The sequence below is a fragment of the Punica granatum genome, chromosome 3, assembly GCF_007655135.1.
Source record: "Punica granatum isolate Tunisia-2019 chromosome 3, ASM765513v2, whole genome shotgun sequence".
In the NCBI taxonomy this organism is placed as follows: Eukaryota; Viridiplantae; Streptophyta; class Magnoliopsida; order Myrtales; family Lythraceae; genus Punica; species Punica granatum.
In genome coordinates, this window is record NC_045129.1 from 6,558,040 (window position 1) to 6,628,951 (window position 70,912).

The 70,912-nt window shown below is 37.9% G+C and overlaps 7 protein-coding genes across 10 annotated transcripts; 5 read left to right on the forward strand and 2 right to left on the reverse strand.

Moving 5' to 3' along the window:
• The first annotated feature begins 1,154 nt into the window (after window positions 1-1,154).
• LOC116199359 (GDSL esterase/lipase At2g40250-like) lies at window positions 1,155-2,825 on the forward strand. Its single transcript, XM_031529682.1, has 3 exons — window positions 1,155-1,878; window positions 1,984-2,263; window positions 2,396-2,825. Exons 1-3 carry the CDS (start codon window positions 1,183-1,185, stop codon window positions 2,587-2,589), a joined length of 1,170 nt encoding a protein of 389 aa, XP_031385542.1. The 5' UTR covers window positions 1,155-1,182; the 3' UTR covers window positions 2,590-2,825.
• A 6,873-nt stretch (window positions 2,826-9,698) lies between these two features.
• On the forward strand, window positions 9,699-13,261 carry LOC116201846. 2 transcript variants are annotated; one of them, XM_031533275.1, is made up of 6 exons: window positions 9,699-10,159; window positions 10,332-10,407; window positions 10,797-11,489; window positions 11,635-11,895; window positions 12,292-12,977; window positions 13,052-13,261. In XM_031533275.1, exons 1-5 carry the CDS (start codon window positions 9,742-9,744, stop codon window positions 12,449-12,451), a joined length of 1,608 nt encoding a protein of 535 aa, XP_031389135.1. In that variant the 5' UTR covers window positions 9,699-9,741; the 3' UTR covers window positions 12,452-12,977; window positions 13,052-13,261. The 2 variants fall into 2 exon arrangements, with proteins under 2 accessions (XP_031389135.1, XP_031389134.1); XM_031533274.1 differs by having other exon boundaries at window positions 9,700-10,159; window positions 10,326-10,407.
• A 667-nt stretch (window positions 13,262-13,928) lies between these two features.
• On the forward strand, window positions 13,929-14,910 carry LOC116200847 (dehydrin Xero 1-like). Its single transcript, XM_031531781.1, has 2 exons — window positions 13,929-14,273; window positions 14,370-14,910. The coding sequence occupies exons 1-2, from the start codon at window positions 13,989-13,991 to the stop codon at window positions 14,586-14,588; spliced, it is 504 nt and encodes a 167-aa protein (XP_031387641.1). The 5' UTR covers window positions 13,929-13,988; the 3' UTR covers window positions 14,589-14,910.
• A 6,527-nt stretch (window positions 14,911-21,437) lies between these two features.
• On the forward strand, window positions 21,438-27,955 carry LOC116200846. 3 transcript variants are annotated; one of them, XM_031531779.1, is made up of 18 exons: window positions 21,438-21,603; window positions 21,895-21,984; window positions 22,093-22,184; window positions 22,541-22,579; window positions 22,679-22,732; window positions 23,010-23,084; window positions 23,732-23,797; window positions 23,956-23,998; window positions 24,957-25,002; window positions 25,588-25,681; window positions 25,758-25,810; window positions 25,937-26,021; window positions 26,118-26,220; window positions 26,307-26,399; window positions 26,685-26,751; window positions 26,974-27,040; window positions 27,164-27,217; window positions 27,435-27,955. In XM_031531779.1, exons 2-18 carry the CDS (start codon window positions 21,909-21,911, stop codon window positions 27,573-27,575), a joined length of 1,248 nt encoding a protein of 415 aa, XP_031387639.1. In that variant the 5' UTR covers window positions 21,438-21,603; window positions 21,895-21,908; the 3' UTR covers window positions 27,576-27,955. The 3 variants fall into 3 exon arrangements, with proteins under 3 accessions (XP_031387639.1, XP_031387638.1, XP_031387637.1); XM_031531778.1 differs by lacking the exon at window positions 21,438-21,603 and adding an exon at window positions 21,610-21,810; XM_031531777.1 differs by lacking the exon at window positions 21,438-21,603 and having other exon boundaries at window positions 21,610-21,984.
• Window positions 27,956-32,681: 4,726 nt separating this feature from the next.
• Window positions 32,682-35,568, reverse strand: LOC116200318 (mitogen-activated protein kinase homolog NTF3-like). Its single transcript, XM_031531179.1, has 3 exons — window positions 35,359-35,568; window positions 33,112-33,344; window positions 32,682-33,054 (listed from the first exon to the last, which is right to left on the reverse strand). The coding sequence occupies exons 1-3, from the start codon at window positions 35,566-35,568 to the stop codon at window positions 32,682-32,684; spliced, it is 816 nt and encodes a 271-aa protein (XP_031387039.1).
• Window positions 35,569-39,115: 3,547 nt separating this feature from the next.
• On the reverse strand, window positions 39,116-40,210 carry LOC116200319 (mitogen-activated protein kinase homolog 1-like). Its single transcript, XM_031531180.1, has one exon. The coding sequence runs from the start codon at window positions 40,208-40,210 to the stop codon at window positions 39,116-39,118; it is 1,095 nt and encodes a 364-aa protein (XP_031387040.1).
• A 15,428-nt stretch (window positions 40,211-55,638) lies between these two features.
• LOC116198555 (salicylate carboxymethyltransferase-like) lies at window positions 55,639-58,070 on the forward strand. The gene is made up of 4 exons (XM_031528725.1): window positions 55,639-55,777; window positions 56,361-56,750; window positions 56,858-57,112; window positions 57,400-58,070. The coding sequence occupies exons 1-4, from the start codon at window positions 55,703-55,705 to the stop codon at window positions 57,778-57,780; spliced, it is 1,101 nt and encodes a 366-aa protein (XP_031384585.1). The 5' UTR covers window positions 55,639-55,702; the 3' UTR covers window positions 57,781-58,070.
• Window positions 58,071-70,912: the final 12,842 nt, after the last annotated feature.

A 70,912-nucleotide genomic window follows, 5' to 3' on the forward strand; every position in this document is an offset into this window, starting at 1 on the left:
ATAATCAACTGGTTCTACACGCTAAAAAAGATCAGGAAGAAACCGAAGAGAATTTGTGTCTGAAACTAAATCATAATTGTAAATGAGAATAAAAATCATACAAAATATACGGGCAAACAACATAAAAAAATCACATTGTTCGTGATTTTCTTCAAATTTGATCAAACTTTTATTTTCTATGGAAAAAAAACACGCGAGTTCTTTAATTTTTTTTTTCAATCTATCCACAGTTAACATTTAAATCCAAGAGTACATTAAAATATGACGTGACACGTATACTTTGGCCTGCTCGTCCTTGCGAGCTCTCATTGAGTCGTCAAATAACTATGCTGAAGAAACTAAAAAATAATCAGCAACTAAATTACAAAACGACCCGCATTGTTTTAAACGTTTTAGATTAGCCCCCAACCACTTCCTTCTCATCAATGCTCATCTTTATAAAATCGAAGTTGTTTTGATGGTAAGTTAGTTAGCCTAAAATTTGGCATCTAAACCAAACTATAGAATCAGAATGTAATCCTCAAATATAGATTTGAAGAGAATGCTAAACCACAGGTGATTTTTATGTTAGCTTTTACTAAATTAATGACAGAATACATACCAAATAAATGGTTAATTATGCTAGCAATTAACTCTTGGTATTTAATTTATCGATTTTATGGGTTACTTATGGGAGTTTCTGCTTTCGTAGCCTTCCTTTGAATTAGGATCATGCATTTTGGATGGGCACACTCCCCCATCTAACCGGCAATTGGGATTAGGGTGGCTCCACGAAATAACCTTCCGTGTCGCAATCATATGATTTAGAATTTTATCATTTTAAGAAAATTGATATTTTATTTTTTAAATTTTTTATGAATTATTATTAATTTTTCTCTTATCACCAACTTAGAGAATTATCTTTCTATTCGCCGACGATAAAGAAAAAGTCAATCCAAATATCTGATTGCACCACAGAATTTTCCTTCTCCTGAATATAGGGAAGAAGTCAATCAATAACCATATGAATCTAAAACTAACTCATAAAAATATCTCAACGGAAGATTTTTTAAAAAATAAATAAATCTTGTTCACCGAAAAAAAAAATTTCTTAAACTACGGAGTTCTCCATAAATAGGAGGCGCCACTATTCACCAGACTCAGACTTTCTTTGCTCATTTCTTCCTTAAAGTTAGTTAAACTATGGAGTTCTCCAAGCTCTTGATCTTCACGGCCTATCTCGGTCTTCTCCTTTCCGTCGCAACCGCTGGGTCACATCCTGAGCACCATCACCACCATCACCACCATCACCACAACCACAGCCACACCACGGAGTCGCACAAGCTCATGCAGGCGCACAAGCAGCAGGCAAGCATTTCTGCTGTTTTCGCGTTCGGTGACTCCAGCGTCGACACGGGCAATAACAATATCAACTATGGGACCAGATACCGGAGCGACCATCTGCCCTATGGTATGGATTTTTCTTACCACACCGCGACCGGAAGGTCCTCCAATGGGAGGCTTATCGTAGACTACATCATCTCGTCCCTCGGGCTCAAAGACACACTGACTGCTTATGTTGGCAGCCCGATAGAGGAGTTTCAAACTGGTATAAGCTACGGCATCTCCGGTGCTGGTCTCGACGATAATACTGTACGAGCGAATTCTGTGCCGACATTCGACCAACAAGTGATTAGCTTTGAGCATACCATTCAGTATCTGATCAAGGCAGTGGGGGAGAAGCGTGCCAAGCAGATAGTCAAGGATGCCCTGTACATAGTCAGTGTCGGGACCAATGACATGGTCGATACCTATTACCGCCCTTTATTACAGATCGGTTTGACAGATATCGGGAGTTATCATTATAATCTTCTTTTGAAACTCGAAGGCACTCTTCAGGTAATGTATTTCGATAACGATCTTGTGTCTGAGCTTTCAATTTTCGCTTGAGTTATATGTATGCTAATTGATGCTGTAATATTTAACTTTGATCATCGACTGCAGAGGCTATATAAGGACGGTGCACGTAAGTTTGTGGTGCTTGGGATGCCCCCAATCGGGTGCTTGCCCAAACAAGTCTCGGCCATTTCCCTTCAGAACCTAATACATACCATACTATACGGACGTGACTGCATAGATGAGCAGAACAACGATGCACAGGGCTACAACATGAAGCTCCGAGATCTCGTTTCGAGTATAAATTCCCAAGTTCCCGATATTCATGTCGAGTATGTGGACATATACGGTCCAATGATGGACATGATTTCTAATCCCTACAGATATGGTAAGAAGAGTACACAAATATATATATATATATATATATATGCATGTTATAACAAAAAGAATCCTGAACTGAACTTTATATGTAACAAATCAACATGTATATATTAGGCTTATCAGCTAGACAAAATTGCAGGTTTTGAAAGCACGATCGTGGCATGCTGTGGGCTTCTAGGGCTACCAATGGTGGGTGATCTTTGCAACGAACTCACGCCCCGCTGTCCTAACCCAAACCAATACCTTTTTTGGGATTCTATCAACCCTACGCAGGTCGTTAATGCTCAACTTGCCGGGTTAATTGCGAATGAAGTGCTTCCAAAGTTTCACTAATTTCTTAGGAACTTTTTTTTTTCCCCCTTAGGAACTCTTTTCTCTTAGAAACTCAATGGAGGCATCTTAGGTTTATCTTTATGTAATAATAGGAATGGCTAGCTTCTTCTCGAGTGACAAATAAGTCCCGCATTGGACATTAATCTTTTGCTGGACTTTCATGATGTGGTTTTTGCTTCTGGATTATGCAATGCTTTGGTGAGTTATTTGCTCAATGAACCTGCCCATCGCCTGTTTATCGTAGTTTTATGAGTACATCTGCATTGAAACTATGAGTGCTTGCATATGTAATTACAGTCTTCTAATCTCGAGCTCGGGACAGTAATTGACATTACCAGTTGGATCGAACGTAAGATGCTTAATTGAAAGTGACTAGAAGTTCCCAATGATAATTCTTGTTATGAGCAAAGGCACCGAAAACCAGTTAAGAAAGTTCCCAAGCTATTAATAATCTCTTTACAATTCATGTGTCTATGGTGAGTGAAGAAAAATTCAATAAGTTAATCATAACAGACAATCAACTGAAAATATATGTGTTCGAGTCTGTTGTCAAGAAGATATGGGCTGCAGTTTGCAGCCGAGAAGATCAAAGAGAAAATGAAGGAAGAATAATGGCAGATGGCAACGTACAAGATACTGTGCCCCAAAATATCAATAACTCCCAAAATGGTGTGAGTGGACATCCATGGCATTGAGTGTATGGTGGACAAACGGTGTAACATTGAGAATAAGAAAAAAGAAACTAAGATGAAAGTGAAAATATTCAAAAGTTAGATCCAAAAGAGATTTTTTTTCTCATTAAATCAATACGGAGGAGAGTGTATTCGAACTCTTTTGTTTAAGATTTATCTAGTGAGTTGTTTAAATTATACTAGACGCGCGCATTATGCATGGTGATATTAGGGGGAAAAAAAGATAAAAAAAGTAATATCAAAATAGTTGTAATGCAAAAGTGTAATAATTGATCATATAATAGTAAAGATAGATACAATAATAGCATAGACTAGGAAGCACATATTATGCAAAGTCCATCATTATATTAACAACAATATATCAAAAGAATTTCAAGCCAAAAAAGAGTACCATAAGAAATTAAAAGATTTTTTAAGGTCTCGGTAAGCAATCTTTGCATCTAGATAATACTTCGTTTGGTTTCGCAGTTAAAATTATAAAAATTTTAACTTTAACTTTAACTCAACACACTACACAACAAAAATACACATTTCCTAAGTAAAAAAAATTTAACTTTAACTTTAACTCAACACACTACACAATCATTTATCTTTTTCCACAATCAAAATTAAAGTTACTTTTAACTCTGAAACCAAACGCACTTAGAATCACCCAAAACGAATAAATCTTGAGGAAAAAAATCTCGAGAATCACTCAAAATGTCAACAACCGTTAGTGACTCAATCTTGTTAAATTTTGAACCGATTTGAATTTGACTTCAATTCTTAAATATTTTATTATAAGAAATTATTGAGGATATTAATCGGACGTTGAAAACATGGACCAAAATTCATTGGTTTATATGAGATTGATGTACTAATACTTATCAGTTTGAGCTTTTAAGTGTAAATGGACTCAAGCCCGTATGAACCTAATGGAAATTCATCGACTTTCTCGGGTAAGTCTTATTCAATTGAGCCATGTCTATCATATTCGAAATTTACTGATTATCATTTTGCATATACTGCGGCATTGGACCATGAGGTTGAACCTCGATCCTACCAAGAAGCAGTACAAGATTCTCGATGGCGTAATGCTATGCAGGCTGAAATACGAGCTTTGGAATCTAACAATACTTGGCGAATAGAACCAGTTCCCGAAGGCAAGAAACCCATTGGTTGCAAATGGGTTTTCAAAATTAAACGTCATGCGGATGGCAGCATTGAACGTTTCAAGGCTCGTCTTGTAGCAAAAGGATTCACACAAATAGAGGGTGTGGATTTTCATGAAACTTTTGCACCCGTCGCCAAGCTCGTTACGGTACGTGTTCTGCTTTCTCTCGCAGTAACTAATAATTGGGAAATGCATCAACTAGATGTCCATAATGCATTTCTTCATGGGGAACTTGAAGAGGAAGTATATATGAAGTTACCCCCGGGATTTTCTCATCGACGCCCAGGTTATGCGTGTCGTCTTCAGAAATCTCTTTATGGTCTTCGCCAAGCGTCTCGCAATTGGTTCTCTAAGTTTACGAGTGCCCTACGCAATTATGGTTTCTCTCAGTCTGAAGCCGATCATTCTCTCTTTACACTACAGCGGGATAAGAAATTTCTTGCGGTACTAGTCTATGTGGATGATATGATTGTCGTTGGGAATAGTTCTGAAGACTGTACATCTCTTAAGAGATATCTTGATACTCATTTTCGCATTAAAGACCTGGGGTCTTTAAGATACTTTCTCGGGATAGAAGTAACCCGCATGGAGAAGGGCTTATTTCTTAATCAAAGGAAATATGCACTCGACATCATCAATGAGTGCGGCTTACTTGGATCGAAGCCCTCCTACTTTCCTATGGAACAACGTCATGGTCTATCATCGGACTCGGGCTCTCCAATATCAGAACCGACTAGATACCGTCGTCTGATCGGTCGTCTAATTTATTTGACCATAACTCGTCCTGAGTTGTCTTACTCGGTTCACATCCTCTCCCAGTTCATGCAGGACCCACGAAAGGATCACTGGGATGCAGCATTAAGGATCATTCGTTACCTCAAATGCTCACCGGGACAGGGAATATTCTTACGACCTGCTTCCATGGATTTAGTAGCATATTGTGATTCCGATTGGGCTAGCTGTCCAATGACTAGACGATCAGTCACCGGATATTTTATCACACTTGGTGGTAGTCCAGTATCATGGAAAACAAAGAAGCAAACCACAGTCTCCAGATCATCTGCAGAAGCTGAGTACCGAGCTATGGCAGCAACTGTTAGTGAGGTCATATGGTTACGTAGTCTTCTATCTTCTTTGGGCGCCACAATACCTGGACCTACACTCTTGTATTGCGATAATCAAGCCGCTCTACATATTGCGGCAAATCCTGTATTCCATGAACGAACCAAGCATATTGAGATCGATTGCCATTTTATCCGGGATCATATACTGTCAGGCATTATTTCTACAGCTTATTTATCGACACATTCACAGTTGGCAGATTTGTTCACTAAAGCTCTCGGTCGAGATCGCTTTCATTTACTCCTTCGCAAGTTGGGAATTCGGGATCCTCATTCTCCAACTTGAGGGGGAGTATTACGGGATATGCCATGATTTCCGAGATATTTCCACATATATGATTTCCGAGATATTTCCACATATTCTCCGAGATTTGTTACATTAGAATCTTCTTGTATTCTTAGGATATTCTAGGATATTCTTAGGATATTCTTTGTATAGTTTATACAGTATCCTTTTTGATTTACTTACCGTAGGTATCAATGAGTTATTTTGTATATATACGGTTGTCACATCAATAAAGATCATCACCTTCAATTCAATCGATTCTCCTCTTTTTACATGGTATCAGAGCGGGTTATGCTTCCGCGCGCTCATGTGGGCTCACACCACGCCAGATTCAATTTCGAGGTAGCCAAGAGTGCGCCTTATGTTAATCAGGCCCAAGAGTGGTCCGGTCCAGTTCCGAGGTAGCTAAAGGTGCACCTCTAGTTAGGCCCGAGTGTGGAGCTCGAGGCTAGTTTGGTATTTGTCCCCCCTTGCCCGAGCACGGAAGAGGATGCCCGGCTCGGGTCAGTTGTTAAGGGCGGGTGTTTAAAGCACGTGTTGGACCACACGTTGTCACGTGAGGGCGGGTGTTGAGATATGTTGTCCCACATCGAAAAATTGAGAAAGAAACCACAAGCTTATATGAGGCTTGGGTCCAGTAACCTATCAGCTTAACCTTTTGGGTTGCAGATGGGCTCAAGTCCGTGTAGGCCCAAGTGGGTATTTTACAATATGTCAATAGGAGAATACATAATAAGGTTTAAACTTTCATTAATGCATGTGTACTAATCATAATTCTCATAACGGTACTGATTATGCGTATATACTATTTTTTCGGTGTGAACTCTTATCTGATGAACGCGCGTGTACTCAGGGGAGGCACCGATCACCATATGGGAATTATTGACCATATAAAAATGTGCTTTACCAGCTTAAATTAAAATTATGGGGGTTTTCTTTTCGGAGAACCAGAAACGTATTATATATAATCAGTCAAAATGGTTACTCCGTGTATTGCACGAGAAATTTAGTACAAATATATAAATTCGAATTGTATTTTAAAAAATTATAAAAAAAATTAATGAGATTAAAATTGTAAATATAATATATTATTTTACCTTATACTAGTTTTTTTTGTCCCGTACATTGCATGGGTTCATGTTCATATATCTCTATATCATTTTTATCGTAATTATTTATATTTTAAACATGAATTATCTTATACAAAATAATAATATTATTCAAATTTTAATTATATATATAATCACACAAAACTAGTTATGTATTTTTTAAGTGAAAAATTTGATGACAATATTCATTTTTTATATTTTTTATATTGCCACAATTTCCCTTTGAATAATAATAGAAATTAGGTTAATATCTAATTAAATAATTAATTATTAGTATACTTGATTGTCACTTAATTTTTGAATTGGGCCTTTTCTAATAAACCGAGAAGATATTTGATTATCATAATTAGGCTTGACTTCATTAAATCAATTCTCTTAATTTTTTAATATATTATTTAAATAATTTTTTCTATTAATGAAAAAGCATTTATTACAATAGGATACAATTTTACTTATATATATGGATATATGGATATGGATAATTAGAATGAACACATTTAATTTCAAAAAAAATATACCTATTCACAAGTCTTATAAATATATATATATATAAGTACATAAATTAATAATATAAATATATAGATAATAAATGATGATTGCATATAACATATATAAAATAGAAAATAATAGACTTATAATTAAATATAAATTAATATCAAGATAATAAATCACATCAATATTTATATATATTAAAGTAGAATTGGCACATTAAATTTGAATTAATATTAACCTTTATTTTATTATTAAATCAAATAAAGGTAAAAATATAAAATGTTTATAATATGTACATATATAATAAAGTAGAATTGGCACATTAAATTTGCAGTAATATTAATCCTTATTTTATTATTAAATCAAATAAATGTGAAAAATATAAAATGTGTATAATATGCATATAGTATTTTAAGTATCTACGTACTCCATAAATCACGCAAAAAAGAATTTATAGCCCATACAATATATTCTTATATATTGATTAATTAAAAACGTTAACATAGTCACTTACATGATTAAAATTCGGAATATCCAAAGCATTTGACTGAAAATGTATGCAATATTTATGATGGGTTATATTTAATAATAAAATCAATGAATCATAAAAATTATAATTTGTAGCCTCAAAAGTATAATTTTGACAAAATAATTTATTAAAACAGCAAAATATTATTGCTAACTAACTTAAAATGGAAATACTCAAACAGTTGACCCTGAAAATATTTAGTATGCTAATTAATTTAATAATTTATATGATTTATTATATGCATGTATATGTATATCAATTGTATTTATAAAGTGGGTGGTCTAGGTAAAATATGGATACAATACATAAATATATCTTTATTTTATATTTATATCAAGTGAACCACGTTAAAAGAGTTTCTTTTTTATATATATTTAAAAAATATTGCTAAGGTAATTATCCAAAAATAAAAGGAAAAAACTTTGTAATAATTAAGACCAAACTTTTCTCTATTTTATTATATTTATATAGTTATAAATGAAGTCAAGTTAATTATATATTGAGAGGTTAAAAAAGCTGAGACAAAAATTAAAGCATGTCCAAAAAATTTGGAAAAAAACTCAAAGTGTCGCATAACACTAGCTTAAGTTTAAAAAATAAACAACGATGCACATATATTACATAATTAAGGAGTCACATTTGATTATGTTAAAAGCATTAAAATATATAAACATGATGTGTTTTTATTTGAAAAATGTTTGTATTAAATCATGTATGTCTCTTTATTGCTAATATATAAAGAAAATGATGCTAAAATATGTATAAATAGAATTATGAGACACATAATCAAGCATAGGTATTTTTCTTTTACTTTTTTTTTGTTATAAGGAGGCCCATGAGCATAGTACATCAAATCAAGAATAGAAGTTATATATTGGTATTATAAGTATAATTAGTTTTACTAATTTTGATTAATAACTTATATAAAAATCTCACGCAACGCACGAGTAAACACTAGTTCCATCTAAAAGTACATATAAAAATAATAAATTCGTATACCTAAACATTTAATATATATATATATACATATATAGTTATATATATATATTCATATGCACCTTAATAGTGACCCATTGTGAGAAAGAGAAGTTAAAATGGGACCGAGAAGGATGGAAAATCTTTTAAGGAGAAAAAGGTAATTGTGATTGACTTAATCTCATTGTACCTATTGTGAGCGATAGCATATTTGTAGGATTTTTAGTTGTTAGACAACTTAATATTATAAAAGATATATCCAGATGTCTTTTACACTTATCAAATTAAATTTTTTAGAAATAATAATTATATAATTAATTAATATGTATTAATAATGTGTACTAATTAGAAACCATTCATTGAAATCAAGTTTAAATAATGCGTCCACGTACGTTTTAGCTTCTTTTTTTTTTCGGTTATAAGAGAGATCCATTGATCTAGTATATTGAAATAAAAAATCTTAAATATCTAATAAAGGGGCACAGATAGTCTCACTGGGTATTGAACCCGTGACATTTTAGTTACTAGGCGAGAAGTGCACCATAGTGCTATTTCCTCTCTTGATTGCGCGTTTTAGCTTTTAACCAACAGAGTCATGCCACTTCGGATGCATCCCTCGGCGGTGAGATATTCTGGTGTTCGTGGTGGACCAACATCCTTGGAATAGATTAATGGGCCTGTTAGGCCCACTGGGCTCACCATCACCCTTTCAGGCCCAATGTTGTATTCGATTGTCATGTCCACCCGCCAATTGAAAGCTCGCGCGCTCCCTCAGTACGCCGGAGAAGTCCGAACATGTCGTCGGCGGAAGGTGTTAACCAGAACCCTAGCAAATGGCGATTCACCTGGGAAGCCCAATCACACCACCCCACTCTCAAGCTGTTCCTCTTCAATCCCTTCACGAATCCTAAGCACCAATGCCGCGACCTGAAAGCTGATCTGAATCCCACGAGTAGTGTGGTTCAGGTGAGCTACGCCACTGACACCACCGGAGAAGAAGTCTCCCTGGGGGCTCCGGTGCCTAAGGTCCTGATAGATTACGAGTGTCCGTTGAGTTTCAGAGCCCTGGACGACCACATTGAGGTCAAGGTCGTGCTCCTTCTCCCGGTGGACCACCCGCTGGTCTCCAACTTCGACGAGGTGCTGAGTTTAGCCGGAGACGGAGGAGGAAAGCTGCAATCGGATGATTCGGAGCCTCTTTCAATGGCCACCGGTAAGCCTGAGCATCAGAATTTTACTCTGTTCAGGCTTTTGTTTAAGAATCTTTTCTTAATAATTCAACTGTGCCCATTTTTTTGGCCCCTGCGCTTAAAAATTATAGCTTTCAGCTGTGAAGTTGATATCTCAATTTTATTTTTTTAATCGTTAATCCATGGCAGATGCAGAGTCTCTGTCTGCTAATGGAGGAGTGGACTTCTATTGCAGAAGTTGTTCTAGCAAGCTCACGAGGAGTCCTATCAGGTTAGATATGTCAGCTGCTGATCGACTTCGTTTTGCTGTTTATCACTTTTACCGCTCTTCCGACGATTCGTCTTTCGTCTTAGTTTCTTGGTGAAACTTTCTTCGACGAGTTTGTCTGTGCTCAAAATAGACCGCCGTCTTTCTTTAATGAGCAATGTGCCTTGGCGGCCTTACCACGACTTTTTGATTACTGCGGTTAGTTTTGAATTTGTTAGACTAGAAGGCTCATGCTTTCTGTGGTTATGTTTATGGAAAATGCAATGAGAAAAAATGAAAGGGAATGGGTTGGATGCAAATTTTTATAGCACTTTTGGAATTACAGCTTCATTTTGTTGTCTGTTGTATGTGGAATTTTCGTGGTACAAATGGTACTTCTTTTATACTTGCAGACAATTTGTGGAGATGCCATCAGTTAATTGGCAAGAGGCAGCAGACAACTGGTTTGGGAGCTGCTGTTGTTCATTTGGAGGTGTCAGCGAGAAACTGGTTGCGAGGTATGCTAAGTCCTACACGGCTTTGAAGGGAAGGTGCTTGTTGGATCATTCTGCGGTCATCGTTTGCAAGGACGATTTCTTGGGTTGTCAATTTCCAGAATGTGATGGATCCCAAGTATGTGAAATTTCACCAAAATCAGACCTTCCATTTGTAGCTATTGGACAAGAAGTGAAGGATCATTCTTTGTGCTGTCAACTTCCAGCATCGGATAGTGAATCAGCTCAGATTGGGAAATCAGAAATTGGACATTGTTGTGACATGAGTCACTCAATGAATTCTGAAGTCTGTGATTATCCGTGTGATGTATCTGAACACAAGCATCGATGCCTGGAACCTGTGAAAGAAACTGAACTCGGGGAAAACCAGAAGTCCTTTCTAAATGGCTTCCTTGGGAATGTTTTCATGGCAAAATCTTACAATCTATCAGCAACTGTAGAGTGGGTGGAGTTTGCGTGTCCCTATTGTTCAGCACTTCTTGGAGCTTATCCTTCCTCTGATGGGGGTGGACCTCTTGATGGTGGAGTTAGGTTGTACAAATGTCTCATATCCACTGACCTGCCAGTTTTGGGATCAAATGACATATTCAGGTAAGCAACAGCTTCTCATAATTTTCCTTGCAGCGGCCTAATTTTGTTCATGATACAGATGAATGATGGTTTTAAGATGTTGCAATGGTTGGTTTCTTTGGTTTTAGTTTGAGGTGAAGCTAATTTTCTTTTCCTCTCGATGCAGGAAATATACCTTGGAGAAAATGTTTGCAAATCAAATTCTGCAAAATGCGAAGGATGAACTGTCATTCCGAACTGTAATTAAAGATTTGAGGACCAGATGCCCGGTGGTGCAAATAATATTACTAAATCCAAATTCCTGGTACTGTAGCAATTACTGCTTGGACACTGGTAGTCTTGTGGAGCCATCTTTGAAGGTGTCTCTTCGACCTGCCATTAAGGTGCTGTTCTGTGGTAGTAGGAACGACACACAATTTCAGCAGGGGTAAGTTTATCATTTATTTCATCAATGACTTTTTCTCTTTCCTCCTCTCTGGCTATATAAATCACGTTTGTAGGGGGATCTTTGAATGCAAAGACGTATAACATCCAAGTTCAGGATGCACTGATGAGGAAGATAGATTTTGTGAACTATCCCCAGAAAAAGAAGGAAAATAGATTTTCTGATCCTCCATCAAGTTCTCTTTCCTTTGTTATGCATGTGAGAGGTCACCTAGACATCGTTTGCTATTGTCTTGTCTATATCCGGTTAGACTCCTAAAATCTTGATGACAACCATACGTTGACTGCCCGCTGATTTTGAGACACACACAGTAACCCATGAACTGAAATGGAAATCACAGTTCTTTGTAAATGACATGGTGATTCCATTATTTTGCAGAAAGATTGAACAATGGTCTGGAAAACATGGAGCTGATGAAGTGTTCATGTTGCCGCGCCAAATAGAAGCTTTGGTCGACTATCTGGTTTCAGCAAGAGAGTTGTTCCCTCCTTCGTTTACTGTACTAGAAGGTTTTAATTTGTCATGCATGCAGAGGTAGGCATGGCCCTGCACTGAGCTTGCATCGTTTCTGGAGGGTATCTGATAAATTGGAGAAGATGAAATTTATTGAGACTGATAGCTTCCTAACATTTGAAGAAGGAATGATTATTGCCAAAATTAGGGACTATATGGCTTCGCATAGTAAAAATGACATTGCACGAGTTATTCCGAGCCATGTTCGTCTTAATGGAAGTGCAGACTTGCCGACTTTCTCCACTGATGAATTGGGAGAGAATTGGATCGGGTTATATAATTCTACCGAAGAAATAGAGGGATGGTAATTCATTCGGCAGATGATCCGACTTGATTCGTTGTCCCTTCCAATCAATCCATTGGTAATGGTGCCCTGTATCTAGTACCATTTTTGCGATTTTAGCTCAAAGTGGCTTGTGTGGGCTAATTTTCTTCATATTGAGCCATCTCATGCCTAATTTGGCGACGAGTCTCTTGTTTCTGTGGAATGGTGAATATTATTCCGATACGGAGATGCCTTTGTGGTTGATCTTCCGTTGGCTTTTCGAAAGGTAATCTTCTCGTTGATGTGGCTTTCTGTGTCTTTGCTCTGTTATGTTTGTATTTATTCTGTGATCTTTTGCAGGACCTGATGCATGAGAACAACTTCAAGACTTGTTATGATTTCACGCTAACCAAGCCCAGCTTCTTATATGTGCAGTAATTATGTTGGTGTATTATCATTATGGTCTAATTCTTCTGTTATATGTAAAGGAGAAGCTAGAGAGATCAGTTGCTTGCTCATGTAGATGATCTTCTCTTTTATTTATGAGTAAAAGATTTCATTGTTAACTGACGGACTGGGGATTTTGTACGTACTTGATGTTGGACCTGTATGATCCGACGAGGATGCCTGTCCCCGTATACCACGGTCGCATGCCCTCCTCCTGTTCCGTTGCACCTTTGTTGAGATCAATCATAGGACAGAGTCGTCATATGTTGAGGTGACTTATGGGATCGTGTGTTGTCAACTCAAGTAAAACGACAAAGCTCTACTTCTTTTACTCATGATAAGGCTCAGCTAATAAGTTGAGAACGCCGTGGCATGCTGCATGGCTAAGCGGACAATGGTGGAGATTAGGCTAAGCTGATATTAGTGGACAATAGTGGAGATTAATCAGTTAATGAACACCAGAATTATCACGTTAGTGGAGATTAATCAGTTAATAAATCGAGAACACCAAAATTATCTCACCGGAAAGAGAAAAATTCAGGTAAGTAATTGCTCACTTAGCGGAGGCCTCATCTGCTCCCCAAACGACTTGTTTTATGGCAGCCGATCAGCCAAGGTTGAATTCCACTCCATGAGTTGTGGAGCGTGTCATTCATATTCAACTGCCACGTGTCCTCCATAAAATTCGTGGCATCACAATCCTTTTTTCCCGCTGCATGCGTGCCAGAGATGTCACAAATGTGCCATGCACGTTCATGTGCATCTCTATATATCCACTCGCCAGGGGACTCTCTTCAGCTCAATTTGAAATCGAATCTCGTCCAAGAATTGCAGTTGGTAGCTCACGGATATGGCGCACTTCCAGAACCAGTATGATAACACCCCGGTGCGGCAGACCGGTGAGTTCGGTAACCCGATGCCCATGACCGATGAGTATGGGAACGTAATCCAGAGGACGGACGAGTTTGGAAACCCTATCAGCCACACAGGCCATCCTGGCGGATATGGGACTGCCCCTACCGGATATGGTGCTACGGGTGTAGGCGGTGGCCTCCACCATGATCAGCCTCACAAGGAACACCATACCTTGGGTGGCATGCTTCATCGCTCCGGGAGCTCATCGAGTTCTAGCTCGGTACGTGATCTTAATGAGATCAACTTAATCTAATCCTTTGTTTCCATTTACTACTTTCGTGTGTATGTATTATCATTTCTTTTGGTGTTCTTGCAGTCGGAAGACGATGGGCACGGAGGGAGGAGGAAGAAGAAGGGGCTGAAACAGAAGGTAAAAGAGAAGCTGCCGGGCCAGCACGGAGGCGAATACGACCGGTCCCAGGCCACCTCGACCACCACCCCTGGTGGACACTACACCACCGCCGAGCACCACGAGAAGAAGGGTGTCCTCGACCAGATCAAGGAAAAGCTCCCTGGCCACCACGGCCACCACTAGTTGATCATGATTTACAAAGTTAGCTTGATCAATCATGTATATTGCTTGCTGGCCATGTTTCGTCTTTTTCTTAGGATATACATAAGTTTGTAGCTTAAATTCCCTAAGTACGATGACGACGCAGTAATAATAAGTTTAGTAGCTACTTTATTAATAGTTGTGAAATTCGCCTTAATGTCATGCTTTTTTTTTTTAAGTTTTTTTTCCAACTTATGAGTGTTTAACATATGTTAGAATGGGTGTTAAAGATTACTAGAAATTAAGCCCGTGCGTTGCACAGGTTGTATTAAGAAAATTATATAATAGAAATAATTATATTAAATATTATAATTTGTATGATTATTTACTTTTAATGTTTAGTAATATCAATTAGGTATCGAATGGATTTAATGAGTTAGGTATTTTATAAAAAATATCGCATAAAAAGAGGGTAGGAAGGATCAATACAAATCATTATTTGGTACTGTTCTTAGTACTCAATGAGTCAAGCATCTTCAACGGAAGCTCAATTATAAAGAAGTAGAAGTCTGAACGATGAGAAGTAAATATTTGTTTAGAATCGGTTTGCTTGAGTTTTTCATTATGTTTTTGGCGTAACGATTTACGATTTTATTTGGTGGGCACAAATTTTCTCTTATACGAGTTATCAATATTTAGATATAGAAGGTCAAATAAAGAAAAAGTTAAAACTATGTACAAATCATAAGAGAACCGTTGAAATGCACTAAGGAGGCGTTTGTTTTTAGGGTAAATTACACAAAAAAATTCAAGTTTTGTAAAATGTCTCAATTTTGTCCTAAATTTTGTTTTGTAACAGAAAAAATCATAAGTTTTCTAAAATGTCTCAAAAATGACCTCCGTTATAACTTCCGTCAATTTTTGCCTACGTGTGACCTACGTGGACTGTTAAAGGGATCCACCATCAGTAGCAAAATTTGACGGAAGTTATAACGGAGATCATTTTTGAGACATTTTAGAAAACTTATGGTTTTTTTTGTTACAAAACAAAATTTATGATAAAACTGAGACTTTTTACAAAATTTGGGTTTTTTTTTGTAATTTGCCCTTGTTTTTATGTAAAGTTGGAAATTTACATTGTAATTTATAGTATTTGTTCTAAGGAGGCGTTTGTTTTTATGTAAAGTTGGAATTTTACATTGTAATTTATAGTATTTGTTTATAGAAGTTGTAAAAGTTAATCATTATAATTATTTCTTCTAGTTAGAATACAATTGTGGTCGATAAAAATTTTACATTCAAAATAAGTAGAATTGTAATTATTTTTTCGAGTTAGAATACAATCGTGGTTGGTAAAAATTTTGCATTTAAAATAAGTAGAATTGTTAGATGAAAACAGGGATTACGGTCGTGGGATTCACGATCATCTCTACAAAAGTAATCGTTTATTATATTATTAGTATCACTCACATTTCTCGTAATCCACTGTAATTTATCAATTACAACAATCTCACATTTCAATTTTTAATTCAGAAAAAAAAAATTTCTAGTTAAATTTTCCCTCAAATCTCTACATTTCATGTAATCTAACAATCTTCACATTCAGTAAACACTTCATTGTACACAATGTTCCAGTAAACACTTCACTGTACACAATGTTCTTAGTGTATCCTGCGTATTTCCCATCGTCTCTAGAATTAGAATTTTCAGAGCCTCTGGTGAGGTCACTCTGGTCCTCTAGTATTAGAATTCCGTAGTATATCTTCTACCGAAAAAAGAAGAAGAAAGAATTCCATAGTATATTCAAATTCCAATGTATCTTGCTTGACCAAGAAGTAGAAATGGACAAAGTAACTGAAATTACATATAAATGCCTCTGATTAAACTGTAATGAAAATATTTAAAGCTTATGATTGATAACAGTATGATATTTGATAATCTTACAACGGAACTCCCTGATTCTCGTCGAAGAAAAGATAGCTCATTAACCTTTGAGACATTATTATGCTTTTGTTCTTCAAAGAGTGCAACATTAGCCATCCCAGATTGTGATGTTTACTTTGTTTCCCTTGCAATAATCAATTGATATAACTATTTTAAATAAAATAATGTGTAAATACATGATTGGCTAATGTAATTAATATCAAGTTCAATCATTTCACCTTGCGTCTTGTAATTGGATGCTCATCATATCTACTGTGCCCTCATCAGTCATTCTTTGTTCGATTGGATTCACTGAAATGACAACATCAATAACATCTGAAAAATGAAGAGAAAAATGTTGAGATTAGACTTTTGATTGAATAAATAAAATTTCTAATGCGAATTATTCTTTACATATTTCAACATGTGCTAATTGGAGAATTATCGGTTAACAGATCCTTCCCACATCGAGACTATGGCCTTTCAAAGAGAACAAACTAAAGAACATGGGGAGGAATACTACTATCATCATTTTCAATTTCTTTCACAATAGTTGTTGCATAAAAATACAACATGAAATCATTCTTTTCCACCACAACTAACTTTTCTTTGTTCTTTGTTACGGAAAAATTATCCATAAAATAAAATTTTGCTTCACAGAGAATAATCTTAAACTTGTGAGAAATATTTTTCTAGATTGCAGCATGAATGTAGTTTCCCTGCAAAAGAAAGAAACAATCAAATTAAATGAGGAATTTCAAAATTATTATAACATAATAAAATTGACAAATTTAAACAATTTCATCAATAAGAACCATATCGGTGGTGCTCAATAGCTCTTTCCTTCGACGTGTATTCATACTATCCCATAATCTTGAGACACGCACTTTGATTTTCCAATCATCTCTAGTCGAAGATATAATATATTATCGGAGGGTGCTTTCCTCCTACAGATATAATATATTAAAAAAATTAATATTGAAATTAGATTGACAAAATCATCAAGTGGCAGCAAACTCGGATATAAAGGCATCCGCTACCAATGGAAAAATTAAAAACATGGAGCTTTCACCCACTTGTTGAAGTACTTCATCGCGGACGACATTTCTCTAAAATGAAAGATTCATAGATTGAAGTGATTGTGGAAGAGTGATTATGGAAATTGTTTATATTGACGATGAATAAACACTTCGAATTCCAGTGCCGATAACTCCAGTAACAATAAATTGGAGATAAATTCGCAGCAATAAAATTAATCCAGTAAAGGGGAACAATCAGAAGTAAAGCTAGTCAAGTTACCCAATTGTTTTGTGATAGCTTTATAAACATATGAGAATTTCGTGCTGGATTTGGAAGACCAAGTGCTTTGCCCCACCAACGTAATGTGGTCCATCCTCGGGGTCATCTACCAACTTGTACGTCTTTGGCGACGACAGTTAGCCGCCTTCTAACTTGCCTCCTGGACACAGAATATCAGCTACTCATTCCATACCTGTCAACCCTCAGCCATCATCAAATTTCTCAAACGTATATGGAACCCTCATTTATGGTACTCTTCTCCCTCAACTCTCCCAGTCATCTTTAGTTATCTCGGTCTCTCTTTCTTTCTTCTTCATCGGAAAACCCCATAGCACCACCAAGCATTTTCATGATTTGTCAGAACATGGCCACCTACTCTATCAAAGGTGATTTAACGAAAATAATGATTCAAAAACTTATTGACAAGATAGTAGAAGAAATTAATGTAAAATTGAGTCGATCCACAATATTTTCGAAAATAAAGTGATGTATGCTAGTAGATTGAGCAACACCAAGAAATAAAGCCCAATAAACAAAAAGCAAGCACTAATTTAATTCTTTGAAATATTAATACTATTGATCAACTATAGATAAGAAATAGTTGTACGGGAGATTTTTGCTATATGGCTATGTATCGTAGATGATATGTCTATATAAACATGTCAAACTTCATCGGTGACATAATTTTGGATCATTAGTCTTCTCGTATGAGAAATAACAATATGTTTTTGGTCTTTGATATCTAAAAGTGGATTACCGATGGTACTTGTAGAATGGATCTTTTTACCATCCTTTCTTGCAACGGTTGTAAGGAAGCAAATTGAAAATAGTGCCTTGGAATCCTGATGGAGGGGTCTTTTACCTCTGTTAAGGACATCATAAGAAGAAACAACACTTTGGAGGTCCCACTGACTGGCCTATAATTATCGTTTGTTGGCACTACTTCGAAATTCTTGAAGTTGGATGCCTATCTATACGCAACAACAGCTTGAGCTTGTTTATAAGATTTTTCCTTACAACAGCATGAATTAGCTTGGCATGGAAATTTTTGAGAAAATGTTACAATATAGATATGTAAAATAACACTATAGTTAGCGCAATAGCGACCTCTTCATCAAGTAGAATCATCTTGATGTAGAAATTGTCATCTTCATTATGCATATTGTAAACGTTCCACATCTGAACGATGTGTGCTCTGATAAACCAGTCATCTCGAGTGTCATTTAGATCATGTATATAGTTGAGATCTGTAATATATGATTTAGTAAGTCTTTGAGGAACGAATGAACTATGTAATGGGTTGTATCCTTTTATAACATAGTTTTATAGAGAATATGGTCTAACCGAGGAGTTGGACTATTAATACATTAATTGGTGATAATCTTTTCGTTGTTTGTGTGGATGCACGGAGGTGGCCATTAATCTTGGAATGGAAGATTTATCACGAAAACTTATTAAATCAATCATATGAATCATGAGACTTACGGATTTTTTAGTGTATGTACGTTTTATTTAGATGTTTACGGATTCCACCAAATTTATTTAAAGCATTTATTGTTTAGTGACATGATATTATCTTTTTTGTTTTATTAAATTGTGGGAAGATGTGAAGGAGCGATTGGCTGATGGAGTCTTGTAGTTATGCATGCTTTCTATTTAAACCCAGAACAGACTAGATAGCGGGAACAGCTAAGGACATTGCACCACGAGTTGAGGAAACGTCGAAGGGAAGCTCTCGTTGATGGGACGGAGCTCTCTCGTTAATCAGTGTCTACTTTACATATATATAATAGATAATTTACTTACTGTGAAATTAATATGCTCTTTAAAGTGGGATTGATGAGAAGGAGTTGAGAAATGAATCGTCGATTGCTGAGAAGAAGCTAAAGAGTCGTCACTGACCTCTCCTGCACTGAAAGTAACAATCAGAAGTAAAAGAATTTAATTACGATGAAATTAATATGCTCTTTAATGTGGGATTGATGAGAAGAAGTTTGAGGAATGAATCGTCGAATTGTGAGAAGAAGCTGAAGACATCGCTGACTACTCCTGCAGTGAATGTTTTAGAGTTATGGCCGATTTATTGTTGACCTATTTTTGTTTAGTAGCCTCGGCAGTGGGATTGAGTGTAAATTGGGCATAGGCTTGGGCTCGGACTTTTTCTAGTTTGGCTTCTTTATATTAATATTTTTTTGTTCTTTTCGGAAATAATTACTAATGACAGAACATTATTGGGCTTGAACTTGGGAATTGTTTTAGTTGGATTTCTTCATAGTTATTAATTTAATATGTTTTGTTCTTTCCGTGAATGATTAATGAGAGACTATTTATTGCTTTGGGAGTGAATTTTACATACATATATATATATATATATGGATTTTTCGTTCATCAAATGTCAAATTCTGGTTGATAAAGGGCGTGGTGCGCAGGTACAAATCCTGGAATCAAGTTTGTGGTTTGTTTCTCAATACAAATTCTCGTTCGAAATTAAGAGATTTTCTATTATAACTTATTATCATACTATTTCAATTTTCTTAAATAACCATTTACGAGTTACAACTGATTCGTTGAAAGAAAGAAAAAGGTTTTGCATAATCGTTTCCTTCTACATGTTGGAACATTCAAAAAATTTCCTGTACCAAATTAGCTTATATAAAATGAGCTTTTTCCTAAACCAAATAAAAATTATTCTTACCAACAGGATCAGATAGCCTCTTACAAAAAAATAAAAATAAAATGTAAACAATTTATCAATTCCGCATCTCATGCTACAATATCATCAGATAAATAGTAAATATATATATATACTTTCCTTGAACTCTCGCGACTGGCGGGGAGGAGTTGGCTTTTTGGGCCGCCACCTTTTTGATACAAATTACGTTGTTGAACGTAGGCTTCAATTTAATTGGATTTCCGGAGATTAAGATTCAAACAAATATATAAATAGGATTTAGGAAGGATTAATTCCAAAGAAAACACCAACTTTGCAGTTTGTATTCTTTCTAACATGAATTTTTAGAAATTATAAAAAAACATATACTTTTGATTTTGTATCACATCTAATAAATAATAATCTCCACTGTGAATTCTGACGGATTCCTCTGACATGGCTATCTAACGGTGCTTATGTAGTGACAGTGAATAACATTATCTCTTCTATACTATGAGATCTGATAAACTACCAATGTCGTTATCGCCAAGCGTTTGATAGTGATGTCGAACTCATGACCTGGTAAATTCAACTACCCACCAATTGCAGATTTAACAATGAAATGAAAGGCAACCAATTTCCAGTATTGATGATACAGAAACATGAATGATCTCGTTATAATTAATTTTATTCATTTAATGTGGCAAGAGCAATCAAACCAGCAGGTGAAGTAAGAGATATTTCAAGGTGTAGAAGACTTGCTATGTCATCCGCCGTCAGCCACATAAACACCGTTAGATATTCATATCAGAGGAATCCGTCAAAACTCATTGGGAAGGTCACTGCGTGTTAGACCAGATACAAAATCAAAAGTTTCAATTTTTTTTTTGTAATTTCTAAAAGTTCGTAGGGGAAAGGATACAAACTTCAAAGTTGTTACTTTTTTCTGGAAATCTCCAAAAGTTTCGTGTTGGAAATGATACAAACTATAAAGTTAGTGTTTTTTTTTTGAATTAAGCCTATTTAGGGCCCAGCCCATCTCATGCAACGAGACCGGCCCACTAAGCTTCAAGCATCGTCACGGCCCCACGGCCACATCTCTCTTCTTCGTTGTCGTCGTCGTCGTCGTCGTTTTACTTTTTCTTCCGGTTTCTTCGATTATCAGCTTCAAGCATCAATTTTCAGGTAATCTTGCTTTTAATTTCGGTGGAGAGGATGGATGAACGGACACCCTTCTAGCCATTCTCAGTGCCGGAGCAGCTGAATTGTCATTTTCCGGCAGCAGCAACTAACCGTTTGAGCTCGAATCCTCAATACATCTTGCAAGAAAAAATGCCGTCGTGATGCTTCTAGCTTGTTCCCCATGGAAGCGGAATTATTGCTTCCGATCATGTTAAGGGCTATGTCGGCGTAATATGGTGAATTTGAGCTCAAGCTTAGGCTCGGCAATTAAGCTCTTATGCTTGTCATTTACAGGTGATTTGCAGAAAATGATCATTCGTTCAAAACGATGGGAGTCTTCTCCATGCACGAGCTCTCTATTCAGCTTGAGCATTGTGGTTACAGGTAGTTCATTGGCTACATCGCTGAAGCTTTGGCGAGTCATTTACTAATGGAAAGAAGGTTGAGGCACACTGCCCCGTTTGATTTACCTTCCATATCTGTCTTTTGTAGCTGTTCTGTTACAGGAACCTGAGGCTGCTTCGGTTGTCGTTCCAAGTTCGAATTGCTATGCTCTCGACAATTCTAGCCACCTTGTTGATTTTGTATCCTCTCATATCATAAGTAGCAAATCGCATAATGATCAAAATCTTTGCATTCGATTATCAGATTGGTATAATAGGATGCACTGTCTGATGAGAGATGTTGGTGTGCGCGGCTGTGCCCTTCATTATTTTAATGATTCCGGTGTGTCAATGCCGTAAAAGTGCATGCTACCTTACTAGGAAAGAATGCTTGATGCTTGATGTTTCAAGATGGTCTGTCATGTGGATATCGATTAAAATCATGATTCTTGTGTTGTCTATAACTGTAGAAACAAGCGTAGAGCAGTCTTTCAGTTTACAATATTTGACACAAAAATGAGATGGGATGCAGTTGTTTTCTCTTAAGAAGCTAATAGAGTAGCTGGGTTGGGCAAGTTTTCGAGTATGAGGGGAAGGTAATCTCCTTTTGGTTATCATGTATATCTCATCTACAAGGTCCACTTGTGAGGATGTTATGCACGCTCATTGTACTGACATCACTTTGTTTAATGTAGGACAAGGACTTGGTGGTACGATTTTGCAAAGATGTAGAGACTAGGTCAAATACGGTAGCATCACTAAAGCAATTTAATTGTTTGTCATATTCTTCTTCTTAACTACTATTTTAATAAACTCTTCCCGGTGACAAATTATTTCTTTGAGATTATTGCTGAAAATATCACAAGAAGGAAGTGTTTCTATTGTGTTGAGATTCTTTTTAAAAATTTTGAGGAAACAATTTCTTGAAGCGTCTACAGTTTCTGTTATAGGCCATTGGTTGCATGATATGGAAGTCCTTCATTCTATTTTATTCTGATGCCATCTGCTCTTGTATGTACCTTGTAGGGATATGTGGACTTTGGCTGGTTTGATAAGTTCAATCACTTTGTTCCTGGTTCAGGACACGTCGATTTTGTTCAAGTATGTTCTTTTCATTATGAAGTAGTACTATTAACATTTTAATCAAGTTTGCATAAGGTAAAATGATTTTCTCTCTCTCTCTCTCGCGCCCCCCCCCACCCCCCCCCCCCCCCCCCCCCCCCCCCCCCCCCCCCCCCCTCAAACTTGAGAACTGCAAATGAGAATAGCATTTATGTTGAGAAATAAAATTTTTACATCTAATTTCCCAAAATAGGAGGAGAGGTTAAATCAGCATTTTGCTTAAAGTTGAGCTGGTAAATTGAAACATCAATATTGTACTTGGAGCGTAATTTAGTACACCTCATTAAGATGGGTTTTACATATGTGGGTTGACTTAGAAAAGTGACTAAATGGTTACTTGGAGTTGAAACCTGCCTGACACTAGAACAGACTTTGTTCATCATTCTAAAGGATCATCTTCGTAAAAGCTTAAGTTAGTAGATGGTGATCCAACAACATATCACATACACTATATAATGAAAACATGAAAATGTTGGAGGGGGCATATAATATTTCAAGCATTGAAAGCAGAAATGAACTTTAGTTCAACTCCTCAAGTGTGAAATAGGCTGTTGAGTAGCTGTGAATCTGAAAGCGCCCGTATTGACCTGTCTGTGAACTTACGTTATATTTCTCTGCACATACAGCGGTTTTACAATGGAGATTTGCTGAATTGTGAAACAAGTTATGACAAATTGGGACGAACAGCTCAGGTTGGTCATCTACAAGCCTTTTAGTCAAGCTAGAAGGTCATAGCAAATCTTATAACTGAATTTTCTTTTTGTGGAAGTATTAAATTTTTTGGTTTTATTTTGTTATTTCTTTAATTATGAATAATTTGAAGTTTTGATGTATGGCTTTTGCAATTCAGGTGAATATAATATGTGGGAAATGCTCGAATGGCCAATGCAGAGGTTTGTTATCTTACACTTTGCATTTTAATGCTGTGTATTTTTGTATCTTCATTTTACATGCAGCTTCATATGGAAACACAAATGCCTCCCAAGTCTTGATAGTTGTTTGATCTTTCTAGCTTTCTTATTGATGTTAATTTCCCTATATGAGGAGTGTGAAATTCAGTGCGTTTGCTGAGCAAATAACTATATGCTGTGATTGAAATTGAAGAGATACGGTAATATCTTCTCTGATTCACAAAATGGTTTGATGAAGTTGACATAATTGGACATGATTGTACCTTCTCAAGTGGTCATCAGACTTGGGCCAATCAATATAATCATAACCAGACACTGGAGATAATTTTGTGTAGTATGGAACTATTGTATCATATGACTCCCTTACCTCTGCTGCTGTCTCTTTTCTGTCTCCTAAATTAAGCTGAGTAATACCTGTAAGAGTATATTTATGTAAATCCAAATATCTCTCTATTTTTGGTTCTGTTACCAGGTATACTTCAAAAAGAGTTAGTTGACTCCAGATTGTATCCCTAATAAACAAGAGCTACTCTGTTTCTTCTCTAATTTATATAGCTCATGCAGTCTTTATTTATCCAGCCTATTAACATTTATATTAGATACCCTTTGGTTTGTAGTGCTATGCTTATTTTCATGGGTAGATACTTCATCTCCTCTCTGCAGCGATGAAACCTTGTTTTATGCTTTTCTTAAATCACAGCCTGTATCTGTAATAACATTAAAGAATACCATCGACAAAGTTAGTGTACCGTGCTAACTCTTAAGGTGTGAGTTTTACAACTATAGATCGATTGTGAAAAACCCTTGTTTTGTTTTACACTGTGGAGTGTTCTTCCATTGAAAATACCATCATTGCTTATCTGTACTTCTCAACAGCTCTGGGTTAATGCATAGCTTCTGTATCTCTAGCTTAATTGATCGACTTTTCATCTGACCATAGGTGAACTTGGATGCATCTGCAACGTTAGTTATGAGTCCGCATGCAGGTATCTAACATGCTATCTTTTGATACTATTCTTGGTTGTAATCCCATTAGCTTGATGTCATGGTCCAGTCCTCACTTCTTTGTTTGACTATTGCAAGAGTGAGGTCTGAGGTGCATATATATGGAGGATAGGCCCTCATATTGGAGGTGGACCATACAAAATCACCGAGTCCATAAACATCCGAAAACCGCTTGGCCAAGTTGTAGGGTTCGCCTAATAGAATCATTACAAGAACCTGGATGGTATCTATCTGGGAGCATGCTTTCCTTAGAAAGATACATGCACATAATGTATGAGCAATGAAGTTAGTTAGCAACCATAAACGAGTGCATTGGCTGCAGGAAAACTTTCTAACGCAGTATAATCAGTCATAAAATGCAATTATTTCATAATGAGATAAGCTCTCGATCAAGGTCAGAGAGAGAACTATCTGGTGCTACTGCTAGCAGCAGGATGTTGATTTTACATTTAATTGCATCTGTTTATTTTTATTATATAACTTGAAATGTTGTCTGCTATTAATAAGATGAACCAAAGTCTGATGAGATCCCACAATTTAACCCTCGGTACTTCAAAAAATTTCAGAGTTTCAATTGAACTTGCCATTCCATGTGAGAAGCGGGGTCCTCGGGTGTTCACGGGCTTTACTCTTGGTTTTTCTCCACGGTCTTGGGAAATTGTAAGTGTCTCAACATTTTGATGAGTTATGGTTAACTGTGATTAATTGAAATTGACTTCATGCCATCACCTCGTAGGTCCATAATGGAATGACTCAACAAGGCTATGAAAAATCAAATAATTATTTCAGGTCGGATATTAAAAACCATTTTCTCTGTGATATTCTTTTCTTGAATTATCCCATAGTTATTGAAGGATAATCAAATCATTAAGCTGGAAATGTCCTAGTTATGATTTTGAGATTTGCATGTTGCAGTTTCAGAACAGAGCAGACTCATATAGTCCTTTATATGACCGCTGTTGCTTCCCAGTCTAATCTGGTGCAAAAGCCTATCATTAAGGTCTCTATTTTCTCTCAATGTAATAACCCAAGTGATCTTCAACAAACAATAGAAAAGGTCGTATACTTGTATTCATGAATCTCCCAAGTTTATCAGGTTGTCCCCGAGGAAGGACTGGAAGTTAGGTCATCAGGCTCTGCAATAACTGGAAATCCTCCGACAACTTTATCGCCCTCCATGTTAATTTTGGAATGGAGATGTAAGAGCATATCTTGCAGAGGTTTGATAAATTTCCAGCATTTACTAATGATTTGGTCTCTGACCTTCGATATCTCTGCCTTTAAGGTGAGAAAAGAAGTGATGTTCCATATGAAGTCGAAATTACTACTCCAATAGATGGTTATGAACCGATACAGTTTACTCTCTCCAAAATGTGTGGTAAGCTTGTTTGGCGCAGTTCCTTCAAAATAATCATTTGAAAAAGTTGTAACGTATATTCACCTACTGGAAATGGGCCGAAGGATTTGAGGAAAAGATGGGCACTATTTCGGTAGTTTAGTTATCATAGACCCGTCATAGATGTTCCATAACTCATTTGTCGAACATGTGTCTCAAATATAGATACAGGTTTGCTTTCCTAACACCTTATTTATTTCAATATGGTAGGTAGGGTTGGTAACTAGCATATATATTGAATATCTTGCTGGCTTATATTAATTGCAGAATATAGACAGGACGGAGAGGGAGACACTGTACGAGGATGGGCCATATTTGGTATCCTATCTTGCATGTAAGTAATTTTCTTTTTCTTCACATTTAATAATGCTGATGAATCTGCTGGCTGGAAGTTGTCGAACAAATTTTCAATTTTTCAGAATTACTCTGAAGATTGTCTTTGGAAGTGAAATAAAGTAAAATCTGTTGAGTGTTCGATCTATTGCATTAAGAAACTAAATTTCTTTGCCTATGTTATATTTCTCATATTTGAGGTTCACATTTTGGCATGGATCAGATGCATAACTCTATCGACTTTCCTTTGCATTGGAGGGCTTGTCTACAAGACACGAGTAGAGCGCCAGGTAACCTGTTCTGACATTGTCAACTCCATCAAATACATCCACTTACAAATTCTGTTATTCGAACTTGTTGCTCATGTGCAAAGTTGATGTACTAAGTTAATCTACTGTTGGGAAATTTTGCAGCGTGGACTCGATGCATTACCCGGAATAACATATCTATCAGCCTGTCTAGAAACTGTAAGTATCCGCTATGTTTCTTTTAAGCCAGATCTCATGTTGGGGTTTGAAATTCCTGTGGGGATTGCAAACTCGGGGAAGAATTGGCAAAGTGAAATTTCTTGGATGAATGAAAATTACGCGGCATGTGAGCTTAGAATTGCCTCCCACATAAGATGACACAAACTAGTCTATGATGCACGTTCTAGTTCTGATTGATTGAAACTGATGAAAAAAGGTGAGTGGAGGAGGGAGCAACGGCTATTCAAGACCTGAGGATCTCAACAGCGCATTCGCAAGTCAAGCTTCTTGGGAACAGCCGTCACCTTCTAATCAGAGAACTTGGAGGCCAAGCGAAAGGACATATGGATCAATTTGATTGAGAAGAGTAAGCGATCGCGAATTTGTTCCCTTTGCAGCAAAATCTACTTGTCTGCTTTTGTTGTTCTGAAGAATCAGTGTCACATGAACCGTGATATCTTCATTTTATCTCCGATGTCCAGAGTATATGCGGTTCCTCCATTTATGCTTCTGATGGAGGCACTGCAAACACAAATTGATGTAAAGTCCATACAGAGTAACTAGGAAAAGGAAACAGATAAAACACTGACATGTGACTTGATTCTTAGTATTGCTGGTCCTATGATGGTTAGACTGAAAGATTAGAATCGAGAAAGAGTTGTCGAGAATTGAGCTCGATAAGGTTAGACTTGGCAAGTTGGCATTGGCAAGGATGGCCTCAGTTATTATTTTCCTTCATCACTTTTGCATTCAAGAAAAACATTTATTATTTGACCTATGGAAATCACAAAACCCAATTTGCAAAGTTTAATCCGAAAAGTTTGTTACTTTTAGTTCAATTTATAAGCACTTTTTAAGTAGGCGTGTAAATGAGCCGAGCCGAGCTTGAATTTAGGAGGCTCAAGCTCAGCTCGATCATTTTCTCGTGAGCTTGAGCGCAAGCATGATCGAGTCTAAACATCCGAGCTCAAGCTTAGCTTGTTATACAAATTGGAGGCTCGAGCTCAAGTTCGAGCTCAACAATGCACTAGTGAAGCGAGAGCTTTGGTCCAACTGTGCTCGATCGAGCTCAAGCTTGTTTAGGCTCCAAATAATATCAGTAGTCACGGTCTTATGGGCCTTATATATGGGAATCAGTAACTATATATATATATATATGTATGTATGTATGTATGTATCCGTGTGTGCTCATAAAACCATTTATAAATTTCGATTAGGCTTGTGAAATTCGCAAGCTGAATACTGCTAAGCTCGAGTTCGAGCTGTTCGCACATTGTCACATCTCACTTATAACCCTATTTTGAAACACATCATCTCATCTCACTTGTATCTCTAATTTGAAGCAGTAATAGAACTCAATGAAAATTGTTAATTTTTATCTTATGATTTTATTTTACCTGCATTCAATTTCGATGCAAATTTGATTTTCTTTAAATTGATGATTATTGTATCTTTTAGATTTCAGACGACAAACTTGAATTGAGTTATTCTTCAATGAAGTGCGTATAGATGAATATGTAAATTTGGGATTTAACCCATGGAGGATTACACAAGTTTCTCTCTCTCTATGTTTTTTTTTTTAAAACAAAAAAAAGTGTCGTTTTTAGGTTTAAGAATAAGGATCTTAATACGAGTCTATAATGCAATAATAGATCCGCAAGGAGATGAACAAATTACTTAAATGTACTTCATTAATCAAAAGGTGATGTAGCGTAGTGATGCACACCTCAACTGTTGACCTAAAAGTGGCAGGTTCAATATCTAGTGAGAGTATTCGTGTCCTTTTATTAGTTATTTAGGATTTCTCTTTCATTACACTAGCATTTAGGCCTCTTTTGTAACCGAAAAAAATGTACTTCATTAAAATCTAAGTCTAAAACCAAAGCTAAAACAGGGAAAAAAAAACAGATAATCTATGGGACCATGTCTGCCCGTAATTCCTAAACCATGACTGCCTCGGATAATCCAAGGACAGAATAAAACCTGAAATGCCATGCAAAACTTCCTAAGGCCCTAGACAACTTATGACCATAAAACGAGGTATTGGTTACACGGCTTGGGTTGGATTCATTGCAATAATTAATCGAATCAATCCAAGCTGGTAACCGCAGCAGTTTAAACAATAATCTTATCGAATCTTTTAGGATCTTCCAGCAACTCTGCCATGGGGTTGTAGATATCCACGTACTCGATGTGGATCCCTGAATGCTGGGAGTTCAGCCTCGAAACGAGGTCCTCAAGCTTTGTGTTGTAGCCTTGGCTGTCGATGTTCTCCTGTTCGACGTATAACTGCTAGTTATGGAATAGGCGCCTTACTATATTGCTGATGCTGTGCGTCGTGACTTCCACCGGCAAGCACCCGACAGGAGGTAACCTGACCACGGCAAACTTACGTGCTCCTTTCCCGTACAGCCTCTGCATCGATCCCCAAAGATATGGTCAATAATTTATAGATTATGGATCATACGAGGTAATTTATTAAATTATATAGATAATACGACGTAATTTTTTTTTGGGAAATCTTTTGTTTTTTGGTGGGATGATTTTATTTAAGTACTTCAAAATAAGAGTAAAAAACACTTTGACCCCTAACTTTTTTTTAGCTTTACCTTGCCCACTAATGTTAAGTTTGTTTCATTTAGATCATTCAGTATTTTCATGAACGTGTCACTTTAGATACCCACATGACCGTCCAATATTACTTTAACCATTTATTCTTAGTTTGTATCATTTTGGTCACTAACCTATAAATGCAAAAGCGTATCAATTTGACCCTTAAAAAATCAAATTATTCAATAAATGATCACAAGATTATACTTTTTTTTTTCATTAAATATATTTCTACTTTCATAAAATTGAATTATAAATGACCAAGGAAGTCTAAGAGAGAGACAACTGATGGGGCTTTCGGCACAAGTCGCCAAGTCCGTACATACCTGTCTCGCCTCACCCTCTTCGAAACATACTTGACACAAAATTCAATCGACCTGCTGATGATAACCTTGAGATCAAAATGGCGATTGCTCGCGACTAATCACTTTTGGCCAAAATGACACTAGATAGACTTATTTGTGACAAAAATTGCACATTACTAGAAACTAATAAAAATTCACGTGTACTGCACATTATTTTTTCAGTTGTGCTTTATAAGACATTTTTTTTTTGAGATTATTAATGCATGTTCTATAATTTTTATTTAGAAATGATAAAAAGCTTTATGGTATATAAGTATATCAGTATCATATAAAATCATTACGATAATATAAAAAAATTAACTGTTTTTGTCTTTTATTGCTCTCGTAATGAATGGTAATTTCTATGGTGTTACAGTTTTAAGCTGCTCACATGAACAATGCATTAGCCATAAGTACAAAGTTTATGTGCAATGGTGTATACGGATATATCATTGCCACTGGCGCTGTCTAGATCTGCTGATTAACGAAGTATATCTAGATGACATATAATAATAAAATGATGATGTAAATATTAATAAAAAGAAGTTGATATAGATTATTAAGATTATTACTAAATGAGAAATTCATGGTTATGCCAGAAAAGTTTACAACTTTTATATCCCTCATCCATCTTTATCGCTCTTCTTCTCTCAATAAAACTCGTTTTTTTTTTTGGCTCTATGATCAAAACTAATTCTCAAGGCACCGACTTACCTTGAACTCAGTGTTTCTATTGAATCTTAAAGCATTGCACTTCAAGTAATATCCACTTACGGCGGCTGTCATCATTCATCAATTGAAATATACCTCGTGGTTTTTCTCAATAGCGCTTCAGCCACCATGAGAAGTTATTTGCAATAATTTTGCCAGATATCAGATTTATTCGTATGCCTTATCTCTTTCGTCAAGGAAGTGTCTGGGTGTGGCAGGGTTTTTTTTAAAAAAATTTGAATTAAAATAAATAAAATGCACTTATATAATGTTAATCTGGGCTCTACATACTTGTCGTGCCAAATTTTTTCATCAATTTGGACCCAAAAATCGACGATGGGCCAAGATTGGAACAAGAAAAAGAAATCATATAGGGATTCTCTATTAATTTTGAACGAATGTGCTAAATTTGAGCCATTAACGTGCGGATCATTCATCATCATTAACGTGATTTATAGCGACAAAATAAAGATATTCAATTATTCAGTTCAGTTGGTAATGAACTTGCGAGCATGTCATGGCAAAAAGAAATTTGTCCAAGAAATTGATTCTGTAATATCGATAGCTCCCATCTCTCGAGGAAACCTTGAAAGCGCGAGAGAGTGGCGGGAAAATCTCAAAACCCATTTAAAAACTCAACGAATGATCGAACAATGTAATTATTCTTTAAAAATATAGAAAAAAATCCATTTTTTTTTTCCAATTTTAACATCCAATCAATAGCTTCGAGTCGGGTCCCTGAGTCCAAATTCCCATTAATTTCTCAGCCTCTTCAAGTAATCGCATCCGGGCAAACGTTGTTCAATCTCCACCAATGCTCCCCAAGCACCTGTATATGAATATGCATTGTAGCACCCGGGGACTCTCTCTTTTGAATTCCTTGAGCGCAGGCTGTAAATCTCCGGGACGTAGAAAATATCCAGGAGATTCGAAAATTCTCATGCTGTGTCATAGAGCGTCAAGAGGTTGTTCGTGCTGCAAGTGCCGATCTTGGCATTGTCCATGCATACGGGGCAGGGAGGTGCATGTGTGCTGTGCACATGTCCACGAACCCGATCCTGCCCGTGTTGCCTGTGACGGCGATGCAATTTGTCGATTGAGAGGGAGAGGAGGTGAGGTGAGCGATATATATGACGAACATGAAGAACTTAGATTTGGAGGATTCATAGTTAACAGAGAGAAGAGACAGAAACAAGAATTTCTATGTTGTGTTGCAGGTCCAATTGGAGCGATGTTAGAACTGATGATTTAGATTTATATAACGGGTTTCGCCCCGTAACTTTACAGATTTCTTCTGACCTTTGCTAGCGTGCAGGATGATCGATTTCTGACCAAAGGACCTTGAAACCAAACCGAGTTAGACAATTTTGTTCCCCCTGCAGTAAATTTTCCTGCCAACTTTTGATGTTGCGAGCAATGACTCACTACATAAAAATTGGTTGTTTCTTCGTTGCTATGATAATAAGAGATTATAGAACGTCTATCCCTTCGCTTTCTTTATGCGCAGATTAATATGAAACTCTACAAAGGATCAGGACACCTAAAACACTCAAATTTCACTTATCGGAGAGAATCCGTAAGAGTAAACATATGGGAGAGCTTCATTCAGGAGTAATTTCCTATCGATTGCTACTGCAAATTGACCATATAAAGGCCATGAAATCAGAGCTAAGATCGTGCAAATAATTCCTATTAAAAGTTTCGATAGCTTATCTACGCGCACATGTCTCTTCTCTTGTAATCCCAAGATGATGAGCGAAAAATGAACACAAGAACTCTTCTGGAGGTGCAACGTTAACCTATTGGTACTGAAGAATCTCCCGCCACATCATCTTCCTTATCGTATCCTCCTCCATGTTGTCCTCCACAGTGAGCTCGACCGGGAACTGGGCCGGATGGACAGTTCTCGGATCGTATAACGGTGCCATGTAAGGGTGATTGAGCGCCTCGGCAACAGTTGTCCTCTTGTTTGGATCGAATGAGAGCATCTTCTCGAGCAGGTCCAGACCCACAGGATCTGCTTGGGGAAAAAGAGTTGAGAGCGGGGTTCCACTGCAGTAAGAGAGGGACTCAATATATCTTCTGCCCTTCGTGCTCTGGATGAAGTCGAGATCTGCTTTCTGCAGTGTCCCGAGCGTGCGGATTATGCACTGCAGCTGGTTCTGGGTGTCACTGCCGCGAAAGATGGGTGTTTGCTCAAGCATCTACGCGAAGATACGCCCGACTGACCAGACATCAATGGAAGGGCCGTAGTTGTTGTTGCCCAGGAGGAGCTCAGGTGCGTGGTACCATCGAGTTGCAACATACAACTTCATGAACTCCGACTTATCTTGGGCTGCAGCTCTCGAGAGACCAAAGTCGCATATCTTTAGCTTACAGTCGTAGTTGATGAGGATGTTGCCGGGCTTTAGGTCCCGATGGAGGATGTTTGCCGAGTGCAGGTCGTTGAGGCCGCACTGTATCTGGAAGATGAAGTTCCTGATCTAGTAGTCGAATAATTGCACTTTCGAGTGGATATAGTCGTGCAGGTTGGTGAAAGAAAAATCGAATTAAATGTAATAACGATAAATAAAATTTTTCATCTCATGAACATTGGATCGTAATTTAAAATCATATTTCAGGCGTGATATTACCTTTTATTCGAATTAAACAACGCGACCTATAGTTTCTACAAGGGTAATCGAATTATATCTTTCGAGATCGAATCCTTTGTAGAATATTGTAGCCGACCACTCGCGCAGCCTCTAGCCTCGTCCACACGAACTTGTTCGTCTCCAAGGAATTGCGGCGGTATTGGACGTCCTTTTGCAGCCAAGAGAGAACCTCTTTTATTTTATTTTATTTTTTTTTAATTTTTGGGCTCAATCGGCTAGCTTGGAAAGAATGACAGTAGGCTTCCCCCCCTCTTTTTTTATTTAATTTTTTTGTTTTTGCCGTGTGCCTTTCCTTCTTCTTTTTCTTTTCGGTTTGTGTGTGTATTTAATGCCCCGCATTAATATATAAAACATATCCATATATATTTTACATAATGACTCTAGGAATCAATTTGCAATTAATTAATTAATTAATTCACAATTAATTAATTAATTAATTCACAATTAATTAATTTATTGCCAATGTATTACCTTTACACAAATAAGTCATCTTATGACTAGAACTTTAAGAGAGAGATTATTACGTCATCGACATAAGTTTCCACTCTAGACTTTCTAATTATGGAAACATTTTAAATATGAAAACTCTCGTATTTCCTTATACGGATTCACCTCGATATCGGATTTGATTTCGGGATGTGCTAGCAACTCTACAACTATATTACAAGTCTAATCTGTGAATTAATTCCTAATTAACTATCTTAATTATACTCAATTCATCATCGGTTAAAACACGTCTTATTGTGTGTGATTAATTAGGCTCATCACTAAGTGGCAATGAGATTATAATGTCAAACTCCTTCGACATTATCGGAAACTCTTTTCCATAACCAAAAGCATAATTTCCAATATGTTTTTGGCTCCCAAAGATTATGAGTGATACCTAATAGCATGTTATGATAATTCAAATAGTGACGAATGTGCAATTTGAACATTCTGATGAACTAGTGACCATATATGCCATGCACTCGGGGCCCTTCATTGTAGATCCTGATCTAGTCATTGCCATGATAAATGTCAAATCCTATAACTGACTATATTGAGTCTCTGAGTTTCTATTTATAGACCATCAAGACTTAAATTAGAAACTCCTTTCTATTTTAAGTCCAATCACCTTGGCCAATGATTTCCTGATCAATAATAAAACTCAAATCCATAGGACCTTTCCCTGTTTACTTATGTCAATGAATCCTTTCTCGAATGGTCACTTACCTCCATACATAACTAACAAGGACCACTGTCCGCCGAGTACCTATGCTTACAACAAGTATATAAGCAGAACCAAATCCTAACTACCTATATATGAGATAACCATGTCATCTCAAGTCTAAGGACTATATGCACTAATATGGTCTAGATAATATTCTTTGACAACAGTAAAGTATCATGTGAATATTATTTATACGTCACATTCGGTTCACTTATCTCCGAAAGTATCTATATGTTTGTCTCAATATCTAATATCGAATAGTATGTGACTCACTACTCCATTCATTAGTATCTATATATTAATCATAGATACAAACAAATGTAATAGTCTAGCCGGAATAATAGTGCCCAACCAAGATTCCAATTATCATGAACAATTTAAAGAACTTGTACTAGATAATTCCGTTATTTATATTCTCAACTCTTTGACAATGAAGTATCTGCCAAGTATCTTAATGGCTTATTCTAATAAGCAATTCATGAATAATATAATAAATTTTATTGCCATAAATAGAAATTATCCAATTACAAATATCGATTGTACTGCATATAACTAATGGTCGAATACCAACTAAACATCCTCCAAGCTTGTTTTCTGGCTTGGCAGCATTACATGCCTGAGGGAGATGATGTTCTCGTGCTGGATTTGCCTGAGAATCATGGGATCCCTAAGGGTGCTGGCAGCAGTTATGGAGTCCTCGAACACATTGGAGATCTTCTTGATCGCTACCTTCTCTCTTTTCTCCAAATCGTGCGTGGTGGTCACCACGCCATAGTATCCTCTTCCCAAGGGCTCGAGGGGGTGGTACTTGATGTCTGTCATGAACTTAGTCTACCGATTTCCCTTTTTGCATCAGGCCGCTTAATTACGACCCGAACTAGCTCTGCCATCTAGTCTTACTCTACTTAACTGAGAAATTAACAGATAGTTTTCTCTATAAGCAACAGCGAAAATTAACGTGAACTAACATTCTCTGTATCCTTCATTTGACTAAAAGCTAGCTTTGCACCTTCTCTTGAACATCGTGATCATCAACATTGAACAAGGCATGATGAAACGGGAAGCACATGCTATAATCTTCTCAACGAAAATGCAAAATAAAATAGAAAAGAACACTGAAACAAGTTCAAAGCAAGTACACAAATGAAGGAATATAGATTTCTTACTTCGTGAAAGCTTGTTGCTTCGTTCTTCTTCTAGTCTTTGTGTTGCAAATAACCGAACTTTTCCAGGGATGACCCTAATGGAAGCTGCACCGGGAATGAAGATAATGAAGTGGCGACTTGGGAGCTTTCCTTTCTAGGTGTATTTTAAGGATGATGATATGGTGGGATTTGGCATTACTTATAAGAGATGCATCCTCTACTTACATAAGCAAAAACATTACCCATAGGGCTTTATATTTGAGATTTGAATTCTACAGATTTGAAATTTAATCTCTAAATGATTTATTTTCTAACTTCCTCTTGGAATCCCTATAAAATCCCATGATTTGGTGCAGCCACAAACGGGCTAAGTTATTATTTGCACATACTGAAAATGTACTCAAATTCAAATAAATAATTGAAAATTTTACCACGACTTATTTACATATACTCCTTTCAATGCCCTGCCGAGAAGAGTTGGGCTCTGGCTTTGTACGTGAAATATTCAGCTCACATTTTAGCGACACAATCCAATAAAAATAGTGATCTCAAGTTATTGAGGCTCATGTCTACTAAATTCCGAAAATCCGGATATTATATTTTCTATATATTCGCGGGGCTAAGTTTACTTTCCTTGGATTTCATATATCTTTTTTTCTTTTCTGTCAGTAACACATTTGCATGTTAGATTAGAATATCCCAAAAATATTATTTGTTCATCTATTTGCAGATAAATATACGTATCTATATTTCACAAAAAACAAAAAATAAACGTATCTATAGCATAATATTTGTTTATTAATCATGATTTAATAAGTCATAACTTCTCGGTATATTAATATAAGCCACAACTTTAATTTTTGGAAACAAAATCCCAAATTAGTTTGATCGTTTTTTATTGGTCTTTGCATGAATGGAATAGAAAGTTCTTGCCGCACTATATGCTCCAAGTCACAGCGACCTGTAACTTTACCCCTAATGTAACCTGTTGAACAACAAGGGTTTCAGCCAACCTCCCGCTAGCAATCAAAGACTTTGAAACCAAGTTAGAAATTTTGTTTCCATTGCTGTTAATTTTTCGACCAGCTTCTGATGTTAAGAGGAATGATACACACCACATGAAAGTTGGTCACTTCTTCGTCTCTCTGATGATAAGAGATTAATAGACAATGTTTATTCCATCGCACTTCCTCAATAGGCAATATATTAAGGAACTCCGAAATGGAAGAGGACAGCTAAAATATGCAGATTTCACTTGTCGAAGATAATCCGTAAGACTATACATAAGGGAACTTCATTCCAGAGGGACTGTATATTTTCCTAGCTATTAATTACTACTGCAAATTGATTTTTATTAACGTCATCAAAATAGAGCTAAGATCATTCAAATATTTCCTATGAGTGTAAAATTTCACTAGCCTATACGCTATTTGACCCATCTTTAACCCAAAAGCTCGAGTCGATAAGTTGTAGTACCGAATCACTTTATAAACCCTTTAATTTTTGTTTAATTTTTCCGTGTGGGACAATAAGTCTCAACACCTGTCCTCACATGGTAATGTGTGGCTTTGATGCTTCACCTACAAGTGCCGCGTGGACTTGGACACCCGCTCACAAGAAATGACTACGAGCCATGACTGGACTTCCGTTCTCGAGACTTAACTACGAGGTTGACTTCTTCTTGCGCCTCGGGCTAGATGAGGGGGGATAATTGATAATTAGGCTATGGGTCGAACTAAGATAATAAGCAATTTGGCTGCCTTGAAACTAGGCTTGGTGTGGTGTGAGCCCACACGTGTGCTGTTGATATATATTGTCTCACACGGAAAAATTAAGAAAGAAACCACAAACTTATATGAGGTTTGGGTCAACAACCTATTAGCTTAAGCTTTTGGCTTGCAGATGAGCTCAAGTCCATGTAAGCTCAAGTGAAAATTTTACATGGTATCGGAGGGGGTTATGCTTTTGAGCGTACGCGTGGGCTCACATCACGTTAGATTCGGTTTCGAGGCAGTCAAGAGTACGCTTCATGTTAGTTAGACCTGAGAGTGGCCTGGTCCTTCTAGTTCCGATGTAGCTAAAATGTGCACTGCTAGTTAGGCTTGAGTGTAGAGCTCGAGGATAGTCTGGTGTTTGCCCTCCTCTCGCCCGAGCCCGGAAGATGATGCCTGACTCGTGATCAGTTGTTGAGAGCGGGTGTTTAAGGGCACGTTGCACGTGCTGGAGTACAAGCTGCCAAGTGAGGGCATGTGTTGAAATATGTTATCCCACACGAAAAAATTAAGAAAGAAATTATAAGCTTATATGATGTTTGGATCCAACAACCTATTAGCTTAATCTTTTGGGTCTGTTGAGAGCGGGTTACACTCTAATACCATGTAAAATACCCATGGGCCTATGAGTGATTGGCCCCATCAACAAAAACTCGAGCTAATAGGTTGAAGATGAACCGAATCGCTTATAGGCCCAGTGATATTATACATGAGCCCAGGTTGCGCGTATGCGTGCCCACGCGCATGCGCACTAATACCACGCTAGACCCAATATGTCCGAGAGCAGCAAAGAGTGCACTTCGTGTAAGTCCCCTCACCCGAGCTCAAAAGAGGAACCTTGCTCGAGGTCAGTTATTGATGGCGGGTGTTTAAAGGCACATGACAACATGTAGGTAGAAATAGAACACACATTACACGTGAATGCTGGTGTTGAAGAGTAAAAATGGGATAAATCCCAAATCGGAAAAGAAAAGGAAAATCAATATGATATTAAAGCCCAGGTTGCGAGTATGCGTGCATGTGCACCAACACCACGCCAAGCCAAGTATGTTTGAGAGCAGCCACAAAGAGCGTCTCCTATTAATCTCCCCTCACCCGAGCACGGAAGATGAGCCCCACTCGAGCTCAGTAGTTGAGGGCAGGTCACATGAGAACGTGTAGGCAGAAATAGATCACATGTTGCATGTGAGGGCGAATGTTAAGGATATTAATCCCACATGAAAAAGATGAATCAATATCTATTGGTTTATATGAAATTTGAGAACCATCACTTATCAGTTTGTGATTTTAAGTAGAAATTAGCTCAAGCCCGTAAAAGCCGAAGGACAATTCAATAATGAGTCTATGACAATGACAAATTTCAACAGCTTATACATACGGACATGTCGCTTGTAGTCTGGAGTTGTGATTATAAATAAATATAATAACATCTTCAGGAGGCGTAACGTTAACCTATTGAAAGTGAAGAATCTCCTGCCAGATCCTCTCTCTTATCGCAGTCTTCTCCATATCCTTCTCCACATCGAGCTCCACAGGGAACTGGGCGGGACGGACAGTACTCGGATCAAAATAGGGTGCCATGTAAGGGTGGTTGAGTGCCTCAGCAGCAGTAATCCTCTTGTTTGGATCAAACAGGAGCATACTCTCAAGCAGGTCCAAGCCCGTGGAATCCGCTTTGGGAAAGCGACTTGAGAGACGGGTGCCATTGGAGTAACGCAGGGACTTGATATATCTTCTTGCTTTTTCATTCTGGATGAAGTCGAGATCTTCTTCTCCAGGGGTCCCAAGCATGCTGATTATGCGCTGCAACTGGTTCAGGGGGTCGCTTCCGGGAAAGATAGGTGTTCGCCCGAGCAATTCTGCGAAGATACATCCAATGGACCAAACGTCGATGGAAGGTCCATAATTGTTGTTGCCCAAGAGGAGCTCCGGTGCACGGTACCATGGAGCTCCAATGCACGGGTTCATGAACTTGGAATCGCGTCGAGCTGTTGCTCTCGAGAGACCAAAGTCGCAGATCTTCAGGCGACAGTTGGAGTCGACGAGGATGTTGCTGGGCCTCAGATCCCGATGGAGGACATTTACTGAGTGCAGGTAGTTGAGGCCGCACAGTATCTGGAAGATGAAGTACCTAATCTGGTCCTCGAATAACTGCTTTCTGGTTTGGATATAGTTGTGCAGGCTGGTCTTCATGAGCTCGAAGACCAAATAAACATCCTCGAACCTCGTCCTCTGGCTTGGCAACATGACATGCTTGAGGGCGATGATGTTCTCGTGCTGGATTTGCCTCAGAATCATCAGCTCCCTCAGGGTGTTGACAGCAGTTTTGGGGTCCTTGAACACATTGGAGATCTTCTTGATCGCGACCTTGTCATTTGTATCCAGATTGAGCGCGGCACAAAGCACGCCGTGAGATCCTCTTCCAATGGGCTTGAGGGGGTAGTACTTAATGTCAGTCTCAAATATAATCTCCCTTACGCGGTAGCAGTTCTTGCGTATTTGCCTGATTGCATCAGGAGGCTTAACAACCCGAACTAGATCCGCCATATACTCTTACTCCACTTACTCTGAAAAATTTAACAGATCGTTATCTCTATAAGCAACCTGCAAATTTTAACACAAACTAACAATCTCTATCTATTTCATGACTAAAAGCGTTGTGCCTTCTTGATCATGGAAATTAATATCCAACAAGGTACCATGAAACCAGAAGCATGCGCTATAATTCGGCAAGTACACGAACGAAGGATTATAGATTCTTACTTCGTGAATGCTTCTTGCTACGTCCTTATTCTTCATCCCACCAATCATCGACTTTGGCCCTAAGACTTTAAAATTGTAGCCGGCCCCGAATTGAAGAATGAAGTGGCCACTTTGAGGTGCTTGCTGGGTGGGAAAAGCCGGCATGCCACATTGATATTCAAGTTATCCCAGGTTAAACACGAGTTTAATGGAGGACTTGAACTAGACAAAACAATCAGGCGATCCAAGGATATATATTATATATCTATCTTTTTCGCCGAATATATATCATATCTATCTTTTTCAATTTATATTATGTTAAGTTTCACAAAATATTCTATAGATAGCTACGTCTCTTAAGGGAAATATTCATAGGTAAAACTGAAGAATTGAAAAACACTATATATATTGTGCTCATATATATTAGAAAATATTTATTTTATAATTAAAAAACTCAATATTTAAGAGATTATTGTTTATATATTTCAAAAAGTTTAAATTATATTATACAGATAAACATAGAGAATTAAGAATCCAAAATTATAATGATATTATTCTGAAATTAAAAAATAAAAAGGTATTAAAAATTATTAAAAAACTAAAGTAATTGAAAAATAGAGAAAACTCCATTGAGTAATCTAAGCTTTCTCCATAATAAAAAATTACCCGTACATAGCACGGCCTAATGCCTGTGCATACCACGCTCCAACAATAATAATTTTTTTAATAAGCTCTTGAATGGATTAATTTGGAGGACAAAGAAAAAATTAAGAGTAAGAAAAATAAAAAAATAAGAATTTGATGTATAAATTGAAAAAAAAAGTGATAAAATTTGGGATTAAATTGTAGATAAATGACAGAGATACGAAAGCTTCAAAGATATGTTCTCTAAGAGATGCTTCCGAGATTCACTTATGAGATTTATAAAGTTCTCCTTCTCGGACAGAATCTAGCAGGATATCAGTATCAGGCCACTACCATGTGGTTTTTAGATGCACAATGGGCCCGGACTAATTTATATTCTAGCTGTGTCAAGCGGCCACACCAAATTTTAACTGGGCCAGATAATGAATTTCCAGATCAACATATAACATATATAATACAACCAAGTTCATTTTTTTCATTTACCGATCGACTTGGATAAGCTTTCGGTGGAACTGTTTCATTCCCAGGCTTTGTCCGGAAGGATCCAGTTCAGTGTTTTGTTACAGGACCAAGTAGGGGCAAATGTACAATTGTCGAATCAGATTTAGGAGAAGTAGTTTTTCCAAGCTTTTTTGACGGATAACTGCTGGCCTCTCGCTAGCGTGCAATGATCAGCTTCTGATCAGAGCACCTGGAAAACATGTTAAGACAGTTTTGTTCCCTTCACTGTAAATCACCCGGCCAGCTTTTGATGTTGTGAGAGGAATGACACAGGCAGCGTAAAAATTGATCGTTTCTTCGTCTATCTGATGATAAGAGATTATGCACCATTTATCCCATCGCACTTCCTTTGTAGACAAGATAATATGAAACTCTATAAAAGAACAGGCAAACTAAAACACGCAGACTTTCACTTATCGAATAGAATCTGTAAGACTAGATAAATGGGATCTTCATCTTCTAGAGGACAGACTATATAATTTGCCTATAAATTGCTACTGCAAATCGATTGTGCGAACACCATGAAGTTAGGACTAAGATCATGCATATATTTCCTCTTACAAGTGTCAATATCTTATATCCGCAGACATGTCTCTCGTATTCTGTACTGAATATGATGAGTAGAAACAAATGTCAGGACTTCTTCTCCAGGCGCAATATTAAGCTACTGGTAGTGAAGAATCTCCCTCCACATCATCTCCCTTAAAGAAATGTAAAGAAGAGAATAATGGCTGAATCCTCACTTGATTAGGTGAGGTGAATTTCATTGTAATATATAGTCGTATACAGTGTTCTGTGAACAGAAATAATCTAAACATGACTAAAATACGTAATATATACAGAGTAAGTTATAATGAGCTATAATGGCATAAGATATGCTAAGATTTGGGATAATCTTCTCTATTACTCCCCCGCAAGCTGAACGGGGACTTCGCCACGTGAAACTTGGACCGAATGTCTGCAAAGCGTGAAGAAGATAGACCCTTGGTGAGTGCATCGGCTAACTGTTCATCAGAGTTAATGAAGCGAATAGATAGTTGCTTATGCATGAAACGCTCTCGCACAAAGTGATAGTCAATCTCAATGTGCTTGGTCCGAGCATGAAAGATAGGATTCGCCGTAAGATAAATCGCAGAGATATTGTTGCACCAAAGAGTCGGAGAGTGACACTGTGAAATCCCAAGTTCCCGAAGGAGAGACTGAAGCCATAAAATTTCAGCAGTGGCATTGGCGAGACTCTTGTACTCAGACTCAGTACTCGACCGGGCGACTGTCCTCTGCTTTTTGGAGCTCTAAGAGACGGGATTGGAGCCAAGGAAAACAATGAAACCACTGACAGAGCGACGATCATCAGGGTTACCGGCTCAATCAGCATCCGAGAAGCCATGAATAGATGAGATGGAGCCCGGGCGAATATGAAGACCATAGGTAATTGTACCCTTGAGATAACGAATGATACGTTTTACCGCCATCCAGTGAGTAGTAGTTGGACAGTGCATAAACTGACATACCTGATTTACTGCATAGGCAATATCAGGTCTAGTGAGAGAGATATTGGAGGTTGCCAACCACACTTCTGTAGAGAGAAGGGTCCTGAAAGGTATCTCCATCATGAAGAGAAAGTCTGGATCCGGATGAGACTGGGGAGCTGATAGGCTTGCATTCCAGCATAGAAGTGCGAGCTAGTATATCATGAATGTACTTGGACTGTGTGAGGTAGAGTCCAGTACCATTAGTTCGAGCCTCCATCCCAAGAAAGTAGTGAAGAGGACCGAGATCCTTCATGGCAAATTCCCGGTGTAAAGCAGTAATTATGGAATGAAAGGGTGCACCTGGAGTTCCCGTCAAGATGATGTCATCAACATAGACGAGAAGATATACAAGATAAGTAGGTCCTCGAAGAATGAACAGTGAGGGATCAGCTTTGGAATCTGAAAATCCAAGTCTCTGAAGATATGTATTGAGGCGCTGGAACCAGGCCCGGGGGGCTTGTTTGAGCCCGTAGAGAGATCGGCGGAGTCGACAGACATAATCAGGGCGAGAAGTATCAATGAAGCCAGGAGGTTGAGACATATAAACCTCCTCGGTGAGATGCCCATGAAGAAATGCATTCTTCACGTCTAGTTGTCGAATCGGCCACTGGGAGGAGACATCAATAGATAAAACTGTCCGAATGGTAACAGGCTTGATGACTGGACTAAACGTCTCTGAATAGTCGACTCTTTCTCTCTGATTAAAACCCTTTGCCACCAGTCGAGCCTTATATCGATCAATGGTGCCATCAGCCTTCTGTTTAATGCGATAAACCCATTTGCAACCAACCACATTCTGCGTAGGAGATGGCGGGACAAGTCCCAGGTATGATTCTGGACTAATGCCAGATATTCCTCCTCCATTGCTACCCGCCAATTAGAGTGTTTACGGGCTTGTATAAAGGTCTGAGGTTCCTGCAAAGCAGTGGAAACAGAGAAAGCAGAAGGACGGCGAGATATGGTGAATCAAGGAGGAGGCAGAGTACCATCCTTAGACCGTGTCGTCATCCTGTGAGTATTCTGAGGAGCAGGCGCAACATCATTACCCACAGTATTTTCAACCGGAATTCCAGACTCAGTGAACTGGTCATGAATCTCAGGAGTAGGAACATGCAACTCACTAGGTAGGGTGGCAGGATTACTAGGCTCACAAAATGGCATGGAAATAGATGAAGGAATGGGAATATAAGTGGAAATATTATTTGAAGAGGAGGGAATAGACATACCAGTAGCAAGTGTGGGGCCAAAAGAGGACTGACTAGCATCCACCGAGATAGGCCCACCTGTCCTGAAAGGGAAGGAATTCTCATCGAAGATAACTCGAGTGGATAAGAAGATGCGACCAGTGATAGGATTCAGACATTGATATCCCTGATAGTGATAAGGATATCCAAGAAAGATACATGGTTGAGATCGAGGTTCTAATTTATGGCGATTGTAAGGGCGTAGATAAGGATAACAGAGACACTCAAAAACTCGTAAGGTAGAATAATCAGGTGGACTACCATGAAGTACCTCAAAAGGGGATTTGAAACGAAGGGATTTTGTGGGTAACCTGTTAATTAGGTACACTGCTGTTTCAAAGGCAAAATCCCAAAATTTCGGTGGAATGGAAGAGTGAGAAAGTAGTGTAAGTCCCATGTCAACAATGTGACGGTGTTTGCGTTCAGCGGAGCCATTCTGTTGAGGAACATGAGGACATGAAATACGGTGAAAGATACCATTGTCCTGCAATTCAGACTGAAAATCTGCAGAGAGAAATTCTTTTGCACCATCTGATTGAAAATACTTGATTCGACGTCCATGAAGGTTCTCAATTTGAAGACGAAATGCTCGAAAAACACTAAGTACATCAGATCGAGATTTAAGGGCATAAAACCAGGAATATTTACTGTAATCATCAAAAAAGTGAATGTAATAATGATGACCAGTATGAGAAGTGATTGGTGCAGGACCCCAGATATCAGTATGAACAAGCTCAAAGGGAAGTGTGCTTTTATGAAGAGTGGGTGGAAAAGTATTGTTTATTATTTTTCCCGCTTGACAAGCAGAACAGATGTGACCAACATGATCATTATTAAGGAAACAAGAAGTACATAAGGCACGATGAACTATGGGAAAAAGATGAGTGCCCAAGGCGTTGATGCCATAGGACACTGGATCCAGACATAGAGAGATGAGCTTGAGGACGGTCGATGGGCCTGTCTCTTGGATGGAAACAGTAGAGTCCATCTCTAACTGGGCCACGCATAAGCTCCTTGCGCGTATGACGATCCTTCACAATGAAACAGTCTGGGTGAAGCTCAAAGAAACAAGTATTGTCTCTAGCAAATTTGGATATAGAAATAAGATTTTTGGAAATATGTGGAGCATAAAGAATATGATTTAAGTGTAAAGGACGCTGAGAGAGTTTAAAAGTGGAGGAACCAGATGCAAGAACAAGAATTGATTTACCATCACCCACGAAGATGTGATCGGAATGTGAGGTATCATCATGAATATTGAGATTGGATATGTCAGATGTGACATGGTGTGTTGCCCCTGAGTCCATGTACCAGTCTGGATCATGAATTCCCGGAGAAGCACCATGGGCTAGATGAGCCTGTGCCCCAGAGTACTGACAGGATAGAGCGGTGTGGCCCGGACGATTGCAAAGTTGGCAAATAATCATCGAATTGGGCTGGAAAGCTAAGTTGCCAAAAGGAGCTGGGCCTCTAGCGGTATTATAAGCTGAACTGGGCCGACTAGAAGTAAATGGCCCAAAGTTGCCTAGAGGCCCAAAGGAAACTGGGCTGAGTCGCGAGTCACGGGCTTGACCCGAGTTTTGACCCGAGTTGTGCTGACCCGAGTAATGCTGCCCGATTTGCCCGTGTCTTCTCTGCCCGAAAGCTTCACCCCCAAAATTAAAATTAGGGTTTCCTCCTCCTTGGTTTCGATCAGCTGTGTTACCCGAGCCTCCCGAGCCGCCTCTGCTACCAGAGTTCTTCTTACCGGCGTTGTTTTTCCCGTAGTTCTTCTTGCTGCCGTTGCTTCCCTTTCGCCCGTCCGTGTAGAGAACTTCCGTAGGTCCTGCGCCAAGCAAACCTGAAAGTGGAGCACTCGCAGAGGGATTCGACTGAGGTCCGTGAGCGTAGAGGCGGCGCTCTTCGTGACCAACAAGCAGAGATTGAAGCTCGTCGGTACTCATGGTAAGCATCCGCTCTGACTGGGCTAGAACAATCGGTTCCCAATCGGGACCGAGCCCTGTGTAGATTCTGCGATTGATGTCTGCTGGTGTTTTAGGTTTTCCGATTTGGGCATATCGTAGAGCCTGTTCTTTCACCGTTCCGATGAATTTTTCCATTGACTGACTCCCTTTCTTCAGGTCACGCCACTGCTGATCGAGAAGATCCTCCTGTGCAGCGGTTTGAGTGAGAAACGAGGTGGCAAGGGATGCCCACGCCTCCTGAGAAGTCTTAGCAGCAAGAATGGTGACGCCTATTTCCTCTGTTACTGTAAGCATCACACAGGTTAGTGCAAAATTGTCTCTGGATTCCCACCTCAAATAGTCGGGATTAGGTGTTGTAACTCCATCTGCTCCGGTAATGGTTTTTTTTGGTGCAACTGTTCGACCTTCAACGTGGTCCAGCAACCCATAGGTAGCAAGTAGAGGTGTCATAACACCCTTCCAGTAGAGATAATTTCTTCCATTAAATTTGACAGGAATAGTCGGGATACTTGAAGGAGTTTGAATATTATGAAGAAGGAATGAGTGAGGTATTGTTAGTATCAGCCATGAGTGTAGAAGTAAGAATGGGAGAGATTAAGAGGACTGTGAGAAGGGCTGAGAAAAGCCACAGGTAAGGATCAAAAGAGATAGGAAGCAATACGAGTGTTATTCCGATTTAGAGCTCTGGTACCATAAAGAAATGTAAAGAAGAGAATAATGGCTGAATCCTCACTTGATTAGGTGAGGTGAATTTCATTGTAATATATAGTCGTATACAGTGTTCTGTGAACAGAAATAATCTAAATATGACTAAAATACGTAATATATACAGAGAAAGTTATAATGAGCTATAATGGCATAAGATATGCTAAGATTTGGGATAATCTTCTCTATTATCCCTCATCGTATTCTCATCCATGTTGTCCTCGACAGTGAGCTTCATGGGAAACTGGGCAGGATGGACAGTTCTCGGATCATAATAGGGCGCCATGTAAGGGTGGTCGAGCGCCTCAGCAGCAGCGATCCTCTTGCTTGGATCGAACGCGAACATCTCTTGAGCAGGTTCAAACCCATAGAATTCACTCTGGGAGAGAGTCTTGAGAGTCAGTTTCCATTGAAGTAAGGCACGGACTTGATGTGTCTTCTGGACTATGCACTCAGGACGAAATCAAAATTCGCTTCCCCTGGGGTCCCGAGTATGCCGATTATGCGCTGCAACTGGTTCTGGGTATTGGTGCCACGGAAGATTGGTGTTTGCCAGGCATTTCCGCGAAGATGCACCCAACTGACCAGACATCAATTGAGGGCCCGTAGTTTGTGTTGCCCAGGAGGAGCTCTGGTGTGCGGTACCATCGAGTTACAACGTATGATTTCATGAACTCCGAGTCGGCTCTGGCTGTTGCTATTGAGAAACCAAAGTCGCGGATCTTTACTCTTTGGGTGACAATTGGAGTTGATGAGGATGTTCTGGGGCGTCAGATCCCGATGGAGGACAGTTGCCAAGTGTATGTAGTTGAGGCCGCACAGTATCTGGAAGACAAAGTCCCTGATCTAGTCCTCGAATAACAGGTTCCCAGATTGGATATAGTTGTGCAGGTCGGTCTCCATGAGCTTGAAGACCAAATAAACATCCTTGAACCTTGTCCTCTGGTTCGGTAACATGACATGCTTGAGGGTCGACAATATTCTAGTGCTGGATTTGCCTGCGAATCTTGAGTTCCCCCCTGGGCGCTGGCAGCAGTTATGGGGTGCTCGAACACATCGGAGATCTTCTTTATCGCGATGTTCTCATTCGTCCCCAGATTGAGAACAGGGCAGACCACGATAGGAGCCACTTCCCAAGGGCTCGAGGGGGTAGTACTTGATGTCAATCTCGAACTTGGTCGGCCATACGAAGTAGCATCTCCTAGTGACCTGAACTAGATTCCCCATCTACTCTAACTCTACTTAGCCTGAGAAATTAACAAATCGTCTTCTCCATAAGCTATCCGATTATTTAACGAAGAACTACCAAACTCTATTCTTTTCATCCGACTAAAAGTGCCGCGCCTTCTTGAACATTGACTTCAACATTCAACAAGGTATGATGAAGCCGGAAGCATTTGCTGTAATCTTCATAATGAAAGTGCAAAATAAAATAAAGCACGACGATGAAACAGATTCCCGACAAGTGCAAGAATGAAAAAATAGAGATTCTTTACTTTGCAACAGCTTTTTTGCATCGCCCTTCTTCTCCCTGTGCACTGCCAATCGCTGAACTTTTCCGGGATGACTCTAACGGAAACCGTCACGAATTGAAGAGGATGATGTTTAGTTTATATGTAAAATTTTCATAATGCTATGATACATTTTGTGATTTTTCCATACAGGAAGATACAGATCTGTTTACAAAAGGAAAAGCATTATCCATGAGGCTATTTGGGGTTTTAATTACAAATTAATTTGAAGTCTATTAAATCCCAGAGATGTTTTATTTTCCAACTTCCGCTTGTAATGGCTATGAAATCCCATGAAGATAGTAATCACTATGAAATCCCATGACGCGGTGGGATCTTTGATGCTGATCAGGCTAAGTATATCATTCCACATATAACGATAGTGTAATTTAAATTTAAATATATAAAATTGAAAATCTTACTGTGATTCGTTACAAAGTCGATATAGTGCCCCGCTGAGAAGGATGACATTCCGGTCTTATAAAGTATCGAACTCACTTTTCTGTGACATGTTCAAATAGAAATAGTGATCTCGAGTTCGTTCTTCCTATCGTCATGCCTACTAACTTCTTGGCATCTTATTTAGGAGCCCCATTCCTAGAAAGTACGGATTATATATTTTCTGTAATTTGCCCAAGTGAGTTTGTTTTCTTAACTGATTTGCTATTAAATATGCAAAACCAAAAATCTGGAGTTCAATTCTCATAATAGGAATTCCATGCCACATTATTTTTCATATCTTCTATTTTCTACTTATAAGGCTATTGCTTGTCCTACATCCTTTCGTTGTTTTAAGGTTGGGTTTATAGCGGTGGTAGATTGCTATAAGAAAAAATGCAAAATAATTTATAGAGAAACGGCTTTGGGTACAAATGACATCGTCCTTGATTAAAAATCAAGATGTTTTGATTTACACTTTGTTACTTATTTCTCTTCCTCTCTTCTTCTTTCGATCTTTGTTACAAACCTAGCTAAGAGTAAACTGAACCATGTCCGATCATATCATATCAAATTGATATTAAGAATATTGCATATGAGAAGTTGAGAACTGAGTATAGTATGAACAGTATCACATCCTTCTGATATATCCTACATATCCCTATTGCTCGATATATAGTTCATTTATGGTATAGAAAAAGGTTGAATTTGACCTTTGGTCTTACGCGTACTTTTGAGCTGAATCTATCCTAAACCTTCTCAATATGGTGTAATTTTGGTCCTTTTATTATTTTTCAAATTAGAAATAATGATGTGTCGTTTATTTAAATAAAATTTACATTTTACAATTTTTTTTTAAAAAAAAAACTGGTTTGAAATTCAGAAGGGAGAACTGAAGGTAGCCGGAGAGGGCTTTGGCGACGGCCAGCCCTCTATAGGCCACCAGATTGACTGACGGCGAGGCCCCTTGATCCCCTAATAGAGAGATCCCTAATACCATATTCACGATCTCCTGATTAGGGGAGAAGGGGGCCTAGTGACTAGTGAAGCCCTTAACGACCCCTCCCTTTCTCCCTTTTAATTTTTTTTTTACTTTTAATATGTTGAGAATTAATTTTAATTAAAATAAAAAGTCACATGAAAGTTAATTAAAAATTAGTTTGTGACCAAAATAAATTGGTTTTTGCTAGGATGAGAATATTCTTAATTAAAATACTTAGTTTGGTTCCTTCGAATTTGGCTCATTGCATGTGTTAATGTCGGCGTGAGGCAGTGACCTAAGAATATATGACTTTAAGTGCTGAGGGGGAACTTACGATGAAACCACCGAGCACAATAATCTGTGGTAAAAAAGGACAGGAAAAAAAAAAAAGACCACCGCATTACTAAGTACGAGGTTGATTGCACTCAAAAAATTACAAAAAAGATTTGTTAGAAAAGAGTTTTCCCACGGTTGCGTGGCTATCGATCCACGAAAAAGAGGCCGTGAATCCACTTTTCGTCAGTGTCACGTCTTGGCACTGACGAAACTGTTTCCTTTTTTTTGTTGAACTTTTCTTTCAACCTTTAAAATTTGCAGAGTGTTTCCCCAACCTCCGTGAAAAAGGCGCCTTACTTCTCGATCATTTTCTGACCAAAATGAGCCACATGCAATTACAAAAAAAAGAAAAAGAGAAAAGAAAACCAAACCCCTGACAATAATAGAAAACCAAACCCCTGCAATTGCTTCATTTCTTCTTTAGATTATAATAGGAAACCAAATTGTGTAGATATTTCCTAAGAATTAAGTAAAATTTTTGTTTAATCTTCCTAATTATTCTTTTAACTTCTCACAATGATATGAAATTAATTTGATCAACATCTGCATAATTTTATTAAATGTGAGTGTCATAAGAATAATTAGGCGCACTTTTCTTTTAGGAATATTTAGCATTTTTTTCCAAATAATATACCACTGTCGTAAAGATAATAAAGAAATAAATGAATTAAATGGGTATCTCAACTTTTCAAAGCATACTCCTCAAACATAGGACTTCCATCTCCAATTATTATATCCATTTCTTCCAACAAGAAGGCATATTGTGCATCCATGGGTCTATGTACTTCTTAGGTTGGGATTGATATAACTTATTTTTAATAAAAATAAATTGTTTTAGGTTCAACAACCAATATATTTCGGGGCAACGGTCTCATCCAGTGAACTTTGGTTACTAGTCATATCACAGGATTGGTATCCTCGAAGAATATTAGCAGTTCTCACTTACCATAGCTGTATATATGAGGAACTTTCAATCAAATGTATGATAAAATTAAAAATAAACGAATTTTATGTGCTCCACAAATTTTAATGTGTCTAGTAGTGGGAAAAAAAAAGAAGAAAGTTGAGTGGATATGGAAAAGGAATGAGCAGCAATCACCAGATATTTTCTCAGTTTGGGATTTTCTGGGTTAATGCAAAGGCCTTTCTCAGCGAGAAATCTCAATTTTGAGTCGTGGAAGAGAGTTCCCACATCTTTTAGAAATTTTTTAATTTGTTAAGTTGACAAGCTATTCTTCTTGACCACAAGTTGACAAATTATTGGAAAAGAGAAAAAGAATTACGATACTTCTGTATTTGTATACATTAGCCAGAATAATGTAAGTCTCTTCTCATCAAAACTTACCATTAGCGCGAAATCATGTCTTCTTCATAATGTGAAAGTGAGGTCATAAAGGTAAAGTCAAGTCTTCTAAAGATATAATTCTTAGGTGGCGTTCGATAAATTAAGTGCTTAAGCACTTAATTAGTTAAGAAAAGAAATGTAGATGTGTTTTGAGGAGTTAAAGGCATCAATAAGTGAAAAATAATTTATTCTATTAAGTCAAATTTTTTGACTTAATTCATTGAGTAGTTTTTTACTTAATGATTAAGTAGTTTAGACACTCATCTCTCATCTTTCCCTCATTCTCCCATTCATTTTTCCTTATAATTAACTTGTAACTAATTTTTAAGCACTTATTTGATTAAGTTCAAACAAACACAGCCTTAATTTAGTCCAATTAATTCATATTCGTTTGCCTACTTAAAAAAGAATTATTATTGTTTTTCCATAATGATGAGACGTTGCATTTTTTGAAAATTTATATGTAAAATATGTACTAATAAACCCTAAATAACCTAAATTATTTTCTAACTTTTTTATCAATTGTTTATATATGTGTTTGTTACAAAGAAAGATACATGGGTCTAATATAATGAAAGAAAAATCGTAATGGCTAAAAAAACAGAGCACTGATTTACCTCAATGAGTATTGGACTTGAAACATTTTGGTTATCAGGCGAAATCATGCGCTATTACACTACGTTTTTTTTTATTGTTTATAATTTTAGAGAAAAAAGGGGAATATGTTATTTTGATAGTTGCTATGTACTTAATGAGGTTGTTGTGAACATGGGAAGCATCATTAAAAGGACAGATTTTGAAGGTTAATATTAAGAGTTATTATCCCACATTGGAAAAGATATAAAAAAAAACTTTTAAGTTTATAAGAAGTTAAATATCATATATAGTTTATAAGCTTGAACTTTTATAGAGTGATCTCAATTAATGGCTTCAGCTTATAGTTTCAGTATGAATTTTACATGATATCTTATACGTGGTATTATTTTACCACCATCCACACAATTTTATAGACTGATACATAAATACGAAAACCTCAAAATGTATACATCTCATAAAAGGAGGGAAAGTGCCACTTAGAAGGACATCATAATTTAACGTAGAAAACCTCAAAATGTGGAGGAAAAATCACGGGGCCCAAACATGTAAGGATTTCAAGCATAAGCCATATGCATTATATAAATACATAAGTATAATTATGGAAAAAATTATACATCATACAAGGAGGAAAAGTGCCACCCCATCATGATTTGATGTAGAAAACCTTCAATATGTTAGAATAAGCCATACGCATTATATAAATAAATACGGAAAAATTTATATACATCATACAAGCGGACAGAAAGTGCCACCAAAAAGACGTCATGATTAGGAAACCCTCAAAATGTTGAGGACAAATCATGGGGCCTAAACACGTAAGGATTTCAAGTATAAGCCATACAATGTAGGTCTCTCTCTTGACCCTCATAGTAATCAAAACGAAATTAGTATCTTGAGGGAGAAAAAATCCTAGTGCAGTGACACAAAATGCTAATTCGAAACTAAGAGATTATAAATTCAATTTTTATTAGTGTGATTTATTTGCGCCTTTATTTTGATTTATTTTATATCTTTACATTAGCCCATAAGCCTTCTTTTATGATCGGGAAAAAAATTATTATCTCTAGGGATTTATTAGAGATTTACTACTCATCTTCCTCCAACACTTTGTGGAATCGTGTAAAAAATTTCATATAAAAAATTATTTAATTTATCAATAAAACTAATATTTATAGAAACTTAGATTTATTTGGGAATTTAGATTTTTTTTCATTTTTCATGATTAATATTAATGTTTATTTTAAAATTTTCTACAACAATCAATTGTCATTATTAGATAAAGACTCACATGTTACATAGATTACACGTATATTATTTAGTTTATTGGGAAAAAATTTTAGATAAAATATTTAATGTTGACATTTTAATGTTTATTCTCGATTTTAGATGAAAAATTAAATTCTTTAAGGAATCAAAAAGACGTTTAACCAAGAGATGAATGTTTCAAAAAAAGTGAATCGTGCCGCATTTTTTCATTCGGTTTTTATATATTGGAGTTGATAATTGATTAACCATAATTAATATAAACAAATTCTAATGAGCATACCACAATTTTGCACCCTAAGCCATCATTCTCATATATCACTACCCAGAAAACTGTTTTAACACAGTCCGCACGCATTATTCCTAATCACAGAAAACTGTTTTAACACGATCCACTATAATATAGAACCAATATACTCGATCATCGTTCTCCACGGACTATATATTATTCGACTATATATTCTCCATACTCGATACAATTACAGCTCTCTCCAAAGAGCTTCAATCATCTCACATCAGTTCCGCTGCCCCGGAGCTCCTCAACTCCCCTCGAAGGAGCTCAACCGCCGCTCTCGCACTCTCAATCTCACATCTATTGTGAGGGCTAGTTGCTCCTTAAATGTGTTAGTGCCACAGCAAGAAAATCTATATTTATAAAGGCTATCCAAAACTCTGTTAATTTGATTGGAGAAATGGCCATGAAGTAATGGGGACCATGCCCTGCACCCCATTCCCTGCCAAAAAGGAGATAAAAGATACCCATAACATTTTCTTCAATTGGGTATATAAATGCTCTCCCATATGCCAGCATCAGTGCATGCCGGCGATTATTATCACTCCGCTATGCAATATTTGAACTCTGGAGTTTGAATGTGAATATTAGACAACAACTTGTACAAGTAATGATCCCGTCTTGTGGCGTCCCACCAAATACCTAGTATTATCGATCGCTGGAGTCAAATTAAAAACGCAAACAGGCCCACATTTTAGCATATGTCTCCTTAGACTATTACTCAAAGGATCCTCCCGACAAAAATGGTGAGAGTTCACATTGCAGCAAACAACATGGTGCACGCATGCAGCCAATCCTCCACGGTGGCAGAACGATAGAACATCGTTGTCTGGATGTGTGCAAAACACGAGGGAAAATAATTGAGCAGTCGAGAAAGTAAGTGCAGTGCACTTAACACTTGCCCCTATCTCATAACTAAAAAAAGTTTCAAGTCTGAATCTTGTCACAATCAACATATTTTTTTGAACTATAATATTCAAAAATCCAATTGGGCAATCCCCACCTTCTCTTTCTCTTCCTTCCCGACTTCTCTCTCTTCTGCTCTGTCTCTCTCTGTGAATCTCAAACCCTCAACCGAGCCCCAAATCTGAAGATCGACACCGGTTGAGCCTTCAATCGTGATTGTGGGCGAGGATGGCGTCTTCATCTTCTTCTCTGTCAGAGTTGATTGGAATAAAAATTAGGGTTTTTTCTGTTTTGGTGGCCGATTTGCAGAGGAGAAAGAAGAGGGTGGGGCAAAATTGAAAAATTTTAAAAGATTTGGGTCGTTTTGAAATTTTAAAAAGTTTATAGTAGAATTAAACTGAGCACAACTCTGTTTCCAAGCATGACCTTAGGTCATGTATGAACTCTTGTATTTGGAAATCTAATTGGGTTTTGACTAACCCAGTTAAGTCGGGTGGACCCATTAAGGAGAAAAACTTTCCCAGCGTGAATTTTTTGCATTCACAAGGACTCGTACCCGAGAAATTGCTTAAGCGGAACAAGCGCTGAACCGCTTGAACTAACTCACATTGATTTATTCGCATTTTCTTATTAATTAGACTGTCTAATTTTGTCATACTCAACTCACTGATTTCTGCTGTAACTGAGAAAAACAAAATAATTTGAGTAGTCAATTATGAAGCATAAAAAAATGCTGTCCATCGATACACATGTTTTGAAGGGTCAGCAATTTTTTTCTTTGTTTTATTTTCTTTTTACAGGCATCGAACTCTTCCCAAGCGCCAACCGGGTACTTCTGTTTCCTGTCAACTTCCCTAGTTTGAACCAAACTTTAAAAACTATGCATGTAAGTGTCATTTCTTTTTTCCAAGCTGGACCCACCAGAGGGCTCTCTATAAATAGCGGGGAGCTGGCACCCGAAATGAGCCCATATACAAACTCATATATAACATATCAATCAATTATAGAAAGAGATCAGAGAGAGAGAGAGGGAGAGATGGAAGTAATGAAAGTGCTTCACATGAATGGTGGAGTTGGGGAAACAAGCTATGCTAGCAACTCTCTGGTTCAGGTATATATATATATATATACATTTTGTACACACACATATATGTACATGTATGCATGCATATATCGACATACGTTATACTAATTATGCATGTACATATATATATATATATATATTGCATACCATATATGCATGATATGTTGATCCCCTTCGTGGAGATAAAGTTCGCTGTAGATCTGTCCAACCCTGCTTCACATGCACTTACAAAGGAGGAAGGGGGTTTAATGTAGTAATATAAATCAAATTAGAACTAAGGAGTTTTGTAGTTTAAAAAAATGGTACTTGAGAGAATAGATGATATAGTCCAGAAATCATGAAGGGAAGTCGAGTTGGGGAATGGTTCCAACTCGACCCTCTGGAGACTTAAGTTAAGAATGTCTCATGCTTGATGTCGATTTCATGTTTCTTAAGTCCTTTGTGACACACAAGCATATGCGACATATCACAGTGTACCGATTGTTGTGTAGATCGATTGACATGGACTTAGTCAGTCCCCCAGTGTCAAATCATCCCCCTACTGCTCACTCTTACATGTTCTCTTGGTGAGGTCTATATGGTTCAAGCTATATGGTTCTTTTGTGTGCAGAGAAAGGTGATATCGATGACGAGACCCATCATGGAGGAAGCCATAACCGCCCTGTACTTAAGCATCTTACCACATCCAACAACCCTAGCGATAGCGGACCTTGGTTGCTCGTCAGGCCCGAATACGCTCTACGTAGTCTCTGAGGTGATCAGAGCTGTGGAGAATTTCTGCCGGGAGATGGGGCACAACGAGCCTCCTGAGTACCAGGTCTTCTTGAATGACCTTCCCGGGAACGACTTCAATGCCATATTCAGGGCGCTGCCAAGGTCCACGGAGAAGCAGGGCCAGTGTTTCTTCACCGGGGTCCCAGGATCTTTCTATGACAGGCTCTTCCCTAGCAAGAGTTTACATTTCGTTCACTCTTCGTACAGTCTCCAGTGGCTATCTCAGGTGATTTGGCTCGCTCAATATAGAGCTAGACAGCAAAAAAGGATTATGTCTCGATGTTACCTTCTCGAAGATAAATAATATATATATATGTTTTGATTAAATTTCAGGTTCCTGAGGGACTAGAGGGTAACAAAGGGAACATATACATGGCGAGCAGTAGCCCTCGGAGCGTGATCGATGCTTATTTCCAGCAGTTTCAGGATGACTTCTCGTTGTTCCTAAAGCATCGTGCACAGGAGCTGGTGTCAGGTGGGCGCATGGTCTTAACGATCTTGGGCAGAAGAAGCGAGGATCCATCGAGCTCAGAATGTTGCTGCATTTGGGAGCTCTTGGCAATGGTCCTCAATGAGATGGTTTCCGAGGTAATTAATTATAATACTTGGGATTCACACATATAAACGGCATCTATGAACAAAATTTTAATTGGTTTTCATTTGTTTGCTCAATTAGTAGTACCTCTAGAGTCCACTTCTTCCCCATACTACCAGTAAAAGATAAAATGCAAAGACTACTATTAACGCAGCCCAAGCAAGTATAAGTTAGACGGGAGAGATCTTCAGACGGAATAGAAACTGATATGACATATGAAGAACCACTACCTCTGGCTTAGAAACTTTGCTTTTTGAATATTTGTTAAAAAAATACGTAGGGACTGATAGAAGAGGAGAAGATGGACAGCTTCAACATCCCGCAATACACGCCCTCCCCCTTGGAAGTGAAGGCAGAGGTTTTGAAAGAAGGGTCTTTCTCCATCAACCGTCTGGAGGTCTCGGAAGTGAATTGGAGCGGCAACAAGAAGACGACTGAGTACAATGGTCACCAGAGCAGGAACGGGAATCTCCATGGCGAAGGATACAGCGTGGCAATGTGCATGAGAGCTGTTGCTGAGCCCATGCTGATCAGCCACTTCAGGGAAGGAATCATAGAGGACGTGTTCCGGCGCTACAGGATGCTGATTGAGGACCGGATGGCGAAGGAGAAAACCGAGTTCATCAATGTCACACTCTCTCTCACCAGAAATCCAGCATGAGACAACAAGAAGAGAGAAGAAGAATGCGGTTCCCTATATGTGGCTGCTTTTTGGTAACTGCAGTAATCTCATGGTGCAGAAGTATTTAATTAGTTCCTTCCTATATGTGGTTGCGTTTTAAGTTGTTGGCTATCATGGCGAATGCCATGTTAAAACAAGCTTGTATTGCCGCTTTGATGCCCGGATTTCATATCCGTGGCTGCTTTGTCATGGGATGTGATTGGTGTGATTGATCATATAGTTGTGCTCGTTTCATCTAATGCCGTAATGAAGGTTTCAGTTCAAATTCACTGCTCGGCTATTCAAATAAAGTACTCAAAGCTACAATATGAAATTTATTAAGAAAATCGCCAAACGGCATGCATCAAGCGAATTGATTATGACCCCCAAGTGCGACAAGGCGATACAACTTCATCAATGTACAAGACGAAGAAGAACCAATGAATTTTTTTTTTCCAAATTTGTAGGAGAAATTGCTCTCGCAATTCCGGGAGATCAAGCATTGAAGGTTATTCTCCCTTTGCTGGACTTGAACTTGTGCTCTTCTCCTTACGGATTAGAGTTGCTTATTACTTAACCAGCACTTTGTTTGTAAGAACCAATGAATTTAATGAGAGACTTTAACTCAGAATCTTGTTATCTTCCAAGTTCAAGGAAAGATAGAGAAGAGAATATCCGCCGAGAGATGGGGCACAATGAGCCTCTGAGTACCAGGTCTTCTTGAGTGACCTTCCCCGGAACGACTTCAATGCCATATTCAGGGCACTGCCAAGGTCGAATGGGAAGCAGGGCCAGTGTTTCTTCACCAGGGTCCCGGGATCTTTCTATGACAGGCTCTTCCCTAGCCAGAGTTTACATCCAGTGGCTCTCTCAGGTGATTTGGCTCGCTCAATCTAGTGCTAGACAGCAAAAAAGGATTGTTTCAATGTTACCTTCTCGAAGACAAATAGTTTCTGTACATGTTTTGATTAATTTTCGGGTTCCTAACGGACTAGAGTGTAACAAGGGGAACATATAATTGGCGAGCAGTAGCCCTCAGAGCATGATCAACGCTTATTACCAGCAGTTCAGGACGATTTCTCATTGTTCCTAAAGCATTGGCGCAGGAGCCGGTGTCAGGGGGGCGCATGGTCTTAACGATCTTGCACAGAAGAAGCGAGGATCCATCGAGCACAGAGTGTTGCTGCATTTGGGAGCTCTTGGCAATGGCTCTCAATGCGATGGTCTCCGAGGTATATAATTAGATGTAATACTTGGGATTCGCACACAATATAGAAAGGGCATCTAAACACAAACCTATTTAAATTGGTTTTGATATATGTATGTATAAGTTAGACATGAAATTTTCAGACGAAATAGAAACCGATATGACTATTAATAAGAAACACGAATATGTTGTATACGACGAACCACCAAAGATATGACTATTAGTGGCGAGGAAGTATTATAAATTTTATAGTATAAATAACAAATTTAGTGCATGGTCGTATTTAATTACGCCTTCCTATATGTTGTTGCTTTATAAGTCGTTGGTCCTCGTGGTAAATGCCGTGTTAAAATAAGCTTGTATTGCTGCTTTGATGCCTGGATTTCATATCTGTGGCTGCTTTGTCATGGGATGTGATTGGTGCATCATATATGGTTGTGATCGTTTCATCTAAATACCATATTTTAGGTTTCAATTCAATACTCTGCTATTCACATAATGTCCTCCTCAAAGTAACAATATGAAAATTATTAAGAGATTTCATCAAGAAAATTGCCAATCGGCACCCATTAAGCTAATTGATTATGACCTCCAAGTCCAACCATGACAATATAAAATCATTCATTGTACAGGATGAAGACGAACGAATGAATTTAATGAGACATTAACTCAGAATCTTGTAATTCTTCCCAAGTTCAAGACAAAAACAGGGAGGCGAGTGAACCCAAAAGAATCTTTGATGCGGCAGAAGACACGAAAAATTGATACCTTGAAAAAAATAGGTTCTGATGACCTTGTTTCGAGGGAAACAATATCCGGAGCACAACTCATCGCCGTCGGCGATGAAAACACGAGATTTAGGCTGAATTCCATTGTTTAGGGTCTCAAACAGGCAATTTTATATTATTTAGGACGTTTTTTGCTATTTTAAGAAATAGTTTATTTTATAGAATATTTTATTTTTTTCGTTATATTTTCGTTTTCTCTATTTAAACGATGTAAGCCCTAGGGATAAGATTGTTTTTTCGGATTATCAATAAAGTCTTGGAGCTACAGTGCTCTTTCGCCCAATCTTGGGTTTGATTCGAGTTTGATGCCTATTTCCTGGTATTCGTAGAATCAATAGGTTGTAGAAGGTTGTTGTCTGGTATTCATGTGCGAATCAACAAATCGCAATTAGTTCCGATGCGTCAATTGGTATCAGAGCTTGCGGTTTGATCTTGAACAACCATGCCACCCAGGAGAAGGGATCGTGTGGACGATGTTCTTGACCGTGACAACCTGCGACATCTGTAACAGAGGATGGAGGAAATCAATTCGCTTCCCTTGGGGTCCTGAGTATGCTGATTATGCGCTGCAACTGGTTCTGGGTGTTGGTACCACGAAAGATTGGTGTTTGCCAAGGCATTTCCGCGAAGATGCACCCAATTGACCAGACATCAATTGAGGGCCCGTAGTTTGTGTTGCCCAGGAGGAGCTCTGGCTTGCGGAACCATCGAGTTACAACGTTCGAGTTCATGAACTCCGATTCGGCTCAGGCTGTTGCTATTGAGAAAACAAAGTCCTAGATCTTTACTGACACAACGTACACGCAAACAACCTGTCACAGATCCGTTAATTCCGTAGAATACCAGAACTACGACCTTCAATCCCCAATTGATTCTTCGAATTCCTAGGAAATTGGCATCCAACTCGAATCGAATCAGAAAAATGGTAAAAGAGCACGATAGCTCCAAACTTTATTGAATGATTAAAAAACAATTGTTTAGCCCTAGGTTTATATCGCTTAAATAGGAAACGAAATTACATGAAAGAAATACAATTTACCCTAAAAATTGCAAAAATGCCCAAATAACATAAAATTGCCGTTTGATACCCTAAATGATGGAATTCGGCCTAAATCACATCTAGTCAAGGCCAAAGGCCATGAGTTGTACTTCGGAGGCCGTTTCCTTCGAGACAAAGTCGTCAGAACATGTTTTTCTCAAGGTACCGATTTGCCACGTCTTTTGTCGCATCATTTACTCTTTGGGTGATAATTGGAGTTTACGAGGATGTTCCTGGGTGTCAGGTCCCGATGGAGGACATTTTCCAAGTGTATGAAGTTGAGGCTTCATAGTATCTGGAAGACAAAGTACCTAATCTAGTCCTCGAATAACAGGTTTGTAGGAATTAATTATCCGTAATAAGTAACAAAATTGAACAAAAAAATCGAATAGCAAGATGGATAAAAAGAATGCTATAAAATTAAATGAATTTCACTAGTATAAGAATTTGGAAATTCAAACTGATACAAAGACGAAACCGGAAGATCGGAAGACACTAGAAGGCCGAGTCCCGTGTTTCACACAAACCCCTTGAAACATATTCGTCCCCTCAGGGCGTGCTCGAGGTCACGTGGGCGTTTGTTTTCCAGGATAAAACGGCATCGAGTGCAGCTAGCAGTTGAGCTATCCGCACCCCAGCGAATCAGAAAACGAAGTTGAACACTTTCACTTAACTATGCAATTGTCTTTTCTTCAAAAATATGGGGAATTTACAATTTATAGACAATCGATCAATGAATACATGCTATTGTAGAATTGATAGTGTCATTTCAATTCCTTGCAATTGATGGTGCCGTTCAACTCATAACAATTGATGGTGTCCTTTCAATTTCAAGGATTGATGGTGTCCAATACAAATTCCCCAAACCACCATTCAATACATTCATTTCATTAATGAGAAACAATTTCTCATTCATCAATGCCATAATTTTCCAACAATCCCCCACATAAATGAAAAATTATTTTTTATTTTAACTCATTGAGAGTGTTCAATAGTTGAACCCTGCATAAGATAGGTAGGTGTCACCACCCTTGAACCCTCCCTTGTGAAATGCATGTACTTTGCTAACTGTCCAGTAGACATGATGTCCTTGAATTGTCTTGCTATTTTGCGTAAAGATGACACACACTTTACATAGGAATCAACTAACTTCCTTTCGGTTCTCACTGTTGTGTCCATTTTGGCCATGGAACCCCATCCTGGTTTTGCGAGAATTTATGAAGAATTAAGTCCATAGAAATTTTCCTCTGAAGCGGCCCTACTTCTCTCTCACATAGGTGATTTCACATATCATTAAAGCAATTTAAAATGCTAACCTTATTCGTTTATCACTGTTTCATCAAGGAATGGTCCAGGAATTTTCTCCACCTCAGTGGTTTAATTCGGTTCTATAACTTGATTGTCCTATTGAACCAAGATCTTGGGATCTCCAGTCAGTTAGGTTGGGTGTTCGCTATAAAACCTTTCCTCTAATGGATGTCAGACCCATTCCCTTTGACAACTTCTCAAACTGCTCTTTACTTAACTCTTTGGTTAGCGGATTCACTATATTATCCTTTGACCGCACGTAGTCAATAGAGATAATTCAAGTTGAGATTAGTTGTCTAATGGTATTATGTCTACGATGTATATATCTAGACTTATCATTATACATATTATTTTGTGTCATTCCAATTGCCGTTTGACTATCACAGTAGATACAAATTGGTGGCACAAGTTTTTTTTTCCCATTTAGGAATATCCTCTAAAAAATGGTGCAGCCATTCAGCTTCATCTTCACATTTATCCAGAGCAATAAACTCAGATTCCATTGTGGACGTAGCGATAACAATTTGTTTCGAGGACTTCCATGACACTACTGCACCTGCTAGTGTGAACACATATCTACTATTGGATTTTGAATTCGTTATATCAGATATCCAGTTTGCATCACTGTACCCTCTAGGACAGCTGGATATCTAGTATAGTGCATCACGTAATCTCGAGTGTATCTAAAGTATCTGAGTACCCTGACAATTGCCTTCCAATGGTCCCCACTTGGATTACTCGTATATACCTGCTGAGTCTACTAACTGAGTATGCAATATCCGGCCTAGTACAACTCATCAAATACATCAGACTTCCAATAACCCGCGAGTATTCTAACTGAGTAATACTATTCTCTAATCTTTGATCGATGAAGATTATTGTCTATTGGAGTCTTTGAAATTTCGTAATCATTTTTGCTAAATTTTTCTAGAATTTTATCTATGTAATGTGATTGACTCAAAATTAGTCCATCTAATGTTCTCATTATTTTAATTCCTAAAATAATATCTTTCATGTCAAATCTCGAATTCAATATATTCTTCGTTGATTTGATCATTCTGTCATCACTACCAACAATGAGTATGTCATCCACGTAGAGACATAGAATGACAACCATTTTTTGTCTCCTTAATGTATAGACATTTATCACACTCATTGATCTTAAATTCATTGGAAATCATTGCATTATCGAATTTTCGTGCCACTACTTTGGCGTTTGTTTCAATCCATACAATGATTTGACCAATTTACAAACTTTCCTTTCTTTTCCTAGAGCCATGAATAGGTAGTTCCATATAGATTTCTTCATCTAAATCTCCATTTAGGAAAACTATTTTCACATTTGATGAATTTCCAAATTACGCGTGCCACAATTGCAAGTATCATCCTAATGGAATTTATTCTCATCACAGGAGAATAAGTATGAAAATAGTCAAAGCCTTCCTTTTTTCTGTATCCCTTAATTACAAGCCTGGCCTTGTACTTATCAATGGATCCATATGCTTTCTTTTTCCTCTTAAAGATCCATTTGGATCCTAAGGGTTTACAACCAGTGGGGAGATCCACTAATTCCCAAGTGTGATACTACAGAATCGAATCAATTTCACTTTTGATTGCCTCCTTCTAGAGAGGTCCTTTAGAGGAATTCACTGCTTCAGCATAGTTTTGTGGTTCATTTTCTAACAAATATGTCAGAAAGCCATTCCTGAATGTTCTTTTCAATTCTAGCTCTTTTGAAGCGTCTAGGTTCAATCTCTTGATCTGAATCCTGGCTTTCATGATCTACGTCATGAAGTCCATCATTCATAGTGTACGAGGTTCGTTTTGACGAACTCGATGCCTTCTTCAATTTACATGGAAATGCATCTTCAAAGAACGATGCATTCCTTGATTCCATTATAGTATTCTTGTGTATATCGAGAACCTAGATTCATGCACAAGAAATCGATAAGCACTACTGTTATGTGCATAGCCAATAAGAATGTGGTCCACCTTCTTAACCAATTTTTACTTTCTTTAGTGTCGGAACGACTACTTTTGCCAAGCAACCCCACACTCGCAAGTGATCGTAGGATGGTCTCCTACCTTTGAATAATTCATAAAGGGTCTTTTCCTCTTTCTTTCGAGCTACCTTATTTAATAGGTAATTGCTAGACAATATTGCCTCACCCTGCATATTTTAAGGTAATCCTGAACTTAATAACATCGCATTCATCATGTCTTTCAACGTGCGATTTTTGAGTTCAGCAACACCATTCGATTGAGGTAAATAGGGTGCAATCACTCCGTGTATAATTCAGTGTTATGCACAGAATTCCCCAAAAGACGTTACGTATTCGCCTCCTCTGTCACTCCTCAATCTCTTGATTTTCTTATTGAGTTGATTCTCAACTTCTATTTTATAGAGAACAAATTTCTCTATGGCCTCATCTTTGTTTTTCAACAAAGATACATAACAGTATTTTGTACTATCATCGATAAAGGTAATAAAATAATTATTTCCTCATCTTGTTTTGCGAACTTTAAATAGCATCCATCATTATGAATTAGATCAAGTGGCTCGGTGTTCCTTTCAATCGTTTGAAAGGGTGACCTTGTCAATTTTGCCTCAACACAAATTTCACATTTGTGTTGTGAATCAATTTGGAATGTAGGTATGTGATTCAAGTTAATTAATCTACGCAAAGTATTATAATTAATATGACCTAGTCTTCCATGCGACTAATCAAGGGACTCAATCAAATACGTAGAAGAACCAGAATTGTTATTGATTATGGTCATTACATTGAGCTAAAAAGGCCAATCACACACATATCTCTTCCCTACGTACATTCTAGACTTGGACAAAATAATTTTGTCTGACTCAGAAACCATCCTGAACCCATGCTTGTTCAATAATGACCCGGAGACTAAATTCTTTTGAATCTCAGGTATGTACAATACGTTATTCAGAGTCAGCTCCTTTCCTGAAGTCATCTTCAAGACCACCTTGCATTGACCTTCAACAGTAGAATGGACATAGTTTCCCATATAAATCCTTCCCCCAGTGACCGGTTCGAGCATAGTGAACAGGTCTCTGTTTGAAGCACACATGTCCGGTGGCATCGGTATCGAGCCACCATTCATTTGGGTTGGATCCAATGAGGTTCACCTCTGAAATCACAACAAATAGGTTGATGTCTGCCATATCTCGGGCCATCTCATTAACCATGTTTGCTTCATGGTCCTTTTTCCTCTTTGGGAGCCTGCAGTCAGCAGATTTGTGACCTTTCTTGTCACAGTTGAAGCATTTCCCCTAAAACTTGGGCTTGGAGACCCTTCCATTCGTACCCAGCTTCTTCTTGCCTTTTTTTTTTTTTATTCTTGGAGCTTTGCCCTTACTCCATGACATTTACCTTAGCAGCGGTAGGAAGGATGAGATCCATTCCGGAGTTCTTATTGTTTTCTTCAATCCGAAGCTTGACAACAAGATCCTCCATTGTCATCTCCTTTCGCTTATGCTTCAGATAATTCTTGAAATCCTTCCAACTAAGAGGCAACTTCTCAATGACAACAGCCACTTGGAAGGATTCACTTAGAGCTATCCCCTCAGCCTGAATCTCATGCAAGAGCACTCGAAATTCCTGCACTTGACTCATTATGGTCCTTGAATCTACCATTTTAAAATTGAGGAACCATCCGACGAGAAACTTCTTTGCATCGGCATCCTCTGATTTATATTTACGGTCCAAGGATTTCCATAGTTCTTTGTCTTAAGTCCTTAATAGACACTATACAGGGAATCATGAAGACTATTCATGATATAATTCCGGCAAAGATAGTCGGAATGCTTCCAAGCGTCAATTGCACTGAGAGCCTGCACATATGACTCCCCCACAGATAGGGTTGAAGCATTTTCAGTCAAGAACCTTGCAAGGTTCAGAGTTGTAAGGTAGAATAGCATCTTTTGCTGCCACCTCTTGAAGTTCAATCCATTGAACTTCTCGGGCTTCTCGACATAGTTCACAGGAACCATCGAGGGAGCAGCCACGTTTTGGCTAACCAAATGGTTAGGCAACATAGGAGCAGGGCCGGAGCTAGTAGTCTGGCTTCCGTTGGTCGCATCTCCATCATTCCCTGACGCCATTCGAATCGTTCAAAATAGAAAGATCTATTTCAAGATTGTAGGAATTAATTATCCATAATAAGTAACAAAATTGAACGAAAAAAATCGAATAGTAAGATGGATAAATAGAATTCTATAAAATTAAATGAATTTCACTAGTATAAGAATTTGGAAATTCAAACCGATACAAAGACAAAACCGGAAGATCGGAAGACACGATAAAGCCGAGTCATGTGTATCACACAAACCCCTTGAAACATATTCGTTCCCTTAGGGCGTGCTCGAGGTCATGTGGACGTTTGTTTTCTAGGATAAAACGACATCGAGTGCAGCTAGCAGAATGAGCTATCCGCACCCCAGCGAACCAAAAAACAAAGTTGAACACTCTCACTTAACTATGCAATTGTCTTCTCTTCAAAAAATGAGGGGAATTTACAATTTATAGACAAACGATCAATGAATACATGCTATTGATGATGGTTATAGAATTGATAATGTCCTTTCAATTCCTTGCAATTGATGGTGCCGTTCAATTCATAACAATTGATGGTGTCCTTTCAATTTCAAGGATTGATGGTGTCCAATACAAATTCCACAAACCACCATTCAATACATTCATTTCATTAATGAGAAACAATTCTCATTCATCAATGCCATAATTTTCCAACAAGGTTCCCAGATTGGATATAGTTGTGCAGGTCGGTCTCCATGAGCTTGAAGACCAAATAAACATCCTTGAACCTCATCCTCTGGTTCGGTAACATGACTTGCTTGAGGGCGATGATATTCTAGTGCTGGATTTGCCTGAGAATCTTGAGTGTTCCCCTCAGAATGCTGGCAGCAGTTATGGGGTGCTCGAACACATCAGAGATCTTCTTATTGCGATCTTCTCATTCTTCCCCAGATTGAGCGCAGGGCAGACCCCGATAGGAGCCACTTCCCAAGGGCTCGAGGGGGTAGTGCTTGATGTCAATCTCGAACTTGGTCGCCCATACGAAGTAGCATCTCCTAGTGACCCGAACTAGATTCCCTATCTACTCTAACTCTACTTAGCCTGAGAAATTAACAAATCATATTCTCCATAAGCTATCCAAATATTTAACGAAGAACTACCAAACTCTATCCTTTTCATCCGACTAAAGTGCCGCGCCTTCTTGAACATTGACATCAACATTCAACAAGGTATGATGAAGCCGGAAGCATGTGCTGTAATCTTCTTAACGAAAGTGCAAAATAAAGTAAAGCACGACAATGAAACAGATTCCCGACAAGTGGAATAATGAAAAAATAGAGATTCTTTACTTTGCAACAGCTTTTTTGCATCGCCCTTCTTCTCCCTGTGCACTGCCAATCGCCGAACTTTTCCGGGATGACTCTAATGGAAACCGTCACGAATTGAAGAGGATGATGTTTAGTTTATATGTGAAATTTTCATAATGCTATGATACATTTTGTGATTTGTCCATACAGGAAGATACAGATCTGTTTATAAAAGCAAAAGCATTATCCATGAGGCGATTTGGGATTTTAATTACAAATTAATTTGAAGTCTATTAAATCCCAGAGATGTTTTATTTTCTAACTTCCGCTTGTAATGGCTATGAAATTCCATGAAGATAGTAATCACTATGAAATCCCATGACGCGGTGGGATCTTTGATGCTGATCAGGATAAGTATATCATTCCATATATAACGATGGCGTAATTTAAATTTAAATATATAAAATTGAAAATCTTACTGTGGTTCGTTACAAACTCGATATAGTGCCCTGCTGAGAAGGATCACATTCCGGTCTTATAAAGTATCCAACTCACTTTTCTGTGACATGTTCTTCTGTCATGCCTACTAACTTCTTGGCATTTTATTTAGGAGCCCCATTCCTAGAAAGTATGGATTATATATTTTCTGCAATTTGCCCCCATGAGTTTGTTTTCTTAATTGATTTGCTATTCAAAAAATGGGTTATATGCAGGAGCTTGTGACCTCAATATGCAAAACCAAAAATCTGGAGTTCAATTCTCGTAATAGGAATTCCATGCCGCATTATTTTTCATATCTTCTATTTTCTACTTATAAGGCTATTGCTTGTCCTACATCCTTTCGTTGCTATAAGAAAGAATACAAATTAATTTATAGAGAAACGGGTTTGGGTACAAATGACATCGTCCTTGATTAAAAATCAAGATATTTTGGTTTACACTTTGTTACTTATTTCTCTTCCTCTCTTCTCCTTTCGATCTTTGTTACAAAGCTAGATAAGAGTGAACTGAATCATGTCCGATCATATCATATCAAATTGATATGAAGAATATTGCATATGAGAAGTTGAGCCCTCTACAGGCCACCGGCGACTTCAGAGGAGAAGGACTGGCTGACGGTGAGGCCCCTTGATCCCCTAATAGAGAGATCCCTAATAACACACTCACGATCTCCTGATTAGGGGAGAAGGGGGCCTAGTGACTAGTGAAGCCCTTAACGGCCCCTCCCTTTCTTCCTTTTGATTTTCCTCTTCTTCTTCTTTTTTACTTTTAATATATTGAGAATTATTTTTAATTTAAATAAAAAGTCACATGAAAGTTAATTAAAAATTAGTTTGTGACCAAAATAAATTGGTTTTTGCTAGGATGAGAATATTCTTAATTAAAATACTTAATTTGGTTCCTTCGAATTTGGCTCATTGCATGTGTTAATGTCGGCGTGAGGCAGTGACCTAAGAATATATGACATAAGCGCTGAGGGGGAACTTACGATGAAACCACCGACCACAATAATCTGTGGTCAAAAAGGACAGAAAAAAAATGAAAAAGAAAAAGACCACCGCAGTACAAAAAATTACAAAAAGAGATTTGTGAGAAAAGAGTTTTCCCACGTCTTGCCAAAACCTGATAAGTAGTTATCCGCAAGAAATTCTTTCCTTTTTTCTTTTTTGTTTTTCTCTTTTTTTTAAGATTAGAAATAAATTCAGTTTACCCCTCGAATTACGAAGTATTATTGAACTTGCTATAAGACAAAACTGGCCGTAATATTTGAAGAGCAGTGAGTCCCACATGGATGTGTTTGACTAGTCGTTACTAGTCCCGCATGGGTGTATTTGCTGAAATAAGCTTCAACTGGATTTGACCGTGACCATGTGCTGCAGCTGGGTCTCACAGAAAAGGGAAAATTTCCCCCTTCAATTGTCGGGTAATAAATAGAATTGAACAGAGTTGAACATCTTTTATTTTCCAAACAGGCTATAAAATTTGCAGAGTGTTTCGCCAACCTCCGTGAAAAGGGCGCTTTACTTCTCCATCATTTTCCAACCAGAATGAGTTACCTGCAATTAAAAAAACAAAAGGAAAAAAGAAAACCAAACCCCTGACAATTGCTGGGGGTAATGGGTTCTGAAGTTGGTAGCCTTGCCGATGATTACCACCATCAGGATGAAGCCGGCCCCATTGTTAGGTGATCGACGACCTGATCCTTGGAAGTAGTGGCCGTTGGCGAAGCCACCACTGCCTGGAGTTAATCCATGGAGTGCTTGACAGGGGTAGGACAATACCCATGAAGCTTTGTTTATAAATTTATTAACGGCGATAATTGTAATTGCTTCTTTTTAGTGTTTCAAAGCATAATAATTTGCCTCTAATAAGTGTTTTACGAGACAATTTTTCTACTATAACTGTTCAATTTGCAACAAACATATATGTCACTTATTTATCGATTACAACCAAAATATTTGCTTCTTATAATGCATGAAAATTGATTTATAGTTGATTTATATACTTAAGTATCCAATGAGATTATACGGATTTTTTATTATCTCCAATTCAAAAATCTCGAGCTAATGGATTGTATAACTCAAACCCCTTCGTAACCCTTTTATTTTCTTGTTTATGGCCAGTGTGGACATATGCAATTTCAACTTCTCAAACATTATTCGATATATAGTTAATTTATACTATTATTGGTGGACTTGAAAATAAGAGCACATGTTCCATTGACTTCTCACAGTCATTGTTTGGCATCAAATTGGAGCTTGCTTTTACATTACTCACGAGCTCATTGTTGACCTTCAAGGCCGTGATGACGAATGTGCAACCTTGTTCTTTGGCGCGATTGGAAACCCGAAAAATAATTAATCCTAACAGTTAGAAAAAGATATTCTATAACGAAATTGTTTTGGGCTTAAATCATAAGAATATCTTAATTAAAATATTTTAATTTTTGTTCCTTGGATTAATATGTTAAGGCGTGAGATCGATGACCTAAGAAATGTGACGATAAGTATTTGGGAAAACTGACGATGAAACTACCGAGGTAGGACATTGATCCGCCTGCCAAGTACCACAGCATCAATGGCTCTACAGTATTTAAAATAAATAATTATAATATAAATAAAGAAGCAAGTTTTGGACTTACTTTTTATTCGTTTTCACACCTGTTGGAAAAACAAAATTAAAGATTAAACACAAACTTTTAACATAAGGCTGAATGCACGAACGAATTGTAAGATCGAGGCTCCACTAGTTAGTTTAGTTCAACCTAGTAAACTTATAATCTTACGTAATAATTCATCGAGCCAAAAAAAAATTACATAATTCACGAGAGTACACATCTATTCAGATTATTATAAATATAGTGTTATGTCTTTGCAAAGCCTAATAAATAGCAATGTGGAAGAAGGAAGAAAATTCCTTCATAT

Bases quoted from the DNA above. Each gene is read 5' to 3' on its own strand.
- LOC116200847 (XM_031531781.1), top strand. From the start codon at position 13,989: ATGGCGCACTTCCAGAACCAGTATGATAACACCCCGGTGCGGCAGACC. The intron at 14,274-14,369 runs GTACGTGATCTT...GTGTTCTTGCAG, and splicing joins GCTCATCGAGTTCTAGCTCG to TCGGAAGACGATGGGCACGG.
- LOC116200846 (XM_031531777.1), top strand. From the start codon at position 21,834: ATGGTGAATTTGAGCTCAAGCTTAGGCTCGGCAATTAAGCTCTTATGC. The intron at 21,985-22,092 runs GTAGTTCATTGG...TGTCTTTTGTAG, and splicing joins CTTGAGCATTGTGGTTACAG to CTGTTCTGTTACAGGAACCT. The intron at 26,022-26,117 runs GTCTCTATTTTC...CAAGTTTATCAG, and splicing joins TGCAAAAGCCTATCATTAAG to GTTGTCCCCGAGGAAGGACT.
- LOC116198555 (XM_031528725.1), top strand. From the start codon at position 55,703: ATGGAAGTAATGAAAGTGCTTCACATGAATGGTGGAGTTGGGGAAACA. The intron at 56,751-56,857 runs GTGATTTGGCTC...ATTAAATTTCAG, and splicing joins GTCTCCAGTGGCTATCTCAG to GTTCCTGAGGGACTAGAGGG. The intron at 57,113-57,399 runs GTAATTAATTAT...AAAAATACGTAG, and splicing joins TCAATGAGATGGTTTCCGAG to GGACTGATAGAAGAGGAGAA.
- LOC116200318 (XM_031531179.1), bottom strand. From the start codon at position 35,568: ATGACAGACATCAAGTACCACCCCCTCGAGCCCTTGGGAAGAGGATAC. The intron at 33,345-35,358 runs GTAATGCTGCCA...TTCATCTTCCAG, and splicing joins ACATCATCTCCCTCAGGCAT to ATACAGTGCGGCCTCAACGA. The intron at 33,055-33,111 runs GTCAGTCGGGCG...CTTTCGCGGCAG, and splicing joins GGCCCTTCCATTGATGTCTG to TGACACCCAGAACCAGCTGC.
- LOC116199359 (XM_031529682.1), top strand. From the start codon at position 1,183: ATGGAGTTCTCCAAGCTCTTGATCTTCACGGCCTATCTCGGTCTTCTC. The intron at 1,879-1,983 runs GTAATGTATTTC...CATCGACTGCAG, and splicing joins AACTCGAAGGCACTCTTCAG to AGGCTATATAAGGACGGTGC. The intron at 2,264-2,395 runs GTAAGAAGAGTA...ACAAAATTGCAG, and splicing joins TTCTAATCCCTACAGATATG to GTTTTGAAAGCACGATCGTG.
- LOC116200319 (XM_031531180.1), bottom strand. From the start codon at position 40,210: ATGGCGGATCTAGTTCGGGTTGTTAAGCCTCCTGATGCAATCAGGCAA.
- LOC116201846 (XM_031533274.1), top strand. From the start codon at position 9,742: ATGTCGTCGGCGGAAGGTGTTAACCAGAACCCTAGCAAATGGCGATTC. The intron at 10,160-10,325 runs GTAAGCCTGAGC...AATCCATGGCAG, and splicing joins GCCTCTTTCAATGGCCACCG to ATGCAGAGTCTCTGTCTGCT. The intron at 11,490-11,634 runs GTAAGCAACAGC...CTCTCGATGCAG, and splicing joins GGATCAAATGACATATTCAG to GAAATATACCTTGGAGAAAA.